Source organism: Miscanthus floridulus, chromosome 18 (genome assembly GCF_019320115.1).
Source record: "Miscanthus floridulus cultivar M001 chromosome 18, ASM1932011v1, whole genome shotgun sequence".
Lineage (NCBI taxonomy): Eukaryota > Viridiplantae > Streptophyta > Magnoliopsida > Poales > Poaceae > Miscanthus > Miscanthus floridulus.
In genome coordinates, this window is record NC_089597.1 from 123953075 (window position 1) to 124025163 (window position 72089).

The 72089-nt window shown below is 45.8% G+C and overlaps 1 protein-coding gene, 1 long non-coding RNA gene and 4 pseudogenes across 2 annotated transcripts; 2 read left to right on the forward strand and 4 right to left on the reverse strand.

The window, feature by feature from the left end:
* Window positions 1-19612: 19612 nt before the first annotated feature.
* On the reverse strand, window positions 19613-22678 carry LOC136522457 (uncharacterized). The gene is made up of 4 exons (XR_010775902.1): window positions 22230-22678; window positions 21798-21863; window positions 21602-21706; window positions 19613-20175 (listed from the first exon to the last, which is right to left on the reverse strand). It is a non-coding gene; the product is annotated as an uncharacterized lncRNA (long non-coding RNA).
* A 10926-nt stretch (window positions 22679-33604) lies between these two features.
* LOC136524577 (large ribosomal subunit protein uL16z-like) lies at window positions 33605-35195 on the reverse strand (annotated as a pseudogene).
* Window positions 35196-35250: 55 nt separating this feature from the next.
* Window positions 35251-39533, reverse strand: LOC136521786 (protein WVD2-like 5; annotated as a pseudogene).
* Window positions 39534-43369: 3836 nt separating this feature from the next.
* Window positions 43370-49127, reverse strand: LOC136520912 (uncharacterized; annotated as a pseudogene).
* Window positions 49128-49967: 840 nt separating this feature from the next.
* On the forward strand, window positions 49968-51352 carry LOC136519956 (protein ALP1-like). The gene is made up of 3 exons (XM_066513356.1): window positions 49968-50504; window positions 50589-50814; window positions 50901-51352. Exons 1-3 carry the CDS (start codon window positions 49968-49970, stop codon window positions 51350-51352), a joined length of 1215 nt encoding a protein of 404 aa, XP_066369453.1.
* A 265-nt stretch (window positions 51353-51617) lies between these two features.
* LOC136520702 (uncharacterized) lies at window positions 51618-52438 on the forward strand (annotated as a pseudogene).
* The last annotated feature ends 19651 nt before the right edge of the window (window positions 52439-72089 follow it).

Sequence of the window (72089 nt, forward strand, 5' to 3'; positions counted from 1 at the left end):
TGATGAACCACCAGCGGTTGGCGAAACAGAGCAAGAAAGGACTACGCGCGAAGCACACAATATTGACCGGTTTAATCGCCGACAAATCGAAGCCGAAGCAGACCAGGAGGCGCGATGCATAAGGGTCCAGCCACGCGACCTCAACGATGCTTTCGATAGGGTGGGGGACAAACAGGTCTTCAGCACTCCAAGTGCCAACGTAGCCATCGCCATGGCGACAATGCAACGGCTACCCAACACCCCGAAAACCCAAGCGGTTCGCGATGAAATACAAGCCTATCTAACGGCAGCCATGGCCCAGACCGCAGAGATTGTAAATCAAGTCCGGGCTCCATCTGTCTCAGTTGAGTCAAGCCACAGCCACCAGCTCCCAAGTCGCTCACAGCCACTCAACCCACGTGGCTCGCGCAACAACGACCCATCAGACAACTGTCAGGGCGGAAACGGTGGCCACGATGGTGGTCAGGATGACAACCGCCGTCGGGAGGACAACCGTCGCGACGTCCGGGACGATAATCACCGAGGCAACCGCGACAATCACCGTGATAACCACGGATGCAAGGCTAATCCAGATGGCAATCGAGATCGCTGTAATGGCAATAACGATCTCCGCCATTAGCTCGGTGGACGCGATCTGCGCGCTCGCATCAACCAGAGAGCTGACGATCGAGCATCCTATGAAAGCTATCGCCGTATGGAGTATGACACTACCCATGGCTCGCTAGGTTTGAAGCAGTTTACTCCACACCTTCGCCAAGTCATATGGCCCAAGAATTTCAAGCTCGAGAAGCTTCAGAAGTACGACGGCAAGGAAAACCCCGAATTATGGGTCATGCTCTATGAAACCACGTGCAGATCAGCCATGGCTAATGAGCACGTCATGTCTAACTACTTCCCAGTCGTTGTTGGCCATGCAGGTCACCAATGGCTGGTCAGCTTGCCGGCGAACTACTTTGATTCTTGGTAGGAGCTCAGGCAAGCCTTCATCGACAATTTCATCGCTACTTGTGAACAACCGGGCAACAAGTACGATCTGCAACGGATCCGAGATTGGAAAGATGAGCCACTGCATGAGTACATCCGGCGTTTCTCGGAGATGCGCATCAAGGTCCCATCAATCTCCGACAATGAGGCTATCGAGGCTTTCATCACTGGCCTCCGCTTCCACGACGCCCTAAGAGACTAGCTCCTCCAGAAGAGACCTAAATCGGTCACAGCGCTCCTGGCCACCGCTAAGAAATATGCGGACGCCGATGATGCTAAGAAGATAATTATTGAAGAAGCAGCAAGGGTTCCACGCTCCGACCACCCCCACACCACAACGACTACCACGGCAACCGTGGTCGGAACGACAATTTTGACCGCCGCAACCAGCGCAACGACTCCCGCGACCACCGCGACCAACGTAATCAGGGGCGTAACCGCCATGACGATTACAGGAGCAAGCGTGCTCGGGAAGATGACGGTGAGGTCAATACCGTTAAAAAGGGTGGCGGGCGTCGTAATTATGAGGACGACTATGCCAAAGCATTGAAAGGGCCCTACCAGCTCCATCCTAAGTCAAACCACACCATGGAGAATTGCCGCGTTCTCAAGTCTATCTATACGCGTCAATAGGCTCCGGATACATCCGACAAGCCTAACGACGCAGGGGAACAGCGCAACGAGGATAACGACGACGACGATGTAGACCCTCGTCACAAGTACGTCAAGCCAACCGATCGCGTGCACACCATCATCGGAGGTAAAGTGTCCATCGAGACCAAGCGGGAACGCAAGCTGCTCGCCCGTGCTTGCTTGAATGTGGCCAACACCGACAACCTCCTCGCCGATCTACGACTCCCTCCGTGGTCTCACCGCGAAATCTCTTTCAGCAGAAAGGACCAATGGGCTACAATACCTGAGCCCGGACATTTTCCCCTGGTCCTCGATCCTTGTATCAACAAGGTCCAGTTCAATAGGGTACTGATCGATGGTGGCAGCTCCATCGATATACTGTTCAAGAACAGTCTGCCCGCCCTGAAGATAGCTCCGGCGGATCTCAAGCCATACGAGGCATAGTTCTGGGGTGTTCTCCCCGGATAGAGCTCTACACCTCTCGGGCAGATCATGCTACCTGTGCAGTTTGGGACCCCAGACCACTTCCGCACTGACTACGTCAACTTTGTGGTCGCTGACTTCGACGGCACCTACCATGCTATTCTTGGTCGATCGTCGCTCACCAAGTTCATGGCCGTACCTCATTATAGGTATTTGGTGCTCAAGATGCCTACCGAAAAAGGAGTCCTAACCCTCCGAGGCAACGTGTACGCAGCTTATACCTGCGAGGACGATAGTTTCAAAATAGCAGAGGCTCACGACCTCTCTATTCGCATGGCCGAGACCATGCTTGACGCTAAGAAGACCTCAGCCGACCACCTGGAGATCCCAGAGCTCGAGGCTCCACGCAAGAACATCAAGTCAAAGGAGCACAAGGTGATCCAGCTGGTCGACGGCGATCCCAGCAAAACGGCCCTTATTGGGGCCAACCTAGATCCCAAATAGGAAGACACGCTCGTCAGGTTCTTGAGGAGCAACGTGGATGTGTTCGCATGGAAACCTGCCGACATGCCCAGTGTACCTTGGAACTTGATCGAGCACTCCTTGAATGTCAACAGCAAGGCCAAACCTATCAAGCAGAAGCTACGATGGTTCGCTCGCGACAAAAAGGAGGCGATTAGGGTAGAAGTTACACGGCTTTTGGTAGCCGGATTTATCAAAGAAGTGTATCATCCGGAGTGGTTAGCCAACCCGGTTCTTGTACGCAAAAAGAATAATGAATGGAGAATGTGCGTTGATTACACTGATCTCAACAAACACTGCCCTAAGGACCCCTTCGGCTTACCTCGCATAGACGAGGTTGTAGATTCAACCGCCGGTTGCGAGCTCCTTTCCTTTCTCGATTGCTACTCTGGTTATCACCAGATCGCTCTCAAAAAGGACGATCAGATCAAGACATCTTTCATCACGCCCTTCAGCGCCTACTGCTACATGACTATGTCGTTCAGACTCAAGAACGCTGGGGCTACATACCAACGCGCCATTCAGGCATGCCTCACAGACGAGATAAAAGATGACCTTGTAGAGGCCTATGTAGATGACGTAGTTGTCAAAACCAAGGAAGCACATACCCTTGTTGACAACCTAAAACGCACCTTTGCAGCCCTCAATACATTCCAATAGAAGTTAAACCCAAAGAAGTGCATCTTTGGTGTTCCTTCTGGTATATTGCTAGGCAACGTCGTCAGTTACGACGGCATACGCCCCAATCTAGAGAAAGTCAAAGCTGTCTTAGACATGAAGCCCCCCAAAAAGGTGAAGGATGTCCAGAAGCTTACCGGATGCATGGCTGCTCTCAGCCATTTCATATCAAGATTGGGAGAAAAAGGACTACCATTTTTCAAACTGCTCAAAGCATCCGAGAAGTTTGAGTGGTCGGATGAAGCAGACGCTGCCTTCACGCAGCTAAAACAATACCTTACGTCACCTCCGGTCCTCACTGCTCCCAGAGAAGATGAAACTCTCCTACTTTACATCGCGGCAACCAATCGGGTGGTCTCCACTGCCATGGTGGTCAAGCGCGACGAGCTGGGCCACGCCTATAAGGTACAGCGGCTGATTTATTTCATCAGTGAGGTACTCAACGAATCCAAGACCAGGTACCCACAGATTCAGAAACTGCTCTACGCCATACTGATAACATCCTGAAAGTTGAGACATTACTTCGACGGATATCGGGTGGTGGTCATGACCGAGTACCCTTTGGGGGACATCATTCGCAATAAGGATGCAAACGGGCGCATCGTCAAATGGGCAATGGAGCTATGCCCCTTCTCCTTGGAATTTGCAAGCTGTACTACGATCAAGTCTCAGGCACTCGTCGATTTCATCGTCAAGTGGACAGACTTAAGCACGCCTGCATCCCTGGAATTCGACGAGTATTGGACGATGTACTTCGACGGCTCTCTCAACATTAGTGGTGCAGGAGCAGGAGTCCTCTTCATGTCACCATCCAAGGGGCAGCTCCGGTACGTCCTCAGGATTTATTTCCCAGCATCTAATAACACCGCCGAGTATGAAGCATGCCTGCATGGTTTACGCATTGCAGTCGAGCTCGGTGTTAAACGTCTCTATGTCTACAGAGACTCGGCTCTGGTCATCAACCAACTCAACAAGGACTGGGACACGACCAGCGAAAAGATGGACGCATACTGCAAATCGATAAGAAAGCTGGAAGGCAGGTTCTATGGCATCGAGTACATACACGTGGTCCGGGACAAGAATCAAGCAGCGGATGCACTGTCAAAGTTAGGATCATCCCGAGCCAAAATCCCACATGGCGTATTCGTCCAAGACCTGCTCACGCCTTCCATCGAAGAGGAAGATTCAACGGCAGGCAAGCCTCCAGACCAGCAATTGGTGGTTATGGTTCCGGCGTTGAGCACCATCGAGCCGCCTCCAACCACTCATGAGCCCGACTGGAGAATACCTTTCATCAAGTACTTAATAGATGGCAGTGGTTATACTGATTGGACAGAAAATGAGTGCCTGATATGTCGCAGTAAGCAGTATCTGCTCGTCGATGGCAAGTTATGGCGCAAGAACGCAAAAGAGGAAATCTTGATGAAGTGTATAACCCAGGAAGAAGGCGAACATCTCCTGAACCAAATCCACTCTGGCTCCTACGACAACCACGTGGCCTCAAGAACACTGGTCGGCAAGGCTTTTCAAGCAGGGTTCTATTGGCCGTCAGCAGTAGCCGACGCAGAAAAGCTAGTCCGCCACTGTGAGGGTTGCCAGTTCTTCGCCAATAGAATCCACGTACCAGCACATGAGATCCAGACAATACCAGCCTCCTGGCCCTTCGCATGCTGGGGACTGGATATGATCGGGCCCTTCAAACCGGCTCCAGGGAAACTCACATGCGTCTTTGTGCTGATCGACAAATTTTCTAAGTGGATAGAATACATGCCTTTGGTACAGGCATCCTCAGAGAAGGCTGTCACATTCCTCGACCAGGTCATCCACCGTTTTGGCATACCCAACAGCATCATCACTGATCTGGGTACTCAGTTCACCGGGAATGCCTTTTGGGACTTCTACGATGAAAGGAGCATAGTAGTAAAATACGTCTCGGTGGCGCACCCTAGAGCTAATGGACAAGTCGAGCGAGCAAATGGCATGATCTTGGACACATTGAAGAAGAGGATGTACAGAGAAAATGACAAAGCTCCCGGAAGATGGCTCAAGGAGTTACCAGCCGTGGTCTGGGGCCTCAGAACTCAGCCCAGTCGTAACACCGGCGTCTCACCATACTTTATGGTTTACGGTGCTGAGGCAGTCCTCCCACCAGATATAGCTTTTAGATCAGCACGGGTAGAGAACTTCAATGAAGGCAAGGTCAATGAAGTATGGGAGCTAGAAGTGAACAGCGCAGAAGAGAAAAGGCTCGATTCTTGTGTACGTACGGCCAAATACCTTGCTGTTTTGCGCAGGTACTACAACAAGAACATTAAAGAGCGGTTCTTCATGGTCGGGGACTTGGTCCTGAAGTGGAAGATGAACCAGGCTGGTGTTCACAAACTCGCAACCCCATGGGAGGGACCCTTCATGATCAAGGAAGTCACACGACCAACGTCTTACAGGTTAGCTCACCTGGACGGTACGGACGTACCAAACTCGTGGCACATCGACAAGCTTAGACGTTTCTCTGCTTAACTACTGAGATATGTACTCCTCTTGTACTTTCGATTTGCTTCAATAAAGCAATTTTGATTTCTCCGACCACTCTAATGTGTCACTTCGAATTTTATGGTTATTCTAACTTAGCCAGTAAAAGGCGACCACCACTCCTTCTACAGTTTTCGGAGCAGGCCCTGTCTCCGGTTCCTCCCAACACGTGCATGGGATCCGCTCTCTATGTTACGGGTGATCGGTAGGTCCCCCTTGGTTTGACTTGTCCGCGTCTACGTGTGCACAGGTCACCGTACCTCACACTCTGACCACATGGCAAACTAGGGCCGCACAAACTTTTCGGGATGATGTGTCGAGCAAAATGGTACAACTAAATAGAACGTTAACATGTTCTCACTTAGTTACACCAAGATAAAGTTTCAAGCTTAAATACGTTTTATACAAAGCAAACAAGCTTATAATGATATACAGTTATGTTATTACAAGCTTGCCTGAAGAGGCTCAAGTTTACAATAACACAACTATGTCCTCCTTCTACAGCTCTAAGCCTATTACATTGGCTGGTCGGGGCGCGTGGCACTTACTGCTCGCCGCTTCCGATATCCTACTCGAGTCTCGGGGACTCTTGTGCTAGTCGAGCTGAAGGGGATGGCCCCGCTGGTGCCTGGCTGGTCGAGACCGCAGGCTTCGTTGGTTGGCTTGAAACTGATGGCATTTCCAGCTGACTTGTCGATGGCGTACCCTGTACAGGTGTTGTCCCACCTCCACACAGGTTAATGTCACCAATTATCTTTGACAACAAGTCCAGCTGGGCCGTCCGAAGCTCCTCTGCCTTGTCTGGGTCTACCTCCTTTGGGTACCTAGCCTCCAGGCGCTTGAGATCGATCAGGGGGTAGTGGGCACGCACCATGCTTAGTACATGGGCACCCGTGTACTCACCCGCCTCCTTCATGAACTCTTGGAACCATCCCCACGCTTGTCTGCATCTCTCGACCAGTCCGAGCTAGGGCGTCCTTGGCTCTTCCTCTGTGAGAGCTGGGTCGAGGACGGGCACAATGCCAGTTGCCACTTCTTGGCACCATTTCTTCCATGTGTCCTGCTCCTCGGTGGCCTCGAGGCATCGTGCTTTCCAACTGTCACGCTCTTTGATCATGGCCTCTAGGTGCCTCTTGGCATTGACTTTTAAAACTGAACACCGTACAAGACATCAAATGTAATGACACGACAAGACAAGGTGGGCAACAGAATGAGAAAGGTGGTCTGGAATACTTACTTTTTAGTTCCTCCTTCATTTTGGAGGCAACAACGAGTTTGACGGCGGAGGCAGTACGAGTGCAAGAGGCGCAGGCGATTGGCGATGGAGGCTGAGGACGCGAAGGTGAGGAGGCAAAATGCGGAACCCTAGGGGCGAACCCTGTGGTTTTATAAGGGCAATGGATGCAAGAACGGCAACCGTCTACCTCGATCTCCGAGCCTGCCACGCGCACCGCCGCATCACCTCGCGGGATACGCGCACACAATCCCTATCTCTTCCCAAAAAATCACGCCGGACGGTTCGCCTTCCCCAAGCGGACCAGGACTCTCTCTCCATCGAGGGGACGCGGGCCACAGAGCTTTTTCCTCTGGCCCACCTAGGGTCCCGAAGCCAAAGGCCCATCCCAACGAGGGATAGGCCCGCAAACTACCAGGACTCAAGGACGCAAGCATCACCAGGGCCTCCATCCGCAGTCAGGTCCCAGCCAGGCCGACACTGAGTAAAATTCCCACGAACGGAATACCACGATTCCCTTAAAAATATCTCGTTGATGAAAAACCAAGTCTTTCAATCTTACCCACGAAGGGTCCGATACTATCCCCTGGGCGACTCTACTCGAATCACCCGGGGGCTCGGGGGCTACACCCATCAGGTGCACTCGCGCGCACCCTCTGGCAAATTAACTCCAATGAAATTGAAAACACCCCTCGGGCGATTCTGTCCAAATCACCAGGGGGCTCGGGGGCTACTGTCGGGGACCTAATACTGGGGTACCCAGGAGGTGGAACCAATAACCATCGAACGTTAAAAACTCCCGGACGGACAAGGGCGCCGCTGCGTTTCTTGCCCGAATGATGAAGTTTGGTTCCGCCTTGCCCGACACCCTTAGGCCGGCTCTGCCTCGCCCGAGGGTTAAGGGCCAGACTCTGCCTCGCCCGACGCCTTTGGATCAGCTCTGCCTCGCCCAAGGGCTGGGCTCGGCCCCGCCTCACCCAATGCCCTTGGGCCAGCTCTGCCTCGCCCGAGGGCTGGGCTCGACTCCGCCTCACCCGACGCCTTTGGGCCAGCTCCGCCTCGCCTGAGGGCTAAGGGCTAGACTCCGCCTCGTCCGACCCCCGAGGGTTGGGCTCGGTCTCGTCCGACGGATAAAGGCTAGGCTCCCCCTCACCCGATGTCCAAGGACGGACCTTGTCTCACCCGATGTCCGAAGACTGGTTTCATCTCGCCTGACAACCTCTCCCCGCTCCCTCATGATGATAGGTATAGGGTAGGACAAGACGTTCGGGTCAACCGCGGCTTCGAGGACCATACCATGCGCCCCGGTAGGAAAAGTACTGTCAGGGAACGACGAAATGGGTGCTTTAGACCCTTCTAGGCGTGGTAGAGCCTAAATAGTGTTGCGGGGGGCGCTCTTCGCCCTATAGAGTTGTAGGCACCGCCTTCAGTCCTCAGACGCGGAACCCATCGTAGACATACGACAACCACTACGGTCCAGGAAAGGGCTCGCGCCCTCCACAATGACGGATGTGCTGTCGCCGCGCTGTGGTCTCAACAGAGCGGCTCTCGCTCCATGATCCCTTGGGCCCACCAGATCGGAGCACTCGCTTCGGCCTCCGGACGCCCTCTCCGACCGGAAGGCCTTGCCCACAACGCTACTTCAGACCCCGACCCCGCGTCCCTCCGACGGGGACTCATAGGAATCAGAAGGCGTGCGGGGCAAGGCTGGGCAAGGCTCGTAAGTCAAAACCACTATACCGGAGTCCATACCCTGCGCAGAGTAGTACTCTGTAACCACCCTAACATTCTACAGTAGCATCGACAGTATTATAGGCGCTTACCATCATCTCGTACCCACCGGAATGGACGACGAGGCTCGGTAGACATGAACAACAAGGCTTGGAAGCATACGCACCCTTTCCCTCTCACTTGTAAGGCCGTCCCCTTCATCTATAAAAGGGGATGTGCTTCCTCCAACAAAGGGACCGACTTTTGACAACACAACACACATCACACACAGTCAAACTGCTACCAAGCTCTTGGCATCCTTTCGACCCTTCCATCAGAGACTTGGGACCAGTCCCTCTCTCGACCATTTGTACCCCCTACTACGAACCATTTTCAGTGCTAATAACACGAGCAGCAACAGATTGGACATAGGGACATTCAGCCCGAACCAGTATAAATCTTGTGTCCTTTAGCGCACCATCCGGGCCTAACGCGCATCACTATAAATTTACTTGCCGGTGCTTGTTCAAAACACCGACACTTACGAACTCTGTTGTATGTCTATATAGACCTTTCCGTGATGCAGGTAAGATAATATTTTATATCGGCTGGAAGAAATATCTGATATTCATTTATTTCGTCCGCCAATAAATCTACGAATAAGTTTCACCACATCACAAGGCTCACATTTTAGTGACCCCTGATCCTAAGCAAGTAATGCCCTGCCATGAATGGCCATAAGGATCACCACCATTCGCCTACCAACCTCTGAGCTGCCCATGAGAATTCAGACCGGTGAAGAGCGTATATTGCCCCGGGCTAACGCCACGATCACATTTTAGGTGATGCAAAGTAACAGCCAAACGCGGTATAAAATAAATAGATTGAAGATTCACAGGAAAAATGAGTGATACAAACTTATAGGGTTATTACATCATTATCCAAAAAGGATCAAACTTATGTTGTCCAATGCAACAAGGATTAACTTAATCTATGCCTCGATATATATTGTGTTTCTCTCCCCGTCCAACCTAAGACCAACTATCCAGTTCCAGTTAGCAGATGTTGTCGAGCTTTCCTATATTGAACCATTTTGTTGTTGAGACAGAAACAACTCAAGGCTAGATTTGCAGTGCTGTGCATCCAAATACGGTTGATATTTGCATTTTCTTGAGTGAGAAGTGGGAAAACATGCATGTTGCCTGGTGAACAGTCATATGGTTCCATTCCCATGGTAATCATTTCTTCTTGACTCAGGAAGAGAACATAAGCATTGATTTCAAAGACGAAAAAACCACAAGCAGAGTTCTTACCATAATTCTGCACTTCCGCGGGCTGGAACCTGAAACCTCTTGCAGTTAGCTAATGGTTGCTTTGTCTTTGGGCATGTCCACTGGCCAGCATCTAACCACTTCGGATACTTCTCTCTTTAGTCTGCAAATCAGGTGAAATATGGACTGTGAGACAATAAATCCCGCTTTGCAATCAGGGAACATGAATGGCATAGCACAAAGCATACCCTCACGCTCGCAATGATGACAAGGTCAGTAATGATCTCCGGTGATATTGGACAGAGAAATTCATTTGAGATCATCAAAGATGGGCATTTCTCTAGATATTTTGGTATGGAGACATCCCAAGGATGTTCTTTTCGTTGATGCCTGCAATCTCCTTGAACTTGTTGAGGAGTTCTATTATGTGCTTGGTGCTTTCTGGTTGGTGGCCATTCCTCTCGTTTATGAGCTTTTTAATGGCCATAGTCTCTGCTATAAAATCCACCAGGCTTTGCAGCTTGAGTTTCTTGGCTAGCGTTTCCAATATAGCTCTATCTGCATTTGCTTCCTCCTAGTTCTGGAGTATCATTGTAAAATCCATGGAGAGTTCCATGTCCTTGTGCATTGATGAGGTCAACCTGAAATCACCAAAGCAGTTGCGGTTTGCATCAGAAAAGAGAACAAGATGGATCATTTCATTTTACCAAATGTTGGCAAATAATGCACGTACGTGTTCCTTGACTTCATCGAAGATGCCAATCTCAGAGTAAGGCATCCCATCCAATGCAAGAGTCGGGATGATTACTTCTTCTCATGCATGGCCCTGGACCGCTCGAGCACAACTGTAGCTGAATTGAGCCTAAGGAATTTCACTGTGCAGATGCCAACAAGTTTTAAGTGTGGAACTCACAATACTTCTTATAGCATTGGTTATGTGATCCGATAATGCATGGCTTTTTTATGATACTTCTTTTCGCAAGTGCTTGGATCTCCAACTTGTTGTCACTGGTCCTTTACAATATTGACATGCAACAATTACCTCCTCATGTACAATCAGTTGTTCAGATAGAACGTTAGTAAAGCCAAATTATATCGAGGACTGAAAATTAATGGAACCTATCACCAGGAACAAGCAGTGCAGAGTAACAAAATATGATAAAAGATATCCCCTTAAAATTCATTTAGGCATTACCTTGACAAATATAAACCATAAGGAACCAAACAACTATTACGTTATTTCTTAGTAGGGAAAACTAAAAACAAATGGAGGCAGTGTATAGGTTCTTATTCATGCAGATCATTGTCAATTCAAAAGAAGAAATCATGGCTGACTATTAAACTACAAGCGATGCAACTAAGGACATGTAGGAAACCAATAATTAACTACATGAAGACAAAAGCAAAGTAAATTTTACTTAAAATGCCACTGAGAAAATCACAGCGACACCCTATTCTATCATGATTTTCATTGTGCAAGGCATCAGTCACTCTTAAAGCTATGACCTTAAAATTACAAAAGAGTGTTCATGTAATGGACAAATAAGGCTACCTTTAGGTTCTCAGTCCCTTAGATTAAAGGAAGTTTTTAAGATCTTGATCCAGCTCTGGTTTGACTTCTTGTCATTAGCTTCCTCTCCCTGTAGCTGTTGCTGCCTCCTTTGTTTTCTTTCCTCTTCTCCTTTCTAAGTTGAGTGGCACTCCGTTTTTTTCTCTCAAGTCTTCTATAAACTCTGCACTCCGGTGTCAAATTGTACTGCCTTCTTTTTTTTTAAAGGTACCTGTAGCTGAGGTTAGCCTGTGTGGTATCTACAGTATCCTTGGCGAAGGCTTCATTCTCTAAGTTAATAAAACCAATCTGAAATGAAAAGAAACAAAGTAGAACCAAAAGAGTTAGCTTTGATAAATATAAAGTTCCTGGCGTCTCATATTACATTGATAATATTAGGTCCAAAAGTGTTGTGAAAGCACATCATTGCAGACTATGGATCAGCTTTGTCAGGTTACAAAAAAAAACTTATGCAATTGCTATTTTTTCTTGGCCGCAAAAGAATAAATCAATTTTGCCTATCACTATTTGATCCAAATAAACAAAAGAGCTACTTGTCAGGTCCCTGTTCTATAAGTTTTTGTTGGAAGTGCCCAGCCATACTTAATTTTTTTAAACAAAATCTGTATTTGTTTAGTCTGAACAAATTAGCATGGGCAAGCTCGTTTGCAGCCTTGTCAATATTCTCTGCAGTTTTCTTAATGTTCTAAATGAACAGCTCAGGATAGTGCATAAGACAACTAAGATTTCTTGCAAGGAAATTTATTTGAAAAGTAAGGTACCCAAAATTTAGTGGGAGCCATGACAAATTTCTCTGCCTTTTTTTCTATTTTTTGCAGGTAATTTATGTTAGGAGGCACAGATATGCAAGTCTTCCGACACAAACCACACGATGTAGTACTGCACATCACCCTGATCAACAGTCAAATTGGATGCATCTCAAGACAAACGCAAAACAGCTAGAAACCAAATATCTCGATAATATCTCTTGCTATATATAGTACCTTCTGATCAAGCATAGACTGCAAGTGAAAGAGGTTCCTGAACTTTGTATCTGTTCAAGTGAGGTGGGCTGGCCCCTAGACACCAGTGATGGGGCATAATTAGGCCAACTGTGTGCATGTGCACCAAGCTGCTCCTAGGCCATGGCCAGTTGCACCTACGTCATGGCTGTCTTCCTTTCTAGTTCCAAATTCTGCAGAATCGACAGTGATGCAAATGCAAATCGGCCACAATTACTCTGAAACTACTGATTTACCACATCACATGTGTAATCGGCCATCAAATATATTGATATTGCTATTCTAAAATCTAAAACCAGTGACTCTGAAACTACTAATTTAAATCTAAAACCAGCTTTCCCTTCCGCACGGCCACTCTCGGCCCAGGATGGTCTAGATGCTAGGCTGTAAATCCAGCTCAACAAAATCTAATATTACAGTGGCAGAGCCACAATGCAGAATAAGCATACAATCGTATCACCATCATTTTTTCTCAAAAAAATAAATATTACCGTGTGATGGCATAATAAAACAATTCCAGTGCATGATGAATAAACGAGCTAACTCAAATAAGAAAACCACAGAGACAGTGCTAACTACTAACATCAGTGACAATCACCAATGACGACTGAATGCACTTTTCCTACAATTATAATAAAAACTACGAATCACATGCCATTAACAAAAGAAAACCCTGCCAAACTATTTGTCTAGCGGGATTTACAAATGTGCAGTATCTGTGCCAAAAAAGAAACATAACGGATGCCACAATCTAATTTTTTCGTTAATAAATATGCATGCTGTAATTACTCAAACAAAAAATTATCAAGCATTATCTGGGTGCCATCCGAGAATGGCTCGAGGTCAGCTCTAGAAGCGAGGTCATGAAAACATTGAGGGTCTGAGATATCATGGTTAACTCCACATTGTTGTATGAGTCAAAAAATGTGAGAAGTAGGCCAGAAGGATAATTTGTGTACCTTTCATGACATGCACCAAAAAATCCATTCAGAGTGCAAACAGCCAAGAACCCAACATTATAATCCATATGAGAAAAAATATATGAGAACGTGTGTGGAAGGCCAGAAGTGATCAAATTATGGAGCACTAATATAGCTATAGGAAACATCTTTTTTTTTTGTTAGTGAGCTAAATAGAGCGTGTCAATAGGATTTTATACTATTGGTTATACTAAATGTCTTAATAGTTTGCAGTAGATCCATATTTCTAGTAACATGGCTCACTTTGAGCGAACATTTAGAGAACCAATTACAGTTAGTGGGGAACACTTATAACAAAAAAAAATCAGAAAAGAAGTTTAACCACCCAGCCCAAATTCATTGAGGAGCCATGCCAACAGGAATACAAAAGGCTAAGTTGTAAGTTCAGAATTAATTTGTTGCATTAAAAAAAGTTCAAAACTAATTTACTCACCTCCCATATTTACTGAATAGGTTCTCAATGTCAGTTTGCCAGGTATGATGGGCAATGTAGCAGACAAATAACTTGGTGTTACTAACTTGTTGACCAGATGGATCATATCAACATATTTTGTGCTGCAAGACAAAGAAAAGGTCAACATACCCGCACAGAGGATATTTGTGCGAGAGCTAACAGATATGCAAATAGACTTGATACATGATACGTCAATTAATTTGTAACACCCTAAATTTTGCATCTTTCGAAAATAGGTTTAAAATGATTTATTTCTGAATTTTGTGCTCATGAAATATAGGAAAATAAAATTTTTCATTAAATTAAAATTCATCATAAGGTAGCAACATGGATGTGCATACATGCCGGTGCATTTGATTCATTGCAATGAGGGGTTGAATCCAAAATTCAAAATAAATTTAAAGTGCTTTTGAAAATGAAATTAAAAATGGCTTTCAAATAAAAGAAAAGAAAATTGGAAAATAAAAGAATTTAAAAAGGTTGTAAAATTTATTTTTGAGAACTTACCAAAATTTCTTATTTTTAATTAAGTTGAAAAGTGTATTTGAAACCCTATTCAAACTTGATTTGGTTCATATTTGAATGTGGTTTTGAAATAGAAAAAAATAGAAAAGAAATTATTATTCTCCCCTCATTCTCTTTGGGCCTGCCCAGCCTCTCGTCTCCTGCGTACGGCCCAGCTGCTTCTCTTCCCCTCCTGCGCAGCCCAACAAGACGGCCTGCACTCACCTTCCCCGCTACCCTCCCGCTCTCTCGCAGCCCTACGGCCCAGCAAGCACACGCCCGTGCTCCTTCCTCTCTCTCTGTCCGGCTGACAACCCAACCCCGCCTCTTCTCTCGCCGACAGGTGGGTCATCCCTATCAGCCTCTCTTCCCTTTCTTCCCTGCCGTGACCGACGCGAACTCCACCGCCGCCGTCGAGGAATCCGCGCCCGCGTCGTCTCCTTCCGTTGTCGTGCCGCCCACGCCTTTCCGCGCTCATAAATACCGAGCCACACCTTGCGCCGCCTCCCTATCCCGCTCCAGCGCTGCTGTCGTTTCACCGAGTCGCCGCAACGCCGCCATACCCTAGCACCACCGACCACCATCCGCTTCGCCAAGCACAGCGCCGCCTCCACTTCCTCCGTGCCGCCGAGATCCGCCGTAGTAAGTTCGCCATGCCTCCCTCTCTCCGCTCATGACCTTTCCGTTGTAAACTGCACCTGGAATCACTGCCCTTTTACAGATTCTAACCCGCGGCCCATTGTGTATTTCACAGATTACGCCTTCTTTTAAAAGAGTATTTTATTCGGTTGACTTCAAAAATACGTTTTCACTTATTTACAGTTTTGCCACTAATCTTGTTTTAACCATAAAATCTCCGTTTTAACTCCGATTTGACCCATTCAACTTGCGTTAACTTCGTAATTCCATAATCTACATGTTCATAGTACTATTAGATATATTTTCAACTTTTAAAATTTGATGTTAGATTTGATCTATTATTTTATTAAATGAAATCTTGTTTAGTTCATATCTTCTACGTTTTAGCTCTGATTTGATCTGTTCAAGTTGCGTTAGATTCATAGCGACGAGATCTACATGTTAGTAATAGTTTTTACCATATTACTATTTCTGAAATTTCATGGTTTAAATCATATCTTGATTAATAATTATGCAACTGGATTTTATAAATAAAATATGATTTGTTTTACTTTAGTTTTATAAATCAAATATGAATTTGACTTAATTCAATTTATCATATTTATAAAATATCTTATATATATGAATTTATATAGTTAAAATAAATGAAGCCAATATTTTTTCCACGTATAAAGCAAATCTATCGGTAGATGTATCTTTTTCATTGTAGCTCCGATTAGCGTGCCTCTCCGCGACTGTGTGTTCGTAGCGATGCGTAGGATCGTATTTCAAACTTTTTTACTTATTTTTCTATGATTGATGTACTGTTCTAATATAGATGCAATTGTATGCTATGCACGTATGTGTATGTATGTTTGTTTGGTGTTCTACGATTACGTCCAGTCGGTGAGGTATACGTGGTGATCAAGAAGAAGAAGAAGGACGTTGAAGATTAAAGCTTGTTGAAGGATCGGTGTTTTAAGGCAAGTATAGCATGGGATCTTTCTTGTTGTCCTATACACCTTTAATCATTTAACTCATACTGCATGTGTCTACCTTGACTGCCACTAAGGATTTTCTAGTACTTTGTTACCCTGTACCTTGATACCTATGGGGTGTTGCATTGGGTAGTATGATGGTAGTGCTCAACTACAACCATGATCTTGTAACCTGACTAATGGAGTATGCAATAAACATTAAAAGATGTTTTTTAGCAACATGGAACAAGGGAGCTAGAGCATTGGGCTGTTTTTATGGTGCTCTAGATTTCTCTCTCTAAGGACTTATCTATAAGTGATCATTTGGGACTTACAGTACAGCTGTGAGGGCTACATGGCTCTGGCTTTAGCTCAGTATGAGGACATTTTCTAGCTTGCTAGAGGTTACCTTTATTGGCGTAAAATGGGCTTGACGAATTGGGTATAGGACAAGCTCTACTCTTATGTGTATAGCCGTGATGGAATTGTACCATTCGACATGGGGGGTCCTATATCTGTTTGCCGAGTAAATCTAATGGCCCTAACTTGTTAGACGAATCTTTGAAAGGCTTCATAGTGAACTCTACCGACCTTCCTTGGTAGTGGGTCAAGAGGCTGATCACCTCAGGCGAAAGGGTAAATCACGACTCACAGTGAAAGTGTACAACCTCTGCAGAGTGTAAAACTGGTATATCAGCCATGCTCACGGTCACGAGCGACCTTGGAACATTTACGGAATAGATAATGAACACAGATGATACTGATGATAAAAATGCTCACTAATGATTACTGTTTATGCTATTCATTATTCAGGTTTACCTGATCATGTGTTTGTATGGATTTGTGATAAACTTGTTGCTACTCCTATGCTAAAATTATGATAATTAAAAGCTAATCGCAGTTAAACCAGTGTCAACCTTTTGAGCCTCATGAACCCCATGTTATATTTGTTGAGTACGACATGTACTTATGCTTGTTTTGTTTTTTCAATTATTTAGATAAAAATCCCGGATGGGTACCAGATTGCTAGTCTGGAAGAGTTAGGCTTGTGATCAACCAGTCAGTTGTCCCTGTGCAATTAGAGTCTTCACCCGAAGATCGAAGTTATCTTTCCGCTGTTTGCTGTCTAAGGTTATATCCTTTATACTAAGTACGTAATATATGTTGAGCATTTTGTTTTGATATTACCCTTATTTGTAGCTATATGTGAGATTTGACTTCCTGGGCTCACATATGGTGTGTATCTGGTTTTGTTCTTAAAACCGGGTGTTACATAATTGGTCTACCTTTACATAATCATGTTGCTCCTATTCAAGTTCCATACATAACACACATGAATAAATTACTTCTAATGAAATATTTCGTAATAGTCAAGATTGATTTAGGATGATGTTCCATACCTAGTCAGACGTTATGCTCCATCGCTACATGAGCGTAAACTGTTAGCGGGGCAAATTAAAAGATCATCATGCTCCATAGCTTCATGAGTCTAAAGTGAAGTTGAAGTTAAAAAATCATTAGGCTCCATAGCTTCGTGAGCTTAAACTGAGGTTAAAGATACAGGAACATGTACACATTGAATCCATGTTGAGAAAAAAATATATCAGAGAATGTCCATCTAAATTTCAACATCAGTAGTTGCACCCAAGCCAGAAAACCACATATCTTGATCCCATTTGCACTATCTATCCAAATGCCACCAAAATGGGGAGGATCACAAATCTGCAGACACAGATCCAGTAAAGGACATGGGTGTGAACGTGTACGCATGATAAGCTTTGGAAGGGATCGAAGACTGCAGGCGTAGATCCAGTAAAGGACATGGGTGTGCACATGTACGCATGATAATCTTTGGAAGGGATCGAAGTTAGCAGGCATAATACATGTAGACACATGCAATTAGATCAGTGCGGAATAAAAATAGCCAATTAGCTTAAGTTAGGGTTCGGTGCTCGGTTTCACACTTTTGCATAGCAGGAACGCGCCGATGGGCCATCCTGGAGGCGGCCTCGTCCGACGGCGTCGAAGGATTAGGGTTCGGTGCTCGATTTCGCACTTTTGCACAGCAGGAAGGGATGAGAAGGGATTGGCACACCTGGCAATCCTGTTGCGTCACGTCAGGGCAGCGGCGGGTGATCGTGGAGGCGGCGGCGTCCAGTGGCGTCGGGTCGGTGGCGCAACTCCGGCATCCGGTGGCGCCAGGTCGATCGATGGATCGGGATTGAGGAGGACGGAGCCGAGGTCGCGAGGAGGAGGCCGTGGTGTTGCGAGGTCTCGTGAGGGCATCACACGAGGAGGAGGAGGAGGAGGAGGCGTCGCATGAGGAGGAGTGGGCGCGACGAGACGGACGATTTGGTCCCACCTACCGGCGCTTCAAAAGAAGAAGAGTCGTGGTCGCACGTCGTAGGCAGAAAGGCGACCTGATCTAATGTGGAACCAAACGGTAGTCTTAGTTTTGTTCTTTTTTGTTGTACTAAGTAGCATGCCCGTGCGTTGCTACGGGACAACTAAACTTTTATACTAAAGCCACACGGATCGCACGATAAGATAATAAATATTAAATACCAATGTTAAAGTGACATTTAATCCAAAAGGTAAAGTTCGTGAAATTAACACGGCCATGGTGAGCACGACGTCACAGGCTCACCAACTCTATACAGACATTTCTGTGCATTGCAGCAGTAACAAATAATGCCCTGATAATTTGAGCATGAACGTGTTGTATTGTTAAAAAAAACAATAATGCGATAGGTAACATTAAACACCAAAGTAACCATAACGTAATAGGTAATTAACAATAGGTGATGGTGACTCAGATAATTAACAAATAGGCAATATAATGCACCGCCGCATTTTTGTTGACTAAACACTGTGTTTTTAATAAAAAAACATGTGATGGAGAGACATTGTTGGTTTTTAACTTTTTTTTACATCATCACTAATCCAATTGAAGAGAGAGGACCACAATCGAAAAACCAGTACAGTAATGGAGCTATTTAGCAACCGCCCCCCAATGGAATCGCTGTTCAGAGTATTGCGCTGCCTTTCCATCCTTTTCTTATCTCGCTTTGCCTGCGCTTGCTCAGCCATCATATTTGGTACCCTTCTACGTTCATTTTTTTTGCTTCAATCTGCTCCTGAGTTCGGCAATTGTGCATTTTTTTGACGTGCACGTTTAGCCTCTCTTTGCTCAGGTGTCATACCTGCATACATGCATAGCGCTCTCTTTCCCTGGCACACTTAGCTTTACGATGCTCGTTTGTTAACTTCATCGTACATGAATTCTTGGATGAGGGTGTTGTGACGGCACAATCACCAACTAATGTGGTATTTGCTGAATAAAGGCTAATTTCTGCTAGCATTTCCTCATATACAAATCAAAGGAGGTTTCTGTAAATATTTATGTATATTTGATCAAATTATATTCACTTGGAGGTGCTAGCTAAATCAAACATGCTTCGGTGTATATCAATAGAGATTACTCCCAATCAATTAAACAGAATTGAAATAGATGTCAATGAAGCTGAATCGAAATACATGACTTGTAGAAATGAAATTCAATAGTTACAACAAATGTAGCATATCCGCTTTATGAAATAGCATATGTATAAAATGATATTCACTGGACAATTGTACGCGGGTACCCAACACTTGAAGGGAGGTCTTTGTTGCATGTGGCATGTTGTATGAATCATTTCTGTGCAACCAAGCAGCATTCTCATCTGGAACCATATTTTCTACTCTTGAGGTGTCGCACTGCTCAACATTACTGAGGATGCCTGTAGACATAATATGCGTTAAAAAGTCTAGTAACCTTCAGCAAGGAGTGGGATTGTGGGTTGTGAATCTTCATTTGTAAGGAGAGCTTGAGCTTTCCTTCGATGATAATCTTCTCGACGTTTTTTAGTAACCTCTCCTTTCGATCTTGAGGCATGTTTGCATACGCGTCCCTTGCCCTTTGCCTCTTGTGTTCTTTTGGGTCTGTGTCATCTGGTTGCAAATTGGATGTCGTTGGTCCACTTTCATTGTTGGTGTTGGATATATCTTTGAATGGGATGCGACACGCAGTGTGTTCTGAAGATGCCATCTGCATGAAAGAATTTGAGTGTCACACAAACTTAATGTTGCAAACTGAAATCACCACATTTGAATCAATATGAAAGGGAATGATTATCAATCAGGGAACGAAAGTGAGATGCAACATAATATCCATATATGAGATGCGACAGCTGCAACAAACTAACTGAAGAATATACTCTGTTTATCAAAATCTACAGGTTCTATTTGGCTAATCCACACCAGACACTTTTTTCTCGACTTCCAAATCTTTATTGATGAAAAAAGAATCAAAGAATATATCATTTCATGAGGATCTACCAAGTAGAAGTCTTCATCCTGACCATTGGAAAAAACACGTAGGCTACAAATTATTTTTTGAGGGAAAAAAGAATTTAAAGCCTTATCTTTTAAGTCACTGCCCATATGAAGTGCTGACACCGATCGAAGACAGGGGAATGGCGAAATCATATAGTTAGAGATATAAACTAATAAAAATATTACAGTCTAAGTGGGCTCGGTAAAACAATATATTTGACAATTTATTTACCAACAATATCAGAATTGCAGACTTTAAAACAACAGATATTCAGAGGATGCGAGCTTCTCAAAAATTCTATAACCATGTTCTTCTATTTGGGCATACCATTCATATCAAAATCAATTTTAAGATTCAACTCTCAAATCTGATATAAATCCTGCTGGCCTTATCCTCAGTCACTCACTCAATCAGCACAATGCTCATGGCATTGTTGTCAGCACAATACTCATGGGCAGTGAACAGAGTTGTAGAGAATTGTTGCAGGCTCGAAGAACCCAATCAATTGATGAAGGAGATGGAACTGATGATGATGAGATTATTCCTAGAGCAGCTGGGGAAGCAGGGGAGAGAGGTGGATGGGAAGCAGGGGACGGTGGGAGGGAGATGAACAATAGGGACAAGTTGGCTAAAATGCAAAATTACTAAATTTCTCTGAACCACTGAAGTACAGATGAATTTCTAGTAATAATCAATGAAACTCTAGTACTAATCCTTAAAGATGGAAAATATTAGTGTTACAACATGCAAAGCAACACATAATGCGACCTATTTTTAGTTAATGATGAATAGGTTAGCCCACAATAATAATTTCTCCCTGCGGTTACCAGAAGCAAGCAAACAGCTAACAGCAAGGAATATTCAGCTATATCTCATCTCAGCTAACCAAATCTAAGGCAAATATTTCAGTACAAGAAAGCATCGTTGAACATTTAGAATACGGAAGTTAACATCACACCTCAATTTACCGTCCTGCCTCATTGTTGAATTGGATCAGACCAACAAATAAATTTCACAATTTGCAGAGTCAACGAACAAAAAAATCACTGTAACATAACCCACAACCAAGGACCCCTACGCAAACACCAAATATTTTATAATTTAGAATGAAGTATAACATGACACACATACTACATACCTAGCCAAAGTGTGTGCATTGGGCCGCGATGGTGAGCAGGACAATGAGGAAGAGCACGACAACCTTGGTGCCAAGGAAGACTTCCTGCAGGTTGGCGAGGACAGCCTGGAGCAGCGCAATTGTTTGAATGTTAACTCTGAACTAATCTGAATTTTTTGAATGTTATGCTGAACCTGATGGAAAGGTATTAACTGACCTGAAGGAAGACTTCAAATTGAGAAGGAGGGATGCTAAGTTAAGTCAGTGTCCTGCTTTCTCTGAACTGGTTGATGTACTTGCATTCAACAACATGCAAATGAAAAGAACCAAAAGAACAAAGACTGTAAGCTGACCTTTGTGATTCCAAACGTGTTCCTGAACCAGCTAAAAGAATGAAACTACAAAATTCAATATATTTCGCCAATCCATAATAATGAATCTTAATTCTGAAACATACACAAGGATTATGCACAAGCAGGAAATAAACGCCCAGAAATCTCATGTACCGAACAATTGAATGCATTGCAATCAGAGTCACGGCCAAAATCGATATCCCATTCCTACCAACATAGCTAACATCAATTGGAACAAACAACAATATATATAGAACCATTAATGAAGGAGGGTAGGGCAGAGAGAGTTTACGTACATTCAGACGTTGAGGGTCTTGTTGTGGATGGAGAAGGCGGAGAGCAGCACTTGCGGGAGCGGCCACTCGCAGCGGTAGTGGCGGTGGATGCACTCATTGTCCCGCAGGTAGGCCGGCAGCGTTGAACGCGTGGACGCACTGGGGCGGCACGCGCGTGGACTCGCAGTCCTCAAACTCCGCCAGGCAGATGGCGCACTATGCGCTGCCGCCGCCTCCGTCAACTCCGCATCCCCTTCACTGAGGTGGGGATCCGGCGGGGACAGGGCCTGATGATGGCGTGGGCGGGCGATCTGGTCGGGGCCGGCCGCGGAGAGGCTGCAGTATAGCACGACCGTGAAGGATCTAGGCGGGGTGGCCGGGCGGGATCATCTAGCGAGGCGCGGGGAGAGGGATCGACGCCGGGTGCTGCGTGATTGGATGTGGGATCGTCGCTCGGGGAAGTGAGCGATCCTGCGACACGGGATCGTCGTGCGGGGCGGGGGGGGGGGGGGGGGGGGGGGGGGGGGGGGAGACCGCGTGAGACCGGGCCCACCGCGCGAGCGGGGGAGCGAGGGAGCGCGCGGAGAAGGAAACGCATGGAGGCAGACGGACGACCCCAAGTTCGATTGTCTGCATCAAAATATATCCGTTAGTCTTTTTTAGTTGTAAGAGATGAGAAATAAACTGATACCGAGTATATCCTTATCGAGGTTGGATCGTACTACAAAGCGACGGTGGTAATGCCATTCAAACAGATAGGTAATACATCAGAGCGACGGTGATGCTGTCCTCCACACACGCGGGTCGTGGTACAACGTGACGGAAACAACGACCTGATCACGAACGGATCATAAGCCAACACGGCGGTGTGAGTGTACACCCACACAGGTGGGTCGTGCTCCGATGCAACGGAAACAACGACCTGATCACGGACGAATCATAAGCTAATACGGCGGTGTTAGTGTATACCAACACAGCCGGGTCGTGCTCCAATGCGACAGAAGTAGGGACCTTATTACGGGCGGATCATAAGCCAATACGGCGGTGTGAGTGTACACTGCAGACGGTCTCAGATAGCGACGGCGATGACTACGACTATCACTGCCGACAGCTTACTGCCGAGGCTGAAATTGGACTGCGACGTGGGTTACGATACGGCTGCGGCTGTGAAAGGTACGAGTGTAGTAGTGCATCCCGACTCACCATGACCACAAAACATAGTAGAGGCCAAAATCCTACTGTAATAGCACTAAGTTTAACCGCAGATTAGAGGCCAGCAAACAATATTGAACTATGATCCATTAAGCCATTGATAGATATTGATCTACTATATTTATTAAAAGAACAATCGCAAATGAAATTAGAACAGATTTCCGTGATGACTGACAATGACAAAGATCTGTCAACAAATTAAAGAGGACGTGCACAATGCACCAATATTTAGACAATGGACATGCCTCCGTTTTTGACCGACAGCGGATGGTTCTTCGATTGTGCACATATCAGTACGGAGGACTTTTTAATAATGACAAGCATAATACAATTTGTATAAAATCTAAATTGCAGAGAGTAAAATATCGAAAGGCAAAAAGGTTTATTTTGTGTGACACTACAGAATCTCAGTAAGAATAGACATGATTATCAAAAAAATTATTCAACTCAAAGTCGTCATCTCATCCCAAGAATTCTCTCTATCAAGCTTATCAAAAAAAATGTTGTCAGAAACTGCTGCAGCATGTCACTTGAAGGTTCGAGTAAATTAGTAAAATCACGTTTAAGCAGTTCTTTGGGGTTTTAAGCATACTTAGTGATGACAGACCTGATCCTAGAAAATAAATAGCATGTGACACAAACAGTTCATCCATTGCTCTCCATTCACCTATCAGCTTGTACAGGATTTGATTGCCTATCAGCCTATGTGAGATTGTAGCTTTTCGGCGCTCGTTGGTTTTAGCTAGGACTTATCAGCCACTCACAACAAACCAGCACTAGTCGGACTTATCAGTCCAGAAACCAACAAGCGAACAGGCTGTTTAACTACATATTAGTGGTCAATCTCAAAAACAACAAATTAGCTGGCCTTACCTTGAGGGAAGGCCGATGCCAACCAGGGGACAGGCTTCGTGCTACTGCAGCGAATATCTGGGCGGAAGCTTAGCGATGGTGGTGACTTCGGCGATTTCGTGTGGCCAGAGGGGGCAGGGGCGCAATCCACGTCCTCCTCTGTCGGCGTGGAGAGAGGAAGGGGAACCGTGTGTTTAGGACCTCATCCACGGCACAAGTGCCTTTGAGGGCTCCACTCCACCGTGAGCCCGACGTGGAGAAGAAGAGGATATCGGTTTCTTCGGTTTTCGGTTTTCGGTTTTGGCTTCGTTTTTTGCTTTCTGTGACTTTGGTTTTCGGTTTCGGTACGGTTTTGGAGCAAGAGAAACCGAGAAGCCGAGTAAACCGAGCAGAGCCTGGAGAGTCGCTGCTCTGCTCCTGCGTCGCACGTTGACGCGTCCACCCCACCATCGCCAGTCCAGCCCACTCGGCCCAACATGCCTCCACTCCCACCACACTCCGCAGTCCTGACCGGTGACGGCCCTATCCGCAAACCGCAAGCACTCGCTCCCGTAGGCGGTAGGCCGCAGCTGTGCCGCACTGGCCCCAAACCTAACCCTATCCCGGCGCGAGCGAGGGCCGAGGGCTGTGGCGGAGCGACGGCGCTAGTGCGAGCGCGAGGTCGCGGCGGCGGCAGCGCGACCGCGAGGCGGGCTCGGGCGCTTCGGGACTTCGGCGGCGCGAGCGCGACCGCGACCGCGAGACAGGTAGCGATTCGGCGAGCGTCGAGCAGGGTGGCGCAGCGCTCCCGCGCGTGGCGGGGCCGGTGCGGCGAGCGACGGCCGACACAGGCTTTCTACGAGCCCGGCGGATCTGTTCTTCCCCGTTCCCTTTCGATTTTTCTTCCCCGTTCTGGCATTTTCACTTCGATTTTTTCTTCTGTGCTAGCTTCCGAACCGATATAACTGTAACCGAACTCGTCGGTTTTTAATTCGAACATCGGTTGCTGATATCTAGAAACCGAAGTTTTTTTTTAACAAACCGAACCGATTTGTCGGTTAAAACCGAATGCCCAGCCTGACCCACCCAAGGCGCAATCAGTGGCAGACACCGTCTGTTCGGATGGCGTAAATGATCGTGGATTATTGTTTGAGGGAGAGAAGAAAAACACTATTTCAGCCGATTGTTTACGACCCAACAAACCGGCTGCGACTCGTCCCGATGCACGTGCGGCCTCCTGACTATCGACGCCACCCACCGCGCGGACGTGGCAACTTGGGTCACGCCGCCAATCCAGCGCCACCGCCGCCGGCCATTGGACACCGCTTCTCCCTCCCTTTGGTGGCCACGGGCCCATGGTGCCAGGCCCCAATGACCACCGCAGTCTGTGGCACCGCTGCGGGTCGTCGGATGCTGCCTCTCGGCTAACAGAGGTCTAGTCGGCCGAGAGCCTAGCCCGCACTCAGCTCTGTCAGGTCTTGTTTACTTCCTCAAAAAAAAATTTACACCATATCCCATCGAAGGCTTAGAACATATACATAAAATATTAAATACTTCGTATAGACTAAAAAATAATTAATTGTACAGATTGTGACCACTTTACGAGACGAATTTTTTAACCCTAGTTAGTCCATGATTTGATAATAAATTACTACAGTACATATGCGCTAATGACGGATTGATTAGGTTTAATAAATTCGTCTCGCGGTTTACGAACAGATTCTGTAATTTGTTTTTTATTAGTATCCGAACACCCCATGCGATACTTCTATATAACACCTGATATGACACCTCAAAACTTTACACACACGAACTAAACAAGGCCTAGACTGTCTTGAATCTAGGTTAAGTGGTCAAGTCATTCTAGATTTTTGGTATTTCTTTATTCTCAGGGACAGATCTGGGCCTAAAGCCTTTAGGGCTAGGCCCCAGTTGTGTCCTAGTAACATTTACTAATACTTGTAGTATTGGCCAACGAAGATAGGCTCAAAAGCAATCAGTGGGCAGGCAGAGCCTCCTGAAGTCGCGAGTCCACGACTCGTCCCGATGCCTCCCGATTCCGCCGCGTCTCCGCCATGCCCGTTTGGCCTCCTGAGTCCCAGGCTCTCGACGTGCGGACGCGGCGACGTGAGTCACGCCGCCAGTTCAGTGCCACTGCCACTGCCACTGGCCCCCGGATCGGACGCCGCTTCTCCCTCTCTTTGGTGGCCTCCCTGGCCACGAGCTCACGATGCTAGGCGCCAGCGACTACCGCGGTCTAGGGCACCACTACCGGCAACCGGATGCCGCCTCTCAGCTAACCGAGGTCTAGTCGGTCGAGAGCCTGGCCCTCCCTCGCTTTGTCGGTCAGTCTGGAATCTAGGTTAAGTGGTCAACACATTGTCGATTTCTTTTTTTTTTCTTCGAAAGACACATTGTCAATTTCTGGTATCTCTTTATTCTCTAATACTCTATTCCGTTATAGATATGTAGATCAATAGTCATGTGGACAGTAGATTGTAGTCTCGTAGAATGTATGCTATCAATTTTTCTATTTAATATTTTGATTTGATTGATCATTAATCTAAATATTACAAATTGTTAAGAATAAAGAGAACCAAAACTTCTCGTGTTGACGTCACACAACCACGTCTAGTTCAAGAACCATAAACATCTCAGTCTCCAACTCCAGAAATAACTAAACCTCCACCTCCATCTCTACGTCAAGAACAAGAAATAGTTGGAACTAGAGCAATAAACAATTGGAACTAGAGCTAGTACGTGTTGCACAAGAAGAACTAGAAGTAGTATTCCTACCATATAGTTGAGCCAGACTCCTCCACTTGACCGCACTGAGGATGGTAAGATTCCAATCATATGCGAATGCAAAACGAAGGGTGGAGACCCGCTGAAGTGCAAAACGAAGGCTGGAGACACAACAGGAAACGGCTAATTTGCCGGGAGCAAAAAAATTTGCCGGGTGCTTTTATCGGGCACCCGGCAAAGGAATTCTTTGCCGGGTGCCAGGCCTGGCGGCACCCGGCAAAGAAAGGTCTCCGGCAAAGCAGCCTTTGCCGGGTGCCGGCCACTCGGCAAAATATGGCCGCCGGCAAAGGTGGCCGGCTTGACGGCGGCTAGCTGCCGTCAGCCTTTGCCGGGTGCCACACCGTTAGGCACCCGGCAAAGAATTTTTGTATTTTTTTTAAATTTCTTTGCCGGGTGCCCCATGACCTGGCACCCGGCAAAGGCTTCTTTGCCGGGTGCCCGGGGTGGCACCCGGCAAAAAAATTTTTTTGTTTTTTTACCCTATTTTTTTGTGGGGACTTCCTACAGTAAATATATCCCTATTTCAAAATTTGGGACAATTATGAGTTTTTTAACTATATTTCCTTAATTTTTTCCGTTTCATTGAATTTTTCCGACTATTCCAAATTTGAACTGCAGGTACATGAAATAATGGAATTTGGTCATTCAAAAAATAGTATTCATGATATTTAGGCTATGTCGAGGCCGTATGCAGGAAGTGGCATGAAATGTCGCGCATCATGTTGTCGTAACATGACGATGTACTCGCGGGGGAAGTTTATTTAAATTATATAAAATCCAAACGATGTCCGAAAATCACGAAACTTGTCGATGTGTCTTGTTATCACATGTGGAGGCCCTGGTAAAAAATTGAGAAAGTTTCAAGCAAGTTGCGACGTCGGCTGCCTAAAACCCAGACATCTATTTAAAAAAAAATAAAAAAATTTCTTTGCCGGGTGCCGTCGTCACCTGGCACCCGGCAAAGGCCCATGACTAAAAAGGCCGGCCCATGTCCCAACCCTAACCTATTCCAGCAGACGGTTCGACCCCGCCGCCGCGCTCCGCCGCCGCCCTCGTGCTCCGCCGCGCCGGCGCCTTGCTCTGCCGCCCAGTCTCGGCGATCCCGCGGCGCCGGCACCGGCGGCCCAGCGCCCGCGCGAGCCGCGCCCAACGCCCGGCGGCCGACCGGCGCTCCCGCCCGGATCCGGCGGCCCCGCGGCCACGGCCCCGCCCCGACAACCCCGACGGTGCTCGGCCCGGCCGGCGCTCGGCCGGCGTTCCTGCCTGGCCCCGGCGCCCCAGCCTCGTCGACCGCGGTGGCCACGTGGCCCCACCTCGCCGGCCATCCCCGACGAGGCCGGCTGCCCGTGGTCCGGCCGCCGGGCTCCTCCCGCCATCGGCCAGCAGTAGAGGAGGTAGGTGGAAGAAGGGAGGAGGAAGGAAGAAGAAGAAAAAGAAGGGGGAGGAGGAAGAGGAAAAAAGAGAAGGGGAGGAGGAAGAAGAGGAAGAAAGAGAAGGGGGAGAAGGAAGAAGAGGAAGGTGCCGACCTGACCGCCCGTCGATCCCCGCGCCGTTCCGACCGGCCGTTGATCCTCGCGCTGCTGCGGTCATCCCCGCCGTCGTCGCCGGCCCTCGCTCTTGCCGTTCTTGCCGCCAAGGTAAGCCCTACCCTTGTAGTGTTAGTAGTAGTAGTAGTTAGTAGTGTTAGTAGTAGTTAGTTGTAGTGTTAGTAGTAGTAGTTAGTAGTTTTAGTTGTAGTGTTAGTTGTAGTAGTTAGTAGTGTTAGTTGTAGGGTTAGTAAATAGTAGTAGTTAGTAAGTAGTAGTGGTTAGTAGTAGTAGTTGTTAATAGTTAAGTAGTTCTTACTATTAGCATTGTTAGTAGTTAAGTAGTTGTTAGTAGTAGTTGTAGGGTTAGTAGTAATTGTTGTTGTACTACTTCAATACTTTCATGTGCATGGAAAGAGAACTAAAGTACATGGCTCCTCTTGATATATTGGTGGTTGTTGGCCTTCGTGTCCATGTTTGGTATATATGTGGTTGTTGGCCTTCGTGCCATGTTTGGTATATATGTGGTTGTTGGCCTTCGTGCCATGTTTTTTGTAGGTTTTGGGAACCTCCCCGTGCAGGGGAGGTGCTGCCGAAATTTTGAGTCGACACTAACCATTTTTGCCCTTCTTTGCAGGAGGAGGACCCGTGGGAGGGACTCGGCGACCTCGATCGTCTTCGTCGGCGCTGCGGGTCTTCCTGCACCGCGTCGACTCGCCACTGCACCGACTCTCCACCGCCCCGCTACCCGGACCTCACCGCCACCCTAGGTATAACCCCTCTATCCGTATGTGGTCTTTGGTCACGTAACCTAGTTAGGTGTCTCCCGTTCGAAAGAGATACGGTCGGAGATATGCGGACCTTTGCATATCTGCGACCGTATCTATTTCGGATTGTCCACGCTTTTTGGACAGCCCGCGGATGCGTAGTTGAGGTTAGTTTTCATGCTCCGCTCCGGTTCGAGACGGTGTTTCGGCATCACCTCTCCGTTGTTCTCTGGATACACACTCTCCCTTGCAGGACGTGTATCGGGAGAACGACGGGGAGGTGCTGCCGAAATTCCGTCTCGGATAGGAGCGGAGCATGGAAACTAACCTCATCTACACATCCGCGGGTGGGATTAGGACCTATCCTCACCTATTAGAGAGTGGGGACACCGAGGTGGCCGAGCGGGAAAGACAAGCCGAGCGGGAGAGACAGGCCAAGCAGCTGGCGGAGATTACGATGTTCCTGCAGAACTTTGGGCAAGTGAACGGTGTACCTGTGCCGATGTTTGCTCCAGCGCCGCCGCCAGTTGTAGTTAGTCCAGTGAGTATGAATCCATATTGCTTCGACTAGTGCTTTCATTAGATGACCCACTCTAAGTGCCTGAATCTCTTGTCCTTTATGCAGCCTTCGTCGGCGGGTTCGAATAACCCATCTCAGGCGCAAGCAAGCGGTGCCGTTCACCAGGCACTCAGTTTCCTCCCCACCTTTAGTTTGCATCTCTTTTTCACCGCTTGATGGACATGTGATGCACTGTGATCCACTATCGACTTGTTTCGATGGTAATTGGACCTATTATGTTTGTGATGTCGTGTATGTGAGGTATTGTATTCGCGATGTGATATATATGTGTGGGATTGAGTTTGTGATGAGATGGATGTGATATATATGTGCTATATTGTCTTTGTGATGCTTCAGATGTGGTATATATCTTTCATATGCTGTGTTTGTGATTATAGAATCAAAAAACAAAATAAAAAAATTAATTTTTGAGGCTTTGCCGGGTGCCCTGGCCCTGGCACTCGGCAAAGCTGGGAATTCCAGAATTCCCAGCTTTGCCGAGTGCCAGGGCCAGGGCACCCGACAAAGTTTTTAAAAAAAAAAATTCTTTGCCGGGTGCCCCATGACCTGGCACCCGGCAAAGAAATTACGAAAAAAAATAAAAACTCTTTGCCTGGTGCCCCTGTGGTGCGACACCCGGCAAAGAAATTATAAAAAAAATAAAAAATCTTTGCCGGGTGCCTCCCGGCACGGCACCCGGCAAAGAAAATTTGAAAAAAAAAAATCTTTGCCGGGTGCCTCTGACATGGCACCCGGCAAAGCAAGGGATGACGGAGCCGGCGCCGTAACGACCACTTTTCTTTGCCGGGTGCCGGGTTATAAAAAGCACTCGGCAAAGAAATCTTTGCCGACTAACTTTTTGCCGGGGGCTCTTTGCCGAGTGCTGCACCCGGCAAAGGCTTTGCCGAGTGCAAAGTAGCCAAGCACCCGGCAAAGCGCCTGAATCCAGTAGTGAGACTTGCTGAAGTGCAAAACGTTGATCTAAAAGACAGGGTTTCCAGAGTTTTTAAAGTGTGAGGGGGGCACCCCTAGTTCCGCCACTGGTCACCTCTGCATGTGAGTACTAATGTACCAATGGATCTAGCATGACCAAGATACCCTCAGATATATATAGCAAATAAAGGGAAACAGCCAGAACTTTGTAAAAAACTAGTGTCACCAGGACCATAGACCTTGCCAAGGAATCCTCATGATCGTATTTACCGTAACGCTGGAGTAAAACCATTTAGTATTCATCTAAGCCAACACACATGTATTTTATACTTTCAAGATGCTATTTTAACGAAGTAAAATATATCTGACACGATTTCCTCTCTATTTTACCAAACGCCAGAGTAAACCACAGTGAGCGGCCATCCTTGACTTTCCAAATAGCCAATTTGCTACACCGTCCAATCAGTTTCAAGTGAAATTTTCAGAACTAGTAGTTGTGAAACTCATCGCATTTTACATACCACTAAACTGTGGCTACAGGAGCAATCGCTGAACAACCTCCAAACTACGGTGGAAGCCATGGCGCCCCCAAAGTTTGCAGAGGATGAAAAGAACAACTCACCATGCCAGTTCATTTTTTTGAAACGGCATTGTAAGATAGCAATAATATCCCAGCTTTCTATGACAGTTCATCAAATTAGACGGTCATAAGCACTCGATCAGATGGTCACAAGCGCTATCAGCAACTGGGTGAGACCTCTTGTCGGAGGCCAGCGTGAGAACCGCTGCCATGGCTTTCCCGCTTCGACGCTTCGTCGGGAGGCGGGGGGCCGTCCGTGGTTCGCTGGAGTCTGGAGACGGAACGGGAACCGTGGTGGGCCGACGGTGTCCTGGCCCGCGGCAGAGAGGTAGGGTAGTATTCATAAGGGTGTTACGGGGCCCGCAAGTCAGGAGAGGTGGCGGGGTTGGTCCGGCCCAGTTGGCCCAAAAAGCGTCCCACTTCCAACACGGATGCCGGTTGCGAGTGCGTACCGGTGCTGGATGGGGGATCCGCATCCGCAACGGAATCAACGGCGCGCGTGAAAAGAGGAAGGAGCGGATCGGAGTCCGGTGCAGAGAAGGAAAGGACCCAATAGCGTCTAGAGTTGCGGGGGCTATATATTGCGACCCCCTTCCTTCCCTGTACCAACACAAGACCGTAGCCGCCGCCGCGAGAGAGGCCATGGCGGAGGTGACGAGGGTGCTGGGGGAGATGCAGCTCGACACTGAGGGGGGGTTGGTGCCTGCGAGGGGCTCTGTTCCTCTCTACTCGAGGCGCCGCTCCAAGTTCGTGAAGGATGATTCGGCGGCCGTCGGCGCCACCAAGGCTGACCGCAAGATGGCGGTTGCGAGGAACAAGGACGTCGGCAGCTTCATCGGCGAGATCGGCGTCACCAAGGCTGAGCTGGCGAACAAGAAGGCGGCCGGGACAGGCATGGTGAAGGCGGCATCCTGGAGCGACTTCGGGACCTGCGGCACCAAGCCTGCAGCGGGGAACAAGACGGCGCCTGGGAGCGAGCCGGGGCCAAAGGAGGAGCGCAAGGCCGAGCCGGCGGTGGCTATGATCACGAAGGAGACGGTGCCCGACTCCTTCATCGACAGGATCAAGACACGTCCCTCGCCGAAGCTGCCTCCTCTCTCCCAAGAAGAAATCGAACTCTACTCCGAGTTCTTCCCCGAGGAACCCGAGGCCATAGCACTCCAGCTTGAAAACATCACCCGTTGCAATTACTTCGTGGACCTGGAGCAGGACTGCCTGAGGCAGCACGCGCAGAAGGGGTACGCCGAGGTGGGCGTCGACTTCACCAACGGTATCAAGCAGATCTTTATCCTTCCCCAGGAGTAGGTGGGCATCGTGAGGGAAGTGTGTGCATCCTACGAAAGTGAGTGCAGGGTTTCGTTTCGGTGGAGCAAGGTTGTCTAATTGTTATTAATTCGCCCCTGTTTAATTATTTATCATCTTTAGTACTGTACCGTCGATCTTTAGTACTGTTAAGATGTTGGCTATCAGTATGTGAAGATGTTGGCTATCAGTATGTGATGATGTTGGCTACTCGGATATCAGTATGTGATGTTCGTATTGGGTCTGCATTATTGATGATATGATATATTGGGTCTGCCTGTTCCTTTTTTTTTTAACATTGCATTCAACTTACACTGCCGATTCTAGTGTAGAAATTCTACAGAGCAAGCACAGCATAAGATGATTTTAGTGCTAGAAATTAGCACAGAAATCCAGTTCATCTGTGAAATGTTTGATAGTCGCGAAATTCTACAGAGCAAACACAGCGTAAGATGGTTTTAGTGCTAGAAATTCTAGAGAGCAAGCACAGAAATCCAGTTCATCTGTGAAATATTTGATTAGTAACAGGGCAGATCGAGCGCGATGGGACGCATATGCGGACCAGTGAAATGAGATTCCACAGCTATGGATCTATGTCGCCTTCGATCTTTCATGAATGTTGTAACTTTTTGAAATTGAAACAGAATGATAATGACATTCAAGGATAGATAAAACATGTCCACTGAAATGCGAGATGTATTGTTGTTGTGTTGACAACGATTACATAGCAAGGTTCAAACAATCTATTCTGAATATTTAACCACCATATGAAACTGGGCTAACTAAGCAAAATCTCTGGAGTTCTGTCTACGCAGCTGCACAAAGGCCAAAAGAACCCCCAAGCAGCTGCACAAAGGCCAAAAGATGAACCACCAAGCAGCTGCACACAAAGGCCAAACGATGAACTAGTATTATAAAATAAGATAGGCCAGTTATAAACAAGCCCATAAGCCGAAAGGGCATACTCCGTACATTGGAATTACATCAAACAGTACAAAATTATTCAAGATCAGTTCTTGACATGTGAAGCATATGATGCTTAAACAGGGACACAAATAAATGAGCAACTGGAAAACCTTTTCACCATCAGGTGTGAGTGCGATTCTACCCTCTCTTGTACTCGAGATGCTCAGCGCGGGTGAACTTGGTGAAGCCACTGAAAAAACAAGGCAATGAACCAAACAAGTCAGACTCAGACCATTCATCGATGCTGTGACATGGGTTCAACAGCAAAGCATCTTCATTCCCACATACCACTTTCTGCTCTGAATGATCTTTTGGCAGCCAGGGAACTTGAACTTGGCACGGCGAAGGGCTTCTTCAGCGTTATTAGCATTGCTTTCCTTGCAGCGCACAGAAAGTAGGACCTGACCAATGTCCACACGAGCACAGGTACCCTGGGGCTTGCCAAAAGCACCCCTCATTCCAGTCTGGAGCCGATCAGCTCTGGCACATGAAAGCATCTTGTTGATACGAAGGGCATGGAACCGATGGACCCTGACCATCAGGAGGAAGGCATCCTTTCCAGCACTCTTGGTCATGCACTTGTTGCAAGCAATGTGGGCAGCCTCAAGAGTCTCACTAGAAACATTCTCCTCCCAACTCACCAGGTGGACACAGAAGGGGAACTCATCCACTCCATTCTTCATCCCAATCATAGATCCTGATCTTGGGGTCAGGGACACCACGGCAGTACCTGGACTTTGGGTATGGCTTGCTCTTGATCTGGCAGTAGCTTCTTGCTGGTCCTGGTCAGAGAGATAACAAAGGACCTAGTTATAACCAATGTGCAGAAAATGACATTGAAGCATAGCATATCATTAGAAACACAAGTGCAGACAAGGAAAATAAAGCACACACAGACACCTTATCCTCTACATCATTATTTCATTATATAGGTGCAAACTCCACACAAATCAGAACTAGAACTTCAACCTCGAAAACCATTTTTTAATGATTCAGTGCAACTAACACATAGTCCTTCTAATTCTATCAAAACAAATCCTGTGGACCATGATACAGATACTCAATCAAGTGACATCATTGCTCAGGTTTAGGGAGAGACAAAATTAGTCCATAATTCATGCAAGATGGTCACAGAGGGCCGATTCACTGTAAACAGAACTCACACATCACACAAAATGAAAGCCAAGCCAATAAGATATAAATAGACTATTCAGTGCTCTTAACATAATAAAGTTATAGTATAAAACACGCTCTACTCCTTATTAGATGTCCACAGAAAGGGAATTATTTTGCTTGTAATAACAAAGGCATCCACTAAAACAGAATGGAAACAGACCATAAAAATCAGAGACCAAGCATTCAATGTTTTAGACAAGAAGATGTAGCTCCGAATCAGCGACCCTAGTACAGACAAACAGGCCGCACCAAATCACAGAGCTTTGCAAAATCGTGTACATATTTGTACTAGGACGGCAAGGAAATTGACTCACCCTGGAGATAGGACATGATAATATGAAATTCTGCCAACTACAAACACCTCGTATGTCAATAGAAACTAAGAAAAACAATACAAGGGGTCATTTGCCATTCTTCAAACTCCTGGTGATGAGACTAATTTTAGTACATAATACCAGCCAGCAGTTTACTGCAGCAGTAGCAAAATGTGATAAAGGAAGCTGAGGCACAGCTCTCTCCTTTCATAGGAGTCGGCTTGATAGGTTCCTACGCGCTGAGTCCAGGTTCATCAGGTGTAACTTGAGCGCGGATTGGCTCTCGAACAAGACCCGTCGACGATGAATTGTTTTCTAGCTCTTCTGTAGAGGAAACAGATGCTGCAATGTCAACTTTCATTGTTTGCTCTGAAGGCAATTTAGGGAGAGATTTCCGTTGGGGCTTCTTCACTGCATTTGCAGCAGGTACTTTCTCGACACCATTTTGGGAGACCCTTTCATCGAGACTCAGTTGAGCTGAACGAGCTGGAGGATTTGAATTTCCTTCGGTCCCTCCTGAGGATGTGTTCTTGGAGCGACCAAGCTTTGGTGATCTAGCTCTTGTTGTAGGGATCTAAGATCAACAGAAAATAATATTGGGAGCCATAACCTTTATACCTAGTGGCAAGCAGCTGGGTAAGAAATTTTTAAGTGTGACATAGCTGTTATTGGAAATTCAAAAGCAACAATCCAATGAAAACAAGACCAAACTAGGCTTTGGGAGCCTTCAAATTTATTGTTTTCTTATTCATATAGCTGCTAACTCCAGCAAAATATGGATTATGGACTTGCAATGAATTTAGCATAGAACTATTAATTAGATTGCAAACCTAACAATACAACAAATGCCCCAACTAAAGACAAGAATAGCATGACCATGGGGGTAATCGTTCATTTTATCCATAAGCTATGAATTAAGAACCTTGTTTACAACTGTACAAGTTACAGAAAATTCAGGTGCACAAAGTGCATGATAAATCTTAAATATTGTATAGGCAAAAGACTGTAATTGGATTTAGCTATTACAAAATGTGATATGTTATATTTGAGTACAAGACTGCAAAGCTCTTTTGCTGTATGACTCAATAGAGTAAAATTTTGTAGCTACAACAAAACAAAAAACTCCTTTTATTAGCTATTTAGCTTGTTAAAAAATATTATACCAAGATTAAGGTTTTCAGTTCAACATGATGGTAAACTGAATTAAAGAACTATTGCATTTTTATAAGTCATGTTAAAACTTAGGCAACATATCAGGTGCAAACCAACCAACCTGTGCAAACTTGGAAACTACCAATCAGGACCACTAGATGTTGATCCAATGGATGAGGTGAGGGGGCTTAAGCGCAAAAAAAAAAAGGCCGGCGGGTGGGGGGCTTAAGCGCAAAAAAATCCCACCTCTCACCCCATCCATTGAATCAGCATCTAGTGGTCCTGATTGGTAGTTTCCAAGTTTACACAGGTTGATTGGTTTGCAACTGATACGTTGCCTAAAACTTAACAGGCAGAAACTTGAAGGATGATTATTTGATTAATATAATCTTTTCAAGTTGAATTGTAATGCAGATAATTTTTTCCCCTTAGCAGTAAACTGAGATATTTTGTGATTTAGATATAGCATATATCTGCAGCCCGCAATTCAATGGAGGAGAATAGGAAGAAGAAACTAAGCCATAAGTAAGGGGGGGGGGGGGGGGGGGGGGGACAATTACCTTCTTCAACTCAACCTTGGGGGGAGGTGGTTCCTTATAAAAGCTGGGCATTGGTGTTGCCTTGAAATTTAAACTCTTTCTCAGCATTTTGAGTTCAGCTTCTTCAGTTTCCTGCACAGAAGTAACAAATGGATAAAGTCAACATTATAATCAATGTCGCAACGAGCATTATCACTTCCATAGTAATATGAAAATAGAATAAGGGCACAAACCTTTGATTTTGCCTGCAAGTTCCTTTTCTCCAGTTCCTGTGCATGAATCTTCTCCTCGAGCGTTGAGTAGAACTATATCATTGCAGAACAGTGTAAGCAAAGAAATGATGCCCATATGTTCTTAAACTAAAACCAGTGCTAAGTTATCTACAGTGAGTTACCTCTCTTCTTTTTTCAGTTCTCTCATCACACTTAAAACTAAATCCATATGATGGAGTGCTGCCAACCCTTTGAGGTTTCACACTTTCATTTGATTCTTCTTCAATATCCTTTTTGACAGAATGCTGGTTTGATGCCTTCTGAGTTTTGTTCTTCTCTCTGGATTGGAATGAAGCACATGATATTGCAAGAAACTCTTTTATACCTAAGTGCGCTAGGTAAGAGAATAAATTTACGGAGAAAAAAGTATAGGGTATGACTTGGTTGGAAACATATATATATGTAGCAAGACTTGGTTTCACAGCGCAGTTTCAATTATCACAAGATGGAAGTCAAAGCAAACAGTAGTTTCCATAATGGTAAAATGCACAGACAATAATAAATGTTCAAATAAACAAGATGATCCCAAGGGGGAAAAACTCCTTTGCATATTTGACGGAACGAACACTTCAAAAAACTCATTAAATCATGCTATACTCTTATGCTACCAAAAAAATCTAGCAAACATAGTTGTACCAATAATTCATAGCATTTTCACACTCAAGGTAATGTGGGTAATTAAAACACTCATCCAACCTAGGAAAAAACTAGTGGTCTTTTTAATTAAGAAATAGGCACCCAAATTCGTCCCGACGAGGACTTGACTTAGGTGGTCTGAGCGTACGTCCACATCAACCAACTGAGCTAGGATCAGTGTTTCAAAGACGTCGCCTAGGCGTCCAGGCGTACCCAGCTCGCCTTGTGAAACAGTGGCGCCTTGTCGCCGGCGTCCAGGCGGACCCAACATTCACCTGGACCCTTAGTCGCCTTTTAAACACTGGCTAGGATCAGTTCCTCACAATCTGAGAAGTTAGTAGGCCTGGCTTAATTGGATGCTTAGAGCGCTGATTTTAAGTTGAGAAACAGAAACCATGAAGCAACACGGAATCACAAAGTGCAAAACGAAGAACCAAAACAGCTTACTTTGAGTCCTCAAGTGATGGGCTCTCCTTGGCAACTGGACGGAAACTGCTCTTTTCGTCCTTCTAATGAAATCACCAACAACAAAAATGTATAAGGTTCAAACTTCAAACGGCAAGGCACATAAACATTCCTAGAAGTAATATAGTAGCAATCATGCATATCACTATAAGCACTATAAAAATATAGATGGGCACATCGTAACTCATAAGCTATAACAAAAGTTTAACTTACTTTCTTACTGGCACCAGCATCACCATTGCTTGAAGAGCTATCAACTAGATCTGGATCAGAAACCCGTGCAAGCTTTAGGATAAGGACTGGGAGAGCTTTTCCTAGCTTGACTCTTATCCCCGCCTCGAGGGCTCTGTCGCTGAGATTTAGTAACAACCTTCAGTGAATGGCCTAGAACACATGAAAATGCCAGAAAACACGTGACTGTCAGCGGACCACTGATTGAAGTCACCAGAACTGGCAATGTGTGAACGTGAAAACCTTACCTCAGGAACTCGGGGCTTTATGTCCTGGGATTGCGAGGTGGCTTCCATTTCCACTTCTTCAGATGGGTTGATCACCTCGCTCCTGCCCGAATGCACTCCATCAGCCAGCACGTCGTGCTCTTCTGCGTGGCCCTCTACACTATCACTGGGCGTCAACTTCCCCTTGGCCCCATTGTCAATTCCCACTGCACCAATAGCATAAGTAACCTCCGTATTCGCATCCATGTTACGCTACCGTCTCAGGATTTCTTTAGGCCAGATTAAAAAGAGAACTCCCAAGCCACTAGCTTGCACAAGCTATCCGCAATCACCGCAGGATCATGCTATGCCGGTCAGCAAATGAATTCGCATCAAACTAGACTGAATGCAGAGAAAGAAACATTTGGTTTCAGCGCTCACGGCAAAGCTGAGATTTGCAGAATAACACGAGCAGTCCATCCAAGAAAGCAAGGGCGTCCTTACCTGCGAGAGAAGGAATCAGCTCCTCAGCCCCTGGCGGATCCGATCTCCGCTCCACCCCAGCGGCGCCCAGTGGGGACGAAGACGGCGAAGAATCCAACCGGAGGGGTAAGGCAGGCGCGGTCTCGGTCAAAGGACACCTGGATCTGGATCGAGCCGTGGCTCTTGAGCGCATGAAAGGAAATGGTAAGGGAAAGGTGAATGCGGGAGAGCAGCGACGGTGGCGAGAGACTCCGGCGGTGGCGGTGGCGGCGGTAGGGCGTGACGGCGGGAGGGATACAGCGGGGGCGTGCGTGGCTCGTGCTTTGTCTGGAGCCACTTTCTGCTATAGCACGAACGGATAGGTCAGCTCCTGTTTGCTGATAGAGTGATCTAAGATGTGATCAAAGATCTATACTCGGAGGACTTGGAGGAAGATGTGATGACGTGTCCAATAGTAAGAACACATAACTACAGAGAGCTCCGCTATAAAGATACGTGGTAAGATACTCGAATGATATAATTTGTTATCCATTTGGTATTAAGTATGTGTACTAAAACTGTCCAACTGCGTTTCTGAACCCAGGCGACACAATTGTTAAGGATGTCCAACGAAGCAGCGTTTCGGCTTTACGAGTCTAGAGGGTAGGGGCCAGGCGTTCTCGGGGCTTTTGTGGAGGTAAACATAAACTTATCCGTTCCAAAAATGTATCTTTAGTGTATATGCATTTGGAAAATACACTAACTTTAACGTCTATTTATGCAGAAGGTGAAGCGGAGCTGCAGGAAGCTAGCTCAGAAGCTGAGCTACATGGACACTCCTTGGGTGGAACCGACAGTCCCGGCGCGGTCGGGTGGCACGTCTTCTGGCTCTTTGAGGACACCAGCCGGCTCTTCTCAACCGGTGGCAGGTGCCACTTCCGCAGTGCGTACACCACCACATCATAGCGCCGGGAAAGACCCTGCAACCGAGGACGACGATGACGACGACGACGACCCCCCGGGCTTCCGCAGACAGCACCACCAGTGGGACAATTGGCCGTAGGACGAGATCGACATGTCTCAGCTAGGTGGTGCCCCACTTGGTACCTAAGGAGCCTCACAAGTAGTAACAAAGGTAGTTTCTTTAAATACGTAGGCTCCATGAACTAACGATCATAAAGATTATAAGTAATCGTGCATATCATATACTTACAGGGTACGAGCCGTACGCACCGGTAACGCGACCACACCGACGTTGGCTACACTCTCAATATGTTGCCAACAAATCCGAAGAGATAGAGGCATCCGAGGGATCCTTACACTCTGGGTCTTAGTTTGTTAGGTCGAACGAATATCGTCGTCCGAAACTTGCAGGGTTAGTTGGTTATGTTATGTCGAACCAATAAAATTGTTATGTGGCAGCTTGTCAACTTGCGCACGGACTTCATTTATTTGCTTCATATTCGTTTCAATGCGTCGCGGCAGCACTGCCGGCGAGATTAACTAGCAACTAGTTCGGGAACAGTGCAATTCTTGACCCCGATCCTCCCAAGCTTGGTCATCGCCGCCACGAAATCACCGAAGAAGGCATCCTGGTTGGACGCGCAGTAGTCGACCGTGCTACGCGACCTTATGTCGGACTAGCCTAGAGCACATGCTCGGAGCCCACCGGTGAGGGGTCAAGGAAGGCGAAGGCATTGGGGTCGGAGCTGCAGGTGTCGTTCAGCTGCGACGCGAAGTCGGGGTCTATAGTCGCGTCGCTGCCAATCCTCACCGACAACGGCCGATCTTCTGTCTGTGTCCAGGTCCTACCGCGCCGTGGGCTATGGCGCGTCACTGCTGCGTCGTGGTCGGTGACACGGCAGACCCTGCCACGTCACCGGTCAGTAGTTCCGGTCGTCGCCACGTCAACCTCCCGCCGTGCCACCATGCATGGCGCGGCACAAACGTTTCGCTGTGCCCTGACAATAGGCGCGAAAGTGTTAGATTTAGAGAGAAAAAAATAATGTTAGATTTAAAATTAATTTAAAAAAATGTTAAAAATAAAATAAAAAAATCGATCTTGATCCCGTCCAGCTAGGGATGAAAACGGTACGGATATTTTCCGACTGTATTCGAAACCGAATCTGTTTAGAGGGGTTGAGATCTGTCCGTATCCGAGTCCGGATATCCAACATCCGATACCGTATCCGTATCCGAATACTCAAATCGCATATTTATGATGTCGATATCCAATCGTATTCTATCCGATATAGTTGACACTATCCGTATTCGAATCCAAATTCGAACAGAAATATAAAAATAAATATAATATCGGTGATATCCGTCCGTATCTGATCCGTTTTCATCTCTACGTCCAGCCACACCACGGCGCCACCGAGGGCCGAGCCCGAGACGCGCGCCAGCCCTTGTCCCGCCCGCCTGTCCGCTTCCTAGGCTTTCGTCTTTTCCTTTGGGAGGTCACGACCGCCATTGTTTACTGCTCCCGTCGCTAGTGCCCACCAGACAGCCTTCCGCCATGCACGCCGCCCGACGCCGCTCCTGCACTGGCATTGCTTAGGTTACGAAGCCCAAGGATCGGATCACAGATCCACAGCCGAGTTCAAACTTGAAAACCTGGCAGCAGTAGTAGCAATCGCGATCATGCTCTCCTGGTCCTCCACATTCCTTGAGGAGATTGTTTAAGGTGGTGTTTAAATTCATGTAGTAAAGTTTAGAACGTTATATTGGGTGTCATATCGTGGTGTTACATATCATGGTGTTATATGGAAGTGTTTGGATAGTAAAAATAAAACAAATTATAGAAGTCCTCAGTAATTTACGAGACAAATTTATTAAGCCTAATTAATCTGTCATTAGCGTATGTTTAATGTAGCACCACATCGTCAAACCGTGACTAAGGGCCTGTTTGGCAGGGCTCCTCTCCGGCTCCGGCTCTGGCTCCTCCAGAGGAGCCCTGCCAAACGTTTTTCTGGAGGAGCCATTTTTCAGCAGAGGAGCCAGAGCTGTTCCAAAACGGCTCTGGCTCCTCCGGAGGAGCCTCTCAGAAGGAGCCCTGCCAAACAGGCCCTAAATAGGCTTAAAAATTTCGTCTCGTAAATTAGTCGTAATATGTGCATTTAGTTATTTTTTAGTCTATATTTAATACTCCATGCATGTATCCAAACATCCGATGTGATAGGGAGTAAACTTTAGAGGGCAACGCCGACCTTGTTTAGTTCCTCTCTAAAAGTTTACACCATATCTCATCGAATGTTTGGACACATGTATGAAGTATTAAATATAGACTAAAAAATAACTAATTACACAGATTGCGACTACTTTACGAGACGATTCTTTTAAACCTAATTAGTCCATGATTTGACAATAAAATGCTACAGTAATATATGTGCTAATAATAAATCAATTAGGCTTAATAAATTCGTCTCGTGGTTTACTAACAGATTCTGTAATTTATTTTTTTATTAATATCCGAACAAGGTACTGCAACTACACGGCCATGGCACTTTTGGCGTCCCATCAGTGGAAGTAGTTGGGGGCACAGCAAATGCAACCACTCCCATCCACTAGGCAGGACACTCTGACACTGGGGCCATGTTTAGTTCCCACGGAACTCCCAACTTTAACACTATACAAAAAGAAGATTTTCCATCACATCAAACTTGCGGTATATGTATGGGGTACTAAATGTAGATGAAATAAAAAACTAACTGCACAGTTTGGTTGAACTTTGTGAGACGAATCTTTTAAGCCTAATTAGTCAATGTTTGAACAATAATTCACAAATACAAATGAAATTGCTACCGTGTTTGCACATCAAACACTATGCAAATGCCGGCGCCAACTAAACGTGGCCTGGCTAGAGCAACTCGCCCACTACTGTGCACGGACGGGTGCAGGTCCTGGCACGACGCAGCATGCGGCTGCCATTGTCGCCCGCCGGCCTGCCGGCGCAGTAGCAATTCAATTCGTTCCGACGGGAGTAATGGTATGGATGCAATCGAAGCCAGAGCTGCGAGTCTGCGACGACGCTGGGACGAGCAGGGGGCAAAGGCCAAGCAGACTAGCAGAGCGAGAAAACAGGCGTGGCCACGCCGCCCAAAAGCACACAAGCTACAACTGCTCCATGCCGCTGCTGGCTGCTGCGACGGCCATAACTGCCAGTACCGCGGCTCACTGAACTACAGCAGGAGTATGCAATTCCACGAGTCAATACGCACAAACAACCAGTCGTCAGGGGTTCAAAAACCAGTGATGACCGTTTTTAATTTAAAACAAACACACAAACCGTCATTAGTCAGCGAAACCATTTCCTCATGTACTTAAATTATCCAACCTCACATGAAAATTAACCATCCCGCCAAAAAAAAATCTAAGGTTTAACAACACAGGTTTCCCAGGCCTCCAAATTGTTGGAAAGGCCCAGCACGGTATGTAAAGACAGACAGCAGCGTCCCGCGGCGCAAACCGGTTCGCGCCACCAGGGGCGAGCAGGGGGTGTGCTATGCGGACACCCAGTCGCTCAGCTGGGCAGTGACCTTACCATGCTGGGCTGCAGGAGGACCCTCCAGGCGAGGCACTGCATTCACGAGCGCGAAGGTTGTAGTAGATGTACTCCATGTTGCGGAACCTCTTGATCAGCAAGGGAGCGCTTCTCGGTGTGCAGCCTCTCGGATAAGCTCTTGTCGAGGTTGTACCTAGTAGCGCCGAAGCATGTCTGGCCTAGGATCCGAGCAGCAAAAGATTGTAGCTCCTTCGTGCCACTCCCATGTCTCTCCCACCAGACATCTGCGATTTGTTTCAGGTAAACACAGGTAAGGACAACTCCTTTAACAGAATTATCATCACACGGGTAGGATTCTATTCTTTTTTTTATTCTTTGTAACAGTTCAAAACAAATTCCTGATTCTACACCATTTAATACACAGAGCACACAGACTAACGTCTGTTGAACGTGGTAACTTAAGCAAGGTGAAAGATAACTTAGTTGGCAACATGCATTAGTCATTTTCTAAGGAGGGACACAAGGTAACAAATACGAAGCATATCAACAGTGGGTATCAACATGCAAATCATGAACTTGAAACAAAAAAAAAAAACAGATACGGTATTTCATCTGGAGACAAATTATCATGGGAGCAAAGGCCTCGCACCATACCATATAGAAGCATATATCAAATGCACTTCATCTGTCCCAAATTATAAGACGTTTTGGCATTTTTAGATTCATAGCTTTTACTATGTATCTATACATAACATATATCTAGGTGCGTAGCTAAAGCTATGAATATAGAAAAGCCAAAACGTCTTATAATTTGGAATGGAGAGTATTACAGAACTACTAGTCTACTGCCTTCCAGTCATAAAACACGAGATTTCAGACAAGCAAAACAGTTTTTTTCTGCTGTTTCTCCTTGTCTGAACATCATGCTTTAATGACTGTGGACGTGGCATTATTTAAACCTGAGTTATTGTTTACTTAAATTAGCATGGGCCTTTCTTTAACCCAAACCTTTGTTAACTAATTAACATTAGCGTCTACCTTGGGATTAGTAGACAAGCATGCATGGTATGTTTAATGAAAGCAACTTTGGACATATATCATGACAAGGCATTAACTTGCCAAAAGGAACAGAGGAGCAATTGTGGCAGGCAGCGAGGTGAGCGCAGCTGTGGCTGTACAGATTGCTGTGTGAACATGACATTATTCATTAGCGGGAAAGAACCAGGACTTCTGCCTTAGGCAATATCACATGTACATAACAATTTGTACACTGGAGAATGGTACTCCTGCTCTATTTAAGTTGGTATGGAGTTCAAGCATCCTAACCAGATCTAACATGTTTAATTAAAGTTTGGATAAACCAGAAATAATGGCACTTGTAGCAACACAAAAGAGCATCACATCAAATAACAGACAGGCTATGAAGGTGGGAAACCAGGAGAAAGGTACAAATTAAAATGTCCTGAAATATTTAGATCAAAGGGGTTCACACAGTGAATCAGGACTGGCCTTTACCTTGAGGTGTTCCAGTAGCTTCCTGAATTGCTGAATCTGAATCAAACAGACCTGATCTTCTTTGATATAGATCCATTTGTTCAGCTACATGCAGTGCATGATAATGACCTCGGATAATGCAGGTCGTGATGCCACTGCTGATTTCAGAATCATGGCGGTACCGGTCAGCGTAAAAGAGTCCTGGATTGAGAATATAACCAGCAGCATGGATTGGGGAATGCAAATAATTGTCCCATATGCGATCAATCATCTGCCAGTAATTACCATGCTCATGACCAAGATTTTTTTTTATACCTTCTTTTGCACTATCCATGGCATCATACAGGACACTCACTGGACAATTATCATTTTCCAATTTATACAAAACACTGATAAGTGGGCCTGTAACCTTCAAAACATTATCAGCAGCACTCCAAAATGCACTATCCGTTTGTACTACCTCACATATATGCATGGACAGACTTGTACAAGCCAGATCAGAGGAAACCCAGTTCGGCGAGCTAAACATCTCCATCAGATTTTCCCTCTGAGATACTAGGGTCTTAAGCGTGAGAAACTTAGCCACCGATTTCAAGTTAGAGTTGCTTATGATCTCAGAGTCAAAATAAAAGAACTTTTTCATCAGTTCCATGGGTAATGCATGGCCATACAAAAACATCATGATTTCTCTTGCCTTCGTTAGGACATCTTTCACGTGATCCAGTTCAGCTATATTCTCAAGCAGAAGATTGATGCAATGATCAGCACATACTGTGAATATGAATGACTGGTCATGTTTCTTTAGCACAGCATGCTCTGTAGCTTGCATATGTGGTGAAACATTATTGGTGATGACCTGAACAATGTTGTGGACACCGATATCATCAATCAAACAACAAACCATTGCTGCAAGCTCATCAACATCATCAAATATTGTGGAGATGTCTATGGACCTGAGAAAAAGCATCCCTTCTCTGCAATGCACGAAAGCACTAATGAAGCTTCTCCCACACCGGCTTTTCCAGCTATCCAATATCAAACTGCAGCCTCTTCTCTCCCAGTGTTGCCTCATAGCCTTTTCACGCTTTTGAACTTCACTCAGTTGCACTTGCAGAATATATTCATAAGGCATTGCAATCCAAACCCCACAGGTGAGCAAATCAATCACGCCATTAAAAGATGGCAAGTGAACAAAATCAGGCTCAAGACCAGCCTCAAAGACAAGCCTGCCTATTGAATTTGCTACAAGAGAATCCAGGTTATCAGTTGCTCCCATCGAGCGTTCTGATTCAGGCTTATGTGACAAAGAGTGGTCCACAGAGAGGCTGCATGATTTGGTTCCATGGCCTGATGACGATGATGATAGCTCTGCTTGCATATTAGTTATGCAGACATTTTGAGGACCACTAGCTCTTGAAGTTTGGCCTCCCTGCCTAGAAGAACTTGCATTCCAATAAACAGCATTAGCATTTGCTTTTGTGGTTGCCATGGGCAGCTGGCTGCAAAAGTGTGAACTGAAGGTAGAAGCAGTCCACCAAAGACAAATCCCCTTGATCTTTGTAGTATGTAGTTAAGGCAGCTGGCGGCAAAAATGTTTGGTATAATTGACCCAGGTGGTGAGACAGGATCCTTATCAGACGAAACTCAGGATATGCCAACAAAAAAACAATTCTAATTGGCCTATCCTAATTCTTGCATTCCTCAAGTGAACTCCTTGACAAAAAGTATTCTTGATGCACAATCCTGAAAAGAAAACATAGGCTGTTAGGAAATTTAGTTTAACAGTGTTTTATTCCCAAAAGACACGTATCAAAAATGGAGCATTCCATAAACTAGAGGAGCTAAGGACTTAAGGTGCTTCCTTGTCAAGAATAAATGGTTTTAAAAAGCAATAATTATTTGCTGCAGGATTTTGTTTATTTAAAAAATAACAAGCCTATCTTTGCCTGGGTTACAGATATTTGATAATCAATACAATGAATTAACAGTAACCATGACAAGCAAGCTCAATAATTGGCCATTTTCAACATGCTGCCATGAGGAGAAGTGTGCAATTGGATTATAAACATGGATAAAATTGTCTATACATCAATCCTACAAATTTGAAGGTTCAATGATTTGCAACGAACCTTACATATTAATGCATTTCCTTATCCCTTGGGATAAAAACTACTAGTGCAGCATTTCTTTATTTCAGCGATAATGATTGATGACGCATATTTAGAGGGCAAAGCGTAATAACGACAATAGAGATGCCATGCTTTTTCAGATGCTGATTGATGCAGCAGAGTTGATGGGTGAAAAACGCAAAACTGCTTGCATCACATGCACATTAAATAAATATGTTAAATAGCTAAATAAACAGACCTCTTTTATCTTCTAGATTTGATTCCAATTCTTGATGGATTCATCAAGGAATACAAATGAACTTAGTTAGGACAATGCGATTGCTACGATATCTAATTATAAGGATACCATTGCATGGAACCTCATTGCTTGCTACCATGACAAAATTATGGATTGAGTACTAAGATATAGACTGGTGCAGAAAAGTTTGGAAAAGGCTCAGGATCAATCAAGGACATGTAAATGAAAGCTTACAAGTAGGAAACTAAATACTACAGTACATGCAGTCTTGTGATAAAAAAAACATTTCAAACCATATCTGAGGTGTTGCACAAACAAACCAAATGTCATTGGGAACCTTAAAATTCAGGAAGCCAAATTTAGTATGAAGGTTGACTTCTACCATTGGTCATCCAGCACCAAAAACAAAAATGCAATAGTAACAACAAAGCCCTTTAGTCTCTATCAAGTTGAGGTGGGCTAGAGTTGAAGCCCAACATGAGCCACCAAGAAAAAAGAGAAAATAAATTAAATACAAGGCATCAATAATAACGACACAGAATTAACCAAAAGAGGGGAAAAAAAATAAAAACACGTCATTATGATAAGGCCTAGCAGCATTAAAAAATATTCATCCCAACTCAAAAGCTCCTAAGTCTGCTTACTGCAAATCAATGCAATTAGGTTACTATCTGCATTTACCACATTCAGATCTTGAGGGATGCAAAGCGAATAAACAGGAACAGTATTCAGTGTAGTAAACCATATGCATAGCATGTCCATTCCCATGCTCTGCGTAAACATACATAGATCCAAAGAAAGCACTTCCTAGTCTGCCTTTTTTTCAATTAAGAAACCTAGCCATGTGACCATGTTCTGATTAGCTCAACAGCTTTTAAAAATCCACCATGACTACACAGGACAAAAACAAGCGTGAGGGGCACGGGGCATGACGTCTTAGTTTTAATACCCGCCACGCGGAGGTGGGAGCAAACAATTAAAACTTAATCAAACGTTGTCGCGAAGCAGGAAAGAGTTCCCGCGTCCAAGGTTCCCCCATCCCAAAGCTTTTGTGAGTCGCCATCCCCATGTTGGAGAATATACCATTTCCACTCTTTACAATCATACAGGGAACCACAACAGCACCCCACCCCTGGTATATTTCCACTCCTTACAATCATACAGTGAGCCACAACAATACCTCACCCCTGGTATGTGGTTGACTGGTCCATCATCCATGCAAACAGACCTACGATCCATGGACGGATCTCTCACGCGATGGATCAGAAGGACCTACCCAGACCTCGGGCGGATGGCTGGACAAAATCGCACATCACAGGCGCGGATCGAGTAAAGGCCATTGTTGTACGCATCTACACAGCTAGAACAGATCATCAGAGTCCGTTTAAGCTAGGGTTTGGGTGCTCGGTTCCGCACGGCACCAAGGGAACAGAAGTGCGGCCATACCATCGGTGCTCACCGCGGGCGAGGCACCAGTCCAAGACCTGGCGAAGAGGGCCCGACGAAGACCTGGGCACCTCACGTCAGGCGGCGGCGGCGGCTGTAGCGATAGCTAGCGCTGAGCGCAGCGCAGCGGGATGAACCGGCGTGTTTAGTTTCCCAACTAAGGGGCTGTTTGGATCGTGGCCACAGGCTGCCACGCCTAACCTTAAGTTTGCCACAACGTTTTTGGTAGGTGTTTGGTTCAACATTCAGATTCGGTACGCCACCGCCACGAAATTACCCTGCCACTGAATTCCTTCGCAAAAAGTGTGGCGGGCGGTGGCGGGCGTTTTTGCCGCCCCAGCCCACCGTGGCGCGCCGAACCTGGATTTTCACCGCAGTAGAAAAGCATCCCGGCTCCCTATCATCTCCCGACACTCCTCCCAATCGAAAAAATGCCGACATCCTCCCAGCCGGTCCGCCGCCGACGCCGCCCGTAGGGACCGCCCGCGCGCTTCGCGACCAGGCATCAGGCCGCCGCGCCCTACTGCCGTCGCGGCCAGGAGCCGCCGCACAGGAGCCGCCGCTCGCCCGCTCCCTGCTGCCGCCGCCTCTCCTACGTCCACGCGCAAGTCCAAGGACCAGGACGTCGCCGCCCCTACTGCCTGACTGCCTCTGCTTCTCGTGGTGTTCAGTCAACCAGGTAAAGATCTGAAATTATCAGTCCCACAACCGTCTTCTCCATCTCAGTCGCATTGCTTCTCCCCTCCCTGTTGAGCTCTGGTTGTTCTCTCCATGTGTGCAGATCTGAAACAAATTAGTGAAACAGGTGAAGATCCATCCATCTCGTGGTGTTGGTCATGCGCAATCAGTCCCTGCAGATAAAGAAGGTTCAAGTGCGGAAAGCCCTTGCACACAAAGAAGGTTAATTCCATTATCCCCTTTGGCATTGATTTTCTGGTGGAGAAAAAAAATCAATGATGAGATGCTTTGCTAGTTTATTACTGATTCATCCTTATTTCTGAACATATGTTTTAGATGGGTCAAAGAAAACTATACTTGCAGTATTACTTGGACTACCTCCATTATATATGGAGGAGAAGGTTAATTGCTGGTATTCTTGTGTGTCTGGCCATGTATCTGCATAGGATTAAATCAAGAAAAAGAAGAAGGGCCATAACTTATGCTCCCGTGATAGATAGAGATGTTGATAGATTGGCACGTCTAAATCGTTTGTATCATGGTACTGAGGCCCATTGCATAAGTGAGTTGCGTATGAGGAAAGCTGTATTTCATAAACTCTGTCATGAACTTAGATCACGTGCCTTGCTAGAGGACACTTTTCATGTGTCAATAGAGGAACAAGTTGCCATGTTTATCCATTGTGTTGGGCACCATTGGTCAAACAGATCAATTGGTTTTGAGTTCATGAGGTCAAGTGAAACTGTTAGTAGGTATTTCCATCATGTTTTAGATGCCCTTTGTACCCTTGGTCGTGACCTCATATGTATCAGATCTGTTGAGACACATTCAAAGATAACAAGTTCTCCGGACAGATTTCACCCTTATTTTGAGGTACATCAAATTTGTTAATCAATAATTTGGAGTTTAGTTTAGGTGTCATATTAATCTTTTTTTTGAAAAAAAATATTTCCGTAGGGATGCATAGGAGCCTTCGATGGTACACATATACCAGCATGTGTACCTTTCCATATGCAAGATCGGTTTAGGGGTAGAAAATCATATACAAGCCAAAATGTGCTAGCAGCAGTTGATTTTGACCTAAGGTTCATATATGTTCTTGCCGGATGGGAGGGATCAACCCATGATTCTTATGTGCTTCAAGATGCTCTATCATGTCCTAATGGGCTTAACATACCAACAGGTAGGAATACTCCATTGTCCTAATACCTCCAATCTGAAACTTCACCTATATACTTAACTAATTAATCTGAAAAACCAATGATGTAGGCAAATATTTCCTAGCTGATGCTGGATATGCAGCAAGGCCTGGTGTATTACCTCCGTACCGTGGTACTCGATATCACCTACAAGAATATAGGGGGACCAGGGAGCCTCAGAACCCGAAGGAATTATTCAATCTTCGCCATTCCTCACTTAGAACTACTGTTGAACGAGCATTTGGTACCCTCAAGAATCGTTTCAAAATCTTCAAGAGTCAGCCGTTCTTCCTTTTGAAAACACAAGTCAAAATTGTGATGGCTTGTTGTGCTCTTCATAATTGGATCTTACAGGACGGTCCTGACGAGTATGTTTATGATGATGCTGCTTGGTACACAACCTTGCCTCGAAGTATTAGAAATCGTAGTGATATGCACCAGGAAAATGTGGCATGGGCTAGAAAAAGAGATGACATGGCTCAAAGGATGTGGGAAGATAAAGTAGGAGCTACTCTAGATTAGGTTCAAGAAATTGTGTGCTACTATCTTTGCAAATTAATTCTTGTTGATTTACCTCTATGTATCGAACATATATTCAAGTGTGATGCTTTCTTTTCTATGTATGGAACATATATAATGCGATGCTTTGTACCTACATGTACCTGGTACAGGTTGGCTGTTGTTCTGTCATCCCAATTTATTTGAGTCTCTGTGATCTCTATTATGTACCTTTTCTTGCAAATTTAATTGTGATTTTAATTAAATATCTCTTGTATGGAAAACAGCCATGGCCAAGGGAAAGGCTAAGGTTGATGTTGTTGCACCCTCCCGTGAGAGGTCCTTGAATTGGCATGAGGATCAGTCAAAGTACATGCTAGAGTGGTGCATTGAGTATTTGAAAAAACAGCATACAGGATTTAAGTTCAAGAAATCACATCTCCTGCTGTGTGCTAATGAGTTAAACAAGAAGTTTGCTATGGGGGTGACCGTTGATCAAGTGGACCGTCACTATAGGTACCACAAAGAAAATTGGAAGTACATTGCAACAGCTCTGAGGAATAGTGGCAACACATTTGATGAAACCAGATGCATGGTGATTGTTTCAGAATCTGAGAAAGCAGAATTATCTGTAAGTTGCTTGCACTAAATTTAATTATTATTTATTCTATTTTAGAATCTGAAACCAATTCACTTGTTCACAGTATATGAAATCAATTTCGTTGTTCACATGATTGCAGGATAGAGCAAGACACCTGCTTGCTAAGCCCATCAAGTTCTACTATGAGATGAGAGAACTATTCATATGATCCAATGCTGATGGATCTTTGGCTATGGACCAGAACACATGCATGGATGCTGATGATGGCTCAGATAGTGATGAATCAAGAGAACTAATTGACCTCAATTGCTACACACAGCCTGAAGATCTAGAAGGTGAGGATTCAGACACTTTGCCAACTCCAACCAGACATGCTACATTTGATAACACATCTTCCAGCACTAGTGAAGCTAGGAGGAAGCGTCCAAGAGCCAATAAGTCACCAACTAAGAAACCAAGAAACAAGAGCCGTTTTGCAGGTTCCACTGATGAAATAACTGCTACAATGAAGTCACTTCGGGAAACACTTGCTGCCACTGCCCCTCCCCAAATGCCACAGCTTACTGATCCTCATGCACTATTATGACAAAAACTAGAGACAATCCCAATGACACCAGATCAGAGGGTTCTTATTGGTGAACATTTGTCTACCAAGGAGAATAAAGGTAAGCGTGGCTGGTTATGTAATGCAAGCGCCGATACTCTGAATGCTTGGGTGTTCAAGTTCTTATGTGACAGAGAAGGCTTTAACTTGTGAAGCTTAGCTTGTGGTGAGCCCAGAAACTTGGTTGGGTTCTTATTTTGGCTGTGGTGATGACTGATGGCTTAGGTAAGGATGGCAATGGGGATATACCCATCGGGTATCGCCGGAATGTTCTCTTCCCCGCTACGGAGAATTCATCCCATCCCCATCCCCATTAACTGTCTCGGGTATAGATTCTTGTCCATCCCCATACCCGTTGAGTATCGGTCGGGTAACAGATACCTGACGAGTACTGCATACCCGATAAACAAGGACACTTGGGGTCGCAGCTTTGCAATCGGAGACGTTTCTTCTTCACCCGGGTATAAGTGTCGGAGTCTCGGAGATAACAAGGAGAAGGAGCGAGGTTGCGAGGAGGACGAGCAAAGGTGGCAGAGAGACCGAACTGAGGAAGCGAGGGGCACGAGCGCTCGTGAGGCAGGCGTGCTTGTGCTGCTGGCGGAGATGGTGAGGAAAAAATGAACTGGGGTTCTTAGAACACACAAACTATATATATGATTATTCAGATTTGGACTAAAATACCTATGTTGAGCTTCTTTGGGCCTAATACTCGCATGACAGCTCAAATAGTCAGGTTCCCCAACAGGTAACGGGGACGGGTAAACAGAGAACGTTCCTGTACCCGCTATACCCGTCGGGGATGGATTCTTGCCCATTTAGATGCCCGCGGGTAAAGATATGATCCCATCCCCGTCCCCTAATGGATCAAATACCCGTCGGGTATCGGGTATCGGGGCCCCATTGCCATCTTTAGGCTTAGGAGAAGGCTGTTTGGTTCGATGTGTGCCCATTTTGGCAGTGTAGTACTAATCCATGCCTAGCTGCTTGCTGCTTTTGTAATTAATATTGTAATCTAGACCTTTAAACCTGCCTGTAGCTTGAACGTGGCTGTTTTGTAAATATGTTCAGAAACTTTTAGTTGTCCGGTAATGAATGATGGCTAGAAGATGGTGTGTTCTTATTTTGCTCGTGAAGAATAAACAGCCGGTTGTTGATTGTTTTTCCTGGTTACTGATTTTGTGTAAAGGTTGGCAAACTGGTAATATACGTGGCTTGAGGTATATGTGGCAGCAAACCAAACATATGCCACAACAATTTTCTAAATTTTTGTGGCTGAAATCCAAACAGCAACCGCACTTTATTTGCCAAACCTTAGTCACTAACCAAACACCTTGTTTTTGCCACAGATTATGGCAAGCCACACATGTGGCTGGTGCCTAACATTAGTCATAGCAAATTGTGGCCGGAAACCAAACAAGCCCTAAAATTTAGTAGGATCGGATGTGCGGACACATGGAGTAATAAATGTGAATTAAAAAAATAAATAATGCTACGTAAGGCTGGACGAAAAACTCGAGGCTCGTTAGTTCGCTCGACTCGTGGCTGGCTCGGCTCGGCTCGTTATGATAACGAGCCGAGCCGAGTCAAAATTTTAGCTCGTTAGCTATAACGAACCAACTCGAGCCAGCTCGTGAGCCGCTCGTGAGCTATACGAGTCAAGCTTTAAAAAAAGTATCAAAACTTATATTAATTTTTATATTACTTCATGTCTTGCACTTTACAATTGACTGATAACTAGTCTAGATCCTATAAATTAACTGGTAACTGGTCTAGATGCATTTCTTTATATTATTATTATTCTCAAACTTTAGATAAATGCAAATATTATATTTTATGTATTTTTTATACCTGGCTCGCGAGCTTAACGAGCCAGCTCGAGCTTTTAACGAGCCGAGTCGAGCCAAGCTGGCTTTCTGACTCGTTAGGATAACGAGCCGAGCCGAGTCAAGCTAGCTCGTTATCTTAACAAGCCAGAACAAGCCGAGACAGCTTGTTATCCAGCTTTAATGCTACAGTAAATATATGCTAACCCTAAATTAATTAAATTTAATAAATTTATCTTATTAATTACCGACGGATTCTATAATTTATTTTTTTATTAGCCAAACACCTCTACGCGACACCTCTCGTGACGTCTCTACTAAACTGCTGTATAGATTTGCATGGGCGCGGACCAGGCCTGGATGCTCCTGTGCTTTTGCGTTTTGGGTTCTGGTCGAGGTGTTTCCGTGTCTGTCCAGGCCCACTGGACCAGGCTCCAAACCACGTCGCTGACCTTGTGTTTATTTTCTGTTTTTCTAATTCTTTTCCTTGTTGGATTAGAGGACTGTTTTTATGTGATATATAATTAAAAATATACAGGTGCTCCTTATTGGAATTTTTAATTTTCGTAGTACTGATTAGATGAGAGAAATTAAATGATAAATTTTAATAGTTTATATATGGTCATGAAGATATCACCAACCATATTAATATTGTGCATTTTCCTCTCATTATTGGTATTATCCGTCTTAGACACTAGCCAACCAGAAATTCTCCATTATTATCTGACCATGAAATATCATCGACTTTCTATGGCCCTGTTTGGATTCGGGTCCTTATACGTAGTAATTATCTGCTAATAATTATCTCTTTTAGATCCAAACAGGTAGATAATAGACTAGCTAATTGTTAGCTTGTGCTTTAGATAACAACTATCCCACTAGCTGACCCAAATCAGATAATGAGCCATTAGCCAGATAACTATTATGAGATAGTGAATCCGAACATGGCCTAAGTAACCGTGCTTTCTGTCTTACAGGCTATCTAGGATTCCAACCAAGAAGCCATAAATGGTAAGCATATGTTTAGTTATTTTTACAGATTATATATTTGTGACATTCTAACTAGGGGTTAGAGGTTCGGTTTGTAGCGACGGCTCATTCGATATTTTCGGTCCTGAAATAGCATGGAGAATTGAAGAACCAAGGGTTTGGTCTTCGGTCTCCTTAGTTTGGTCCTTTGTTCTGGTCAAGCGGATTGATGATGCACAATCAAGCATACTGTGGCAGAACCGCCTAATCCAAAGCCTCCCAGGAGTGCTCGTCTTCTATTAGACACTAAGCACTCAAGGGAGAACACCAAATTACGCAGTTCTGTCGGGCACACCCCAGGGGAGAACCCGAAAATCCATATTTTTCCATTAGGATCACAAATGAGAGAATAAAGCTTACATCATTATTAACCATTTCTTACAACACTTTTAATACAACATCAGAGTATAATATTTACTAATTATAATAGCGAAATATGAGCATGTTATCAGAGTTATGAACAATTTAATTTAACAGCAGAATATAACACATGTGATCAGGATTACAGCGGAAATGAATATCTATTCATGACGTGATGAAGCATTAGTATCTAAACTATGACAACAGATTGTAAGACTTTCATTTATAAAAATATTTAGTGAGGGTTATAAATAAAAACTATGATCGCAGCGTAAAGGAAATCATCTCTGAGCCCACTAGGAGGAATCCACATACAAGAGTCAGATCTAGCATCCACCTATCACCTGCAACATGGGGAAATAAAACCCTGAGTACTCAATTGTGCTCAGCAAGACTTACCCAATAGGAAGAAAGAAAAGACTCTAAGGATATGCAAGGTTATCTGGCTTGTGGGTTCATTACATCTACAGAAAGCATTACTAAGCGTACGTCCTTATATTCGATTTTTATTAACAGCCGCATTAATTCATTAACCAACAATTCTATATAAGCACCTGTGCTACTTTCAAGCAGGTGGTAAGCAATCAGATTTCCTTTTTCCATTCCATTTTTTATCTTTCAGTTCTTACTATGGTGCTAGACCGCAGACAAGCCGTATCTGATTTCCCAACGATTCACGAATCAATGCCCGTAGCTGGGTACCCCGAAAACACACGCCCCGTTGTACCTAAGGCACAAGCAGGACCAACCCACTACCTTCCTGTCACGGGGTCCAAGTCCCCGTCCAAACTAGGACTCCAAGCCCCCGCCCCTGAGTCTCGGACTCAGTGCGGTGCAAGGACCTCCTAACCCTAAAACCACCAATATAGTCGGTCCAAAAAGAGCCGAAACCCATGACAAGAGAGTAACAAGTCTTCCAAGCACCCATACCCAAGTATGTACTCGGGATAATAAGTCTGTGACTTCTCTAGAGCCTTATGCAACGACCGATCCTTAACCGACACAGATAGGGAAAGCAGTGTAACCAAGCTATGCCCCGCAGCCACGGCGACACAACATCTTACACCCACCAATACCCAAACCATATCCCTACCCGATCACCATTTTTTATTTCCACATTTATATTTTTCAAGTGATAATAATACAGTAATATATTTCCCTATATCTCGCGAGTGACAGGCAATCACTCGACTTCTACCGGAGTCCTGCAGCATAGCATTCTACATGATCCTGTCATACTAGTAAGACTCATAGGATAAAGAGATATTTATGCAAGTGGGTTTCATTCAACTCCTAAAAACTTAACGCGCAAATATAATTTAAAGTGTAGAAAAGTAGAGGTTATGCACCGGGGCTTTGAAAGCTCTAGTTTGGTTTTGGTGAATTGATGAAACCCTAAGTGCTAACCTAGTTTATCAAGTGATCATGAGATAGGTAGCACACCCCAAGTGATGAAGCAAATGAAGATCATAGCATGATGATGATGATACCATGATGATGATCAAGTGCTTGGACTTGGAAAGAAGAAAGAGAAAAACAAAAAGCTCAAGGCAAAGGTATAAACCATAGGAGCTATTTTGTTTTGGTGATCAAGACACTTAGAGAGTGTGATCACATTTATGATTGATAGCCATACTATTAAGAGGGGTGAAACTCGTATCAGAATGCGGTTATCAAAGTGCCACTAGATGCTCTAACTCATTGCATATGCATTTAGGATCTAGTGGAGTGCTAACACCCTTCAAAATGTTTGTGAAAATATGCTAACACATGTGCACAAGGTGATACACTTGGTGGTTGGCACATTTGAGCAAGGGTGAAGAAGATAGAGTCGAAGAGGAGTTAGCCGCGCTGGTTATAGAGTGACCGGACACGTCCGGTATGGTGACCGGACACGTTCGGTATTTGGCGACGAACTCCACGACCGGACGCATCCGGTCGCCACACCGGACACGTCCGGTGTGAATCAGAAAAAGCAGTATACGGTAGGATAGTCGATCGGACGCTGGCAACGTCCGGTCCGGTATCACCGGACACATCCGGTCGAACAAGGATGCTTACTGTACTCCACCGGACGCTGCGGCTTAGCGTCCGGTCATTTGTGTTTGTGCGTCCGGTGTGAGCGTCCGGTCGTCGGCAGATTAAGTAGCAATGGCTATGTTGATTTGAACTGGACACATGGCAGTCTAGGGGCTACCGGACACGTCTAGTATGCCGACCGGACGTGTCCGGTATTCACGACCGGTGCGTCCGGTGCTGCGTCTGGTTAGTTGGACCGGAGCGTCTGGTCAGCCCACGTTATGCCCAGTGAAGGGGTATAACGGCTCTATTTCGTGGGGGCTTCTATTTAAGCCCCATGGCCGGCTGTAGCTCACAACCTTTGGCCATTTTCATTGACATAGCAACCTTGTGAGCTTAGCCAAAGCCCTCCCACTCATCTCCATCATTGATTCATCATCTTTGTGAGATTGGGAGTGAATCCAAGTGCATTGCTTGAGTGTTTGCATCTAGAGGCACTTGGTGTTCGTGTTTTGCTGCGGGGTTCGCTTGTTACTCTTGGTGGTTGCCGCCACCTAGACGGCTTGGAGCAGTGAGGATCATTGAGCGGAGGTTGGTGATTGTCTCCGGCTCCGATCGTGGTGATTGTGAGGGGTTCTTGACCTTTCCTCGGCGGAGCGTCAAAAGGTACTCTAGTGGATTGCTCATGACTTGTGTGATCCTCATCTTGTGTTGGTTGTGCGGCACCCTATTGAGGGTTTGGCGTGTGAAGCCAATTAGCGCGTGAACCTCCAAGTGAGTGAATCGCCACAACGAGGACTAGCTTGCCGGCAAGCAAGTGAACCTCGGTAAAAAATCATTGTGTTCATCATTTGATTCCGAGGTGATTGGTCTTCATTGATATTGATTCTTATGATTGATTGGTTCACTTCTCGACATGGCGGTATAACTATCTTGCTTACTCTCTTTACTTTACCGCAAACTAGTTGTCAAGCTATTTAGTGTAGCTAGTTGTGAGAGCTTGTTAGTTTGGTTAGTGTGGCCCTTTAGTTAGCATTTGAGAGCACACTAACTTAGTGTAGTGACATAGCCATTATGTGGATACATACTATATAAACTAGAATTATGGTAGGTGACTTGCAATTTTAGTAGGCTAGCGCAACACTTGCTTCGCCTCATAATTATCTAATCGGTTTGCTAAGTGTTGTTGTAGAAATTTTTATTAGGCTATTCACCCCCCTCTAGCCATTAGGACCTTTCAAGTGGTATCAGAGCCGAGGTCACCGTTATTTGAGGCTTAACAACCTTCGGTGTTAAAATAGCTCAAATCAACAACACCAAGAAGCCACCCCAATTTGATGGCTCCAACTATCCCTATTGGAAGGCCAAGATGACAACTTATATCAAGTCAATCAATAGGAAGGTTTGGAAGGTGGTAGAAACAAAAATTGAGATTGAAGATCCGGAGAATCCCACCGCGGCCGAAGAAGTACTTCTCCAAAACAATGACATTGCTCTAAGTGCTATTCATGTGTAATTGATGAAAGAACATTTGAGCAAGTCAAAAATATTGAGATGGCTTATGAGGCATGGAAGAAGTTGGGAGAATCATTTGAAGGTACTCAAGCCGTAAAGGGTGCTAAGGCATACATCCTTAAAGAAAAGTTTGCAAGCTTCAAGATGAAGGATGATGAGAGTGTGCCGGAGATGTTCCATAGGCTTCAAGTGCTTATCAATGATCTCAAAGCACTTGGAGAAGAAGTGAAGGACAAGGACTTCTCCCACAAGTTCTTGAGATGCTTGCCTTCAAGATTTGGTACATTGGTCACCATTCTAGTGAGAAGCGGTTTGGACACTATGACACCAAACCAAGTATTGGGAAATATAATGACCGATGATACTTATAGAGATGATGATGAGAAGGAAGAAAAGAAGGAGAAGAAAAATGACAAGAAGGATGACAAGAAGAAGAGCATGGCATTCAAAGCCACATCATCCAAGGGCAAAGCTAAGCAAGAAACATCAAGTGAAGAAGATGATTCATGGGATGATGATGATGGTGAGAAGATGGCTCTCTTTGTCAAGAGATTTGGCAAATTCATGGTGAAGAAGGGCTACCATGCTAGAAGGAAGAAGTCTTCATCCAAAAACAAAGAAGAGTCAAGAAGGTGCTTCAAGTGTAGAAGCAAAGATCATCTTGTTGCCCAATGTCCATACAATAGTGACAATGATGATGACAACAAGAAGAACAAGAAGAATGACAAGAAGGAAAAGAAAGAGAAGAAGGACAAGATGGCCTTCAAGAAGAAGAAGGGTGGTTCATATGTAGTCACTTGGGATAGTGATGCTTCCTCAAGTGATGATGATGATGATAGTGATGATAACAAGACCACCAAGAAGATGGTTCTTGCAAGCATTGCTATCAATGAGAAGCCTTCTCTCTTCAAATCTTCATCATGCTTCATGGCTAAGGCCACTAAGGTACAATCTTGTGATGATGAAAGTGATGAAGAACATGTTGATGAAAATGAACATGAAAATGAAAATGATAGTGATAGTGATAATGATGAACCTACTAAGGATGAATTATTTGACATGCTAGAAGATGCTAAAGAACACTTTGACATTAAGAGAAGAGAATGCAAGAGCTTGAATAAGGAGGTAAAAGCCCTTAAGCAAGCCCTTGATGAGCTCAAAGCAACTCATGAGAAGCTAGAGGAAGCCCATGAGAAGCTTGGCAAAGCTCACAAAAAGCTTGAAAAAGCTCATTCTTCTTCGCTTAATAAGCAAAATAAAAAGAAGCATGTTGAAACTTGCAATGTAGGTTTAACTTGTGATATAATTGATGAATCACTATCTATGCCTACCATTGTTGCTCCTACTAACCCTTCTTGTAGCACTTCCACTTCTACCTCATCTAGTAGTGATGGTCTCACTTATGATGCCTCACTAGTGGTTGAGAATGAGAACCTCAAGAAGGAGGTCACTAAGCTCACTCACACCTTAGCTAAGGCTTATGGTGGTGAGGACCGCTTGCTTATGTGTTTGGGTAGCCAAATAGCTTCTCTCTACAAAGAGGGATTGGGCTATACCCCCAAGAAAGGCAAAGCGGCCTTTGCTCCTCACAAGACTAGTTTTGTGAAGAACAATGGTCGGTTTTGCACTAGTTGCAAGCAAGTGGGTCACAAAGAGCAAGAATGCAAAAATAAGAGCAAAAATGCTAATGTATCCTCCATTAATCTTGATTCATGCTATATGCTTACTAAGGGTACAAATGGTGTGAAGGCTAAGTTCATTGGTAAACCATGGATGGGCTCAAAGAAGAAAGTCATTTGGGTACCAAAGAGCCTAGTGACTAACCTTCAAGGACCCAAACAAGTTTGGGTACCTAAAAAGAATTAGTCTTCTTTTGTAGGTCAATTATAAAGCCAGAGGAAGGCATTAGGTTCTTGATAGTGGGTGCACTCAACACATGACTGATAATGCAAGAATGTTCAACTCAATCAACACCAATGGCAATGATGATTATGATAGTATCACATTTGGTGACAATGGCAAATGCAAGGTCAAAGGACTTGGTAAGATTGCAATATCCAATGACATGAGCATATCCAATGTGTTGTTAGTAGAGAGCTTGAACTTCAACTTGCTATCCGTGGCTCAATTGTGTGATCTTGGATTCAAATGTATATTTGGGGTAGATGGTGTAGAGATCATAAGTGTAGATGGCTCTAACTTGATCTTCAAAGGCTTTAGATATGAGAATCTATACTTGGTTGATTTCAATGCTAGTGAAGCTAGATTATCTACATGCTTGTTCACTAAGTCTAGCATGGGTTGGTTATGGCATAGAAGGCTTGGTCATGTTGGAATGAAACAATTGAATAGATTGGTTAAGCATGACTTAGTTAGAGGCTTGAAAGATGTTGTGTTTGAGAAGGATAAGCTTTGTAGCTCTTGTCAAAGAGGATATTGAGGTACTTGAGGTCATTTGAAGGCTACAAAGAGGATATTGAGGTACTTAAAGCATACACCAAATGCTGGTTTGTGGTATCCCAAAGGAGCAAAGTTTGTGCTAGTTGGTTACTCCGACTCGGATTATGCGGGATGCAAGGTTGAAAGGAAGAGCACCTCGGGGCACATGTCAATTGTTGGGAAGATCACTTGTTTCATGGTCATCAAAGAAGCAAAATAGTGTTGCATTATCAATCGCCGAAGCCAAATACATATCCACCGGTAGTTGTTGTGCACAAATACTTTGGATGAAGGCCACTTTGAGTGACTTTGGAATCAAGTTCAAGAAAGTGCCATTGCTATGTGACAATGAGAGTACAATCAAGCTAACCAACAATCCGGTTCAACATGCAAGAACAAAGCACATTGATGTCCGCCACCATTTCATAAGAGATCACCAACAAAAAGGGGACATTTGCATTGAGAGTGTAGGCACCGAAGATCAACTTGCCGACATATTCACCAAGCCATTGTATGAGAAAAGGTTTTGCAAGCTAAGGAATGAGTTGAACATATTGGATTTCTCAAATATGTGTTGATGCACCCCCTCACTCATATGACATGCCTCTCCTTCGAGCAATCCAAGGTAAAAGTTGATTGGCATGACATACATCTTTGCTAAGGACATGATTAGTGCATCTAGTCACATCTTCAATTTTATTAGGACCTTTCTAGTGGTTCTATTTTATTAGACTCATTCATGAAAATCAAATGATTTTGATGTCTATATGGTATCACTATTGCTTCTATGCTTGACTTGATCTAGTGATGGCATATGACATGTTTATAGGCTTGTAAACCTAGTGTTTAATCTAGAGAATGAGCTCTAAGTATTTAACTCAATATGGTATAAGATAACCCTTATTTGGAGGTGTGAAGAAGCTTGTCCTTGGATCAAACCAAGTTAAATATCTTTGGCAAATAATCTAGATTGGACCAAATTTAGGAAAATAATCCACACCCCATTGATTGACATTGATAATCTTGACCCTACGAATAATACTATCTATATTTTAAACTTTTGTGGTCATTGATGACAAAGGGGGAGAGAAACAAAGATATTAGTAAAGATAGTGAAAAAGGGGAAGAAATATCATAAAGGGAGAGAAACATAAAGATATCTTGATTTATAACATAGGGGGAGAGATATGACAAAGGAAAGGGATCAACTAAAATTTTGAGCACACAAGTAGGGGGAGTAAGCTCATGAACTTGGATGATGCATTTGAATGTGTATTTCATATGTTTGCTTGCATGGCACAAGTATTAAATTTAAACATCCATGCTTGTGTGATGTATGTTAGTTGTAAGATTGAATGATGAAATAAAATCACTAGATAACTTTCATTTCCAAGTGTTGTTTCCAAGTGGTATTGAGCTAACCATGGTGCTAAGGATGGTATATTGGTGCACTCCAATTGGTATCACGCTTCAAAGGTCCATCTTTTATACCTTAGCATCATTTGGTAGATATTGTCTCCTATATTTCCTATCTAAGCATATGTGCAAGCTACTATCCAAACTCTTAGCACATATGTAGGGGGAGCAATTGCTACCATTTGGGGTTCATGAAACTTGTCCATATCCTTTTACACATGGTAAATATGCTTGGGCAAGCAACATGGATTCAATTGAATTTCAATTCATATCTTTGTGAAAGGGTTGTCATCAATTATCAAAAAGGGGGAGATTGAAAGCTCTAGTTTGGTTTTGGTGAATTGATGAAACCCTAAGTGCTAACCTAGTTTATCAAGTGATCATGAGATAGGTAGCACACCCCAAGTGATGAAGCAAATGAAGATCATAGCATGATGATGATGATACCATGATGATGATCAAGTGCTTGGACTTGGAAAGAAGAAAGAGAAAAACAAAAAGCTCAAGGCAAAGGTATAAACCATATGAGCTATTTTGTTTTGGTGATCAAGACACTTAGAGAGTGTGATCACATTTAGGATTGATAGCCGTACTATTAAGAGGGGTGAAACTCGTATCGGAATGCGGTTATCAAAGTGCCACTAGATGCTCTAACTCATTGCATATGCATTTAGGATCTAGTGGAGTGCTAACACCCTTCAAAATGTTTGTGAAAATATGCTAACACATGTGCACAAGGTGATACAATTGGTGGTTGGCATATTTGAGCAAGGGTGAAGAAGATAGAGTCGAAGAGGAGTTAGCCGCGCTGGTTACAGAGTGACCGGACGTGTCCGGTATGGTGACCGGACACGTCCGGTATTTGGCGACGAACTCCGCGACCGGACGCGTCCGGTCACCACACCGAACGCATTCGGTGTGAATCAGAAAAAACAGTATACGGCAGGACAGTCGATCGGACGCTGGCAGCGTGTGATCCGGTATCACCAGATGTGTCCAATCGGACAAGGATGCTTACTGTACTCCACCGGACGCTGCGGCTCAGCGTCCGGTCATTTGTGTTTGTGCGTCCGGTGTGAGCGTCCGATCGTCGGTAGATTAAGTAGCAACGGCTATGTTGGTTTGAACTGGACACGCGGTAGTCTGGGGGCTACCGGACACGTCCGGTATGCCAACCGGACACGTCCGGTATGCCAACCGGACGCGTCCGGTATTCACGACCGGTGCGTCCGGTGCTGTGTCCGGTCAGTTGGACCGGAGCGTCCGGTCAGCCCGCGTTATGCCCAGTGAAGGGGTATAACGGCTCTATTTCATGGGGGCTTCTATTTAAGCCCCATGGCCAGCTGTAGCTCACAACCTTTGGCCATTTTCATTGACATAGCAACCTTGTGAGCTTAGCCAAAGCCCTCCCACTCATCTCCATCATTGATTCATCATCTTTGTGAGATTAGGAGTGAATCCAAGTGCATTGCTTGAGTGTTTGCATCTAGAGGCACTTGGTGTTCGTGTTTCGCTGCGGGGTTCGTTTGTTACTCTTGGTGGTTGCCGCCACCTAGATGGCTTGGATCAGTGAGGATCGTTGAGCGGAGGTTGGTGATTGTCTCCGGCTTCGATCGTGGTGATTGTGAGGGGTTCTTGACCTTTCCCCGACAGAGCGCCAAAAGGTACTCTAGTGGATTGCTCGTGGCTTGTGTGATCCTCATTTTGTGTTGGTTGTGCGGCACCCTATTGAGGGTTTGGCGTGTGAACCCAATTAGCGCGTGAACCTCCAAGTGAGTGAATCGCCACAACGAGGACTAGCTTGCCGGCAAGCAAGTGAACCTCGGTAAAAAATCATTGTGTTCATCCTTTGATTCCGAGGTGATTGGTCTTTATTGATATTGATTCTTGTGATTGATTGGTTCACTCCTCGACACGGCGGTATAATTATCTTGCTTACTCTCTTTACTTTACCGCAAACTAGTTGTCAAGCTCTTTAGTGTAGCTAGTTGTGAGAGCTTGTTAGTTTGGGTAGTGTGGCTCTTTAGTTAGCATTTGAGAGCACACTAACTTAGTGTAGTGACATAGCCTTTATGTGGATACATACTATATAAACTAGAATTGTGGTAGGTGGCTTATAATTTTTGTAGGCTAGCACAACACTTGCTTCGCCTCATAATTGTCTAATCGGTTTGCTAAGTGTTGTTGTAGAAATTTTTATTAGGCTATTCACCCTCCCTCTAGCCATTAGAACCTTTCAGGCTTGCTAGGGTAAAATATAATTAGAAGTTAGCCTTCCATCATGATGACCCGATCTCTAAAAGCACCATTTCTCCAGCAACTTCCGATGACTCCGTAATCCATCGACGTTCCTATTATGATATGCAATGCGATGCAATGCAAAGACGTAATTAATCAACTATAATAGTAACTTGTAAAATACGATTTATGCCTTTCAAGTTAACGAGCTAGTTCTAACGATGACTGTACGTAGGCTACGTATCCACGTTTTCGAATAAGGTGTTACTTCCCAACAAATGTTTTAGTTATACAAATCCAAATTATTTCTTTATTTCATTCTATCAATTTAATCATTGTTGAAGATAGGGCATCATTATCTATCTAGCAAACTAATTATTCTGGTGCTATAGAAATTACAGTGAGCAGCTAACAATATTAGTAATTTACTGTAAAATTTTTAGAATCAACACTATCACCGATTTATCATGGAAATTTCTACGAGTTCACCTTTAACAATATTAAGCATTTTAAAATAATTAGAGCAACCCTAAAAACATACCTAGTCTATGTGAACAAAATACACTACTAGATAGATCATGATTTTAGAAACTCAACAAAACTAGTTTGGTATTTTTACGATTTTTCTATGATTTACTACGAATTTTACAAGTTTATTTTCAAAACTAACTTAACAAATGCTTTAGAAACGAAAGAGAGAGCCAACGACCATCAAAATTGGCCCAGCGAACGCGCGGCCACAGCGTGGCCCATGACTGGTGCTCCAGCCTAGCCCATAGGCACGCTGATAGCGGACGGCCCACAGGCGCGCGCGACCAACTAGTCAGGCGCGGCCCAGCAGCACAGGACCGGCCCACAGAGCACGCTGCGCGCGCGGCCCATTCACGGCACGAATGGCCCAGGCAGGACGTGGAGCAGGCTGCGGCCGCGGAGGCACAGTGCGAGCGGCCCACAAGCCTGCCCACGCGGCGTGGCTCAGGCACGACACGCATTTTTGCATAAAGGACCCCACGTTTCTACCTATTAATATGCTTCTGTTTCTACTATTCCTGTGAGTCAATATTATCGCACCTAGGCCCTTACTTTATCACTATTTACCCTTAAGTCCATTGGCTACCTTGAAACGGAGCAGCGCAGGGCAGAGGAATCGAACGACGACCGACGAAGGCGATGCGCAGGGCAGCGAGGGCGATCATGGTGCACCAACGGGTGGTTGTGGCATGACGGCTGGCGAGGGTAGCCCTTCGACATTGGTGGACCAGGTGCTGAAGGCGGAGCCCCACGATGGCATCAGCGACGCGTGAAAACGCGGCTCGGCTGCATCGGGGGCTCCTAGTGTGGACGATGTCGGGAGGGAGGCGCAGGAGCAGGCGGGGCTGGAGAGGAGGGCACGACCAAGAGTCGACCCCCTGTGAGATTCTCTGTCTAGCGGTACAGCGAGGTGGAGCTACGTCCGGCAACCCGAGTCTAGGCGTGCTCGCGGGGAGGCAGGGCGACTGAGCAGCGGCGAAGGAGCAGGGAAGGGTGCGGCATTGCGGCACAGAAAAGGCAGCGGTGATGCGATGCACGGCAGCGCGGGGGAGAAGCGGGGTGGAAAACACGCGTGGCAACATGGAGCTGCGACGTGCAGAGGAGGTGCTTAGGAGGGTAGCGCCGCGGAGCAGCGGGTCCAGCACGTCGAGCGGTTGGCACGGCACGGTGATGTCGGCACGAGGCAAACAGCGAAGAGGAGAAAGGAGGGGCGGCGTTGTGGTTGTGGTGGGCACGGGAGGACAACGCAGACCAGAGGGGCGAGCAGGAGCTGGGGCAGCGACTCCAGCGTGGGGAAAGGAAGATGCACACGCACGAGGGGTAAAGGGGAGAGACGATGGGCGGGCATGACGGCCGTGGTCCGACGGCACAATAAAGAGCGGAAGAACGGATGGAGGCTAGGAAAAAGCAAAGTGAGAGCAGCAGCTCGGCATCCTCAAGAAGCAAGGGTAGGGCAGCAGCAGCGGCATGGAGTGGCCCGGTCTACTCAGCATGGTCACGTCGGTGTCATCACACGGGCTGAGGCGGAAGCAGGACCACGTGCACCCTTTAATTATGGATAAGACGCTAGCGAGGGAGGCAAACGCCGTAGGTGCGGCCAGCGCACTGACACGGGGGCAAGACAGGATGGCGTGGCGTGGCCGGCAGCGGTGCACCAACGTGCGCGCAGGGAAGTGAAAGGACACAGCGTGGCAGGGACAGAACCACGTGCTCTCCTGGGGAAACTGCAAACAAAGCAATACATGGCAACAACAACCTGACCAACTTTCTTTAAAACGCTCTCAGAGAAAGGACGCGAGGGAGAGAGAGCAGCGACCCGGCGACGGGGCCCGACAATGCGGCGCGACGCGAATAAATCCAATGATTGATTCAGAGCGGGAAACGCACCACCGTATTCAAGCGGCCAGGACGGTAGCAGTGCCGCAGGCCTTGGCCAGCCACAGCAGCAAGACGACGGACGGAGCAATGCAGTGCGTGGCCAGCGCAGTACAAGCTACAGCGACGACAAGACTCTGCACGCAGACCACGTCTCGACACGGCTAGCCAACATGAGATTAGCCTCAACAAAGCTCGAATTTAAATTAGATTCAAAAGCTATATATATCGTTCTATTTATTAATGTATTTTATTTTATTTATAAAAGTTGCTTTTCATGCTTAATCTAATAGAATAAACTGTTCGCTATTTAATTGCTAGAACCATTATCTGACATTCCTAAATATCTTTACGCACTGAGCAATTTAACTTGGTGTTGATTCGAGTCCACAAAACTGAGTCACCCAGGATTCATTTATCACATCAAGTATGTTTTAAATCAAAATCCAAGAAACCTGTTTCAAAAAATTTTACTTAGGCCTAAATCGTGGTGCTAAACAAACTCGTAACACCAGGGGTGTTACACATACAGTGTTGGCCAACTCCACCGCCTACTCCATGACATTTGAGCATAGCTCTGCCTAGCCAACATCGAAAACATGACACATCCATAGCCTCATCCACCACATCCATATGACCGAGCTCCACCAACCTATTCTCCCCATTAGGTATTGTTCGTTTGATCCAAATCAAAGAAATTGGAGGGGATTGAAGGGGGTTGAGGATGATTTTGACTTGTAGATGATTTAATCCCCCACAATCCTATCGAATCCCATTGATTTGGGATTAAACGAATAGGCCCTTGAGGAGCTTCTTGGCTCCATGTTCTTGCCCACTCTAGCGCTACCTCCCTTCTCTTCTCAAACTCCACCTCCGCTAATGCCTCACAGACATCAGCTTCTACGTGCCCCCGTTTGTGGATCTGGAGATCACAAACTTCATCTCACCGTGGGACAACATGCGAGTGGTACAGCTGAAGCCCTAGAGATAGAAAAGAGTTTGATGGCTGAGCAAGCGACAACGAGGGCAGCTAGGAGCTGCAACAATTGTGCTTCAAGGATTCAAATAGGGTCCATGGTGGGTTTTAATAAGACCCAAAGTCTATTTTGTGTGAGTGTTAAACCCTACATGGATTTTAATATAGGTTGCTACACAATATTTATTACTGGATCTAGCTGGCATTTGCTTGACCCAAAACTTAGTGTCACTATTGCCTATGCCTTTGTTAGTACATTTGGAAGCTATGCTGGTTGACACAAAACGTTCTCTTCATTGGCTGACTACCAACTTAAAAACTTGTGGGGGCTGAAGTTACTGGTGACAATGGTGTCACAGAAACCTACCAAAAAGGAAACGTGGAGACAAACCGAAACCATGTCGAGAACATGTACATGATCATGAGAGAGCACGGATACATGCGATAGTTGGGTTTGCCATCCTTCTGTGTTGTTCCTACTCATTAAGGGTCTGATTGGATGCTCACATGTGTTTGGCCTAGGTTGCTGTCGACGAAATATGGTCGGCAGTCCACCGAGGGGGGTGCCCGTGGTGGTAGATTATCGGTAGACAGTGCGTGTAATCAGGAACCAGATGGTGACACAAGGCGCAGAGACAGCGATTTAGACAGGTTCGGGCCTTCTAGTCGACGTAATACCCTACGTCCTGTGTCTTTGGTGTATTGTATTGAGATGTATACAGATTAACCTCTTTGGATCTGTCCTCTAGGGGACCCTTGCCCCTCCTTATATACTCCGAAGGGACAAGGTTACAAGTAAAGTATCCTATTTGGTACTATTACAATGTCTTGCGGTGCACGCCAAGCAGCGCTGTGCATGCCTTGATCTCACGGGCCGGGCCACCTCGGATGGTGCGGCCCATGTACCATCTTGTGGTACCCGGGGGTCTATCCCCCACAGCTAGTCCCCGAGCGCCATGTATTCTGATGCGACACGCCATTTCAACCTTCTCCGAACAGTGAGGCTTGAGTTCTTGACATCTCCGACCACCATTGTCGCCGGAGAAGGAGGTTATCCGAAAAATATATGGTGCTCTTAAGAAGAAAGAAAAAGATTTCCGTCCTGGGAAGTGTGCCCACTTGTATTTCTAAAAAGAAATGTAAGTGCGTCCTGAAACGTAGCGTCCTTGATCATCAGAGGCGTAGAGGTCGAAAAACAAACACATTCACCGCAAGGTGAAGTGTGCCCACTTAGTCCCCGAGCCTGGTAGTAGGTGACGTAGGCACGTGGTGCCAGGGTCTAAAAAGAATTCCCAGTTAAGTTGAGAATCCAACCGTCGTACAGGCGATACAAGATGCACCGGCAGGTGCATCGTACCGATGTAGTCCCCGAGCTTGCTGGAAGGCGAGGTATGAGCCTTGTAGCAAGGTCTAAATGAGAAAGAATATCCCCAACTGTATGCGAGTTGCCTGTCGCATGTAGTCGAGACGCAAAGTCCCCGAGCCGTGGTCGGAGAGTGGTCGAGGCAGTCCCCGAGCATAGGTCGAGGAGCGAGCGATGAAGTCCTCGAGCCGTGGTCGAGGCAGTCCCCGAGCACAGGTCGAGGAGCAAGCGACGAAGTCCCTGAGCACAGGTCGAGGAGCGAGCGACGAAGTCCCCGAGCCGTGGTCGGAGAGTGATCAAGGCAGTCCCCGAGCACAGGTCGAGGAGCGATCGACGAAGTCCCCTTGACGTGGTCGGAGCTCAGCAGAGCTGCTCGAGATGTGATCGACGTGGTCGGAGCTCGGAGTGGTCTGGCGAGAAGTCCCAGAGCACGGAGTGGTCTGGCGAGTCCCCGAGCGTGGTCTGGCCAGAGCCCCCGAGCACGAGCGTGGTCTGGCCAGAGTCCTCGAGCACCGTAGTGGTCTTGGCGAACCCTGAAGCATGAGCTCGCTGACCGAACTGTGTTCCTGAAAAATAAACACGGAGAGCGGTAGTATATGATGGCGTACGAAATATATTGACCTCTCTATAGGAGGTGAAGTAAACACTTGGTGTTCGGTTGGCGATGAATTATACTTGGTGTAATATTCGAAAAATAACATTAGCTGTTTTTAGCCCTTTTGTTATGTAGAGGTGTAGCGCGATGTATTAACCTGTCCTGAAGAATGCGCCAGCCCTGGGCTGACCAACATCTCGTAGCGCGAGGTACGGAACGCTGCCGCGCGTAGAGTGCCAGTGTTACCAGAGAGCGACTGCCGACTACCCGTAGCGCAGAGGGCGGACTCTCATGCACGCGTGGGGTGAAGCCGGAGACAGTGCCGGCTCTGGGATTCTCAAGCAGGAAGGAAAACGTATCGGCGAACCGTTGTAAAAACTTATACATGTTTTGGATTGTATGTATGGAGAAAATTCGACGCGGAGCGCACCCTAAGGGTGGTCGGCGGAGGTGTATGATGATCAAAGAAATTTTCAATTAAAAATAATACTTAGCTTTATTGACGACCGGTGGGTGTAGTCGGTGTGTTGCGATGTTCGAGAGATGGCTTGACGTGTCGTTGGCGATGAAGTTGTCTGGTCCTCGAGCTTTTCGACCTGTCGTCATGACTGTGGTCGCGATTGTCGTAGCGCCGTTCTTCGCGGCGATCATCATTGCGACGTAGTCTTGTGGTCGAGGTGGTCGGAGCTCGGCGGAGCTGCTCGGGACGTGGTCGACGTGGTTGGAGCTCGGCGGAGCGTGGTTGACGTGGTCGCAGTCGACGTGGTCGGAGCTCGGCGGAGTCGGTCCGCATACGAAGACGTGTCGTCGATCTGCTTCACTAACACGCGCAGCCTTCCTTCCCCATACGTAGATGCATGTGTACAGACAAGTCTTGGTAACTTGCATGGCGGTGTACATCGGACACGTTGCTTGCGTAAATCATGCATGCCTTCCTCTTGCTAGCTTGCTGTAGTACGTAGGTGCACAATCGTACACGGTGCCGATGCGCTAGTACCCAGCCAGCACATACACGAATCCTCAGCACGTGCACGAAATTGATTCGGAGATTGATTCGACGCTGGAGAGCCGGCGGGCACTGTGCCGATCCTAGATCCATGGGGTCCCATGGTGGCGTTATTCCTCGTTGCTGGAGGATGTCGCCGTGGGACGTCAAGTCCTTGCTGGCCGCCGCGTGCAGCCGCCAAGATCCGTGCCGTGGAGCCGTGTGCGCCGAACAGGATCCGTTGCTTGACTTCACGTATCAAAACTTGCTGCCACGAATCCGCAACAAGTTGCGCCGTAGCGTCAGGTCGTCGCAGATGATGTTGATGTTGATTTTGAGATCACATCTGGTTCGCCATGGATCAGCGCGCACACCCCCTACCTGGCGCGCCA

What these genes read in the sequence shown, in the direction of transcription:
- LOC136519956 (XM_066513356.1), top strand. Translation starts at nt 49,968, where the DNA reads ATGGGTCAAAGAAAACTATACTTGCAGTATTACTTGGACTACCTCCAT. An exon ending in GATTTCACCCTTATTTTGAG is followed by an intron (nt 50,505 to 50,588) that starts GTACATCAAATT and finishes ATATTTCCGTAG; the next exon opens with GGATGCATAGGAGCCTTCGA. An exon ending in TGGGCTTAACATACCAACAG is followed by an intron (nt 50,815 to 50,900) that starts GTAGGAATACTC and finishes CCAATGATGTAG; the next exon opens with GCAAATATTTCCTAGCTGAT.